General features: G+C 36.5%; 1 long non-coding RNA gene and 2 pseudogenes across 4 annotated transcripts; 1 reads left to right on the forward strand and 2 right to left on the reverse strand.

Moving 5' to 3' along the window:
• Positions 1–7,809: 7,809 nt before the first annotated feature.
• On the reverse strand, positions 7,810–8,366 carry Igkvl-ps19 (immunoglobulin kappa variable like, pseudogene 19; annotated as a pseudogene).
• A 7,859-nt stretch (positions 8,367–16,225) lies between these two features.
• On the forward strand, positions 16,226–59,770 carry LOC120102301 (uncharacterized). Of its 4 annotated transcripts, XR_005503628.2 has the most exons (6): positions 16,226–16,348; positions 16,456–17,277; positions 46,941–47,467; positions 48,240–48,351; positions 49,917–50,000; positions 59,258–59,770. It is a non-coding gene; the product is annotated as an uncharacterized LOC120102301 (long non-coding RNA). The 4 variants fall into 4 exon arrangements; XR_005503632.1 differs by lacking the exon at positions 16,456–17,277 and having other exon boundaries at positions 16,244–16,348; XR_005503631.2 differs by lacking the exons at positions 16,226–16,348; positions 16,456–17,277 and adding an exon at positions 40,670–46,355.
• On the reverse strand, positions 46,867–47,365 carry Igkvl-ps2 (immunoglobulin kappa variable like, pseudogene 2; annotated as a pseudogene).
• Positions 59,771–72,089: the final 12,319 nt, after the last annotated feature.

Genomic DNA, 72,089 nt, shown 5'->3' on the forward strand with positions numbered 1-72,089 from the left:
AAAGGATAATATTAAAAACATAACTGCAATAATAAAATTTTTCAAGAATAACAACAGGAACAAAAAAGGAATTTAAAAAAAAGAAAAACCAAATGCCCTTTGAAACATGCCAACAAAAAAACAAACCAATAAACATTCCAAATCTTTATTCAAGGAAAAGACCTGTAATATAACAATTTTTTTAAGCAAAACAAGGCCCAAAGCATAAAAAAATACCACTGAGTTCATTTCGGCTTGGCATCAATGGGAATGATGCTATTCATTTTTTCCCCTTTTTTCTTTATTAACTTGAGTATTTCTTATTTACATTTCAAATGTTATTCCCTTTCTCGGTTTCTGGGCCAACATCCCCCTAACCCCTACTCCTCCCCTTCTATATGGCTGTTCCCCTACCCATCCTTAACTTTGCTTTATATACCCAGTGAGATTCCATTAGAGAAAAATAATTTTCCTTTGCAAGCTGATGTTCTTTGAAGATATTTTCTTGCTTAGGGACAGAAATTTCTGTCCACTTGCACTTTTTTTTGTTGCCTTCCCCTTATACAAGTCAGGATGTCAGAGTAACCAAGAACAGCAAAGGAAATGATAGCTCATGGTGATGAGGATGCTGGAAAAGGAAAATAGTTGGTGGAAGTACAAACTCTTACAGCACTATGGAAATCTGTGTGGAGGTTGGTCAGATAACTAGGCATATGATCTACCTTGAGACCCAACTATATTACTTTCGGGTTTATACCCAAAGACTCTGCAACCTATGAAGAGCCACTGGCTCATCCAGGTCACTGTTGCTCTATTCGTAATATCTAGAAATGAGAAAGGACTGTGTGTAGAAATTAAATGCATTGTAATTACATACTGGAATATTATTCATTTTTACTCTTGGATATTTGAGGTGAGAAGATTTAGCCAATAATTATCTGGTTAATTTGGTTGTTTTTAATTTCAATTTTGATATGATTCAAAATCATGAAGAGCATTTAGGTGTTAGATTAATTCTTTTTAAGTTTACATGGTAAAGGATTAGAAGAATAAATATAAAATATGTAAAATTAATGCGTTTAATAATCAGACTCAAACACAAAACCACAAAATATACGCTTGAATACCAGATAGAATGTATAATTATGGTATGCATTATCTCCAAATATAAACATGTAGCAAAATTTTTTGAAAGATAAGTTAGAGAGAATAAGTATTGTCATAAATAGAAGGTATTCACAATCCCTAGAATATAAGCAATCGGCGCCAGTCCTTCCGAGCTGACTGAGACGCCCGCAGGTACCTGTGTATCCAGACAATAAACCCTCTTGCTGATTTCATCTGGTGGTCTTGGCCTGGTCATTGGGCTTGGGGATCTCCTTCCTGAAGGAAGATTCTCTCTGAGGGTCTTTCATTTGGAGGCTCGTCTGGGATTCGGAGATCCTCCGCCCAGAGATCACTGACCATCCACCAGGAGGTAAGCTGGAAGGCGTTTGTCTTGTCTGTCGTGTCTTGTCCTGTGAACGATTGATCAATAGGCTCAGATCTGGGGACTATCTGGGCGGGCCAGAGAAGGAGCTGATGAGCTCGGACTTCTACCCCGCAGCCTTGGAAGACATTCCAAGGGTGGTTGGAGGAGAGGGAGATCCGGATCCATGGCGCCTCCGTCCGTTTTTGGAGGGATCCGGACCCTCGATGACTCCATCTGAATTTTATTGGAGTAGAGGATCCAAGACCCTCGGTGACTCCATCTGAATTTTTGGTTTCAGTTTGGTACCGAAGCCGCGCTGCGCGACTATCTGTTACTTGTTTGACTGTTGGAATCGTTTGTCTTCTTTGTGACCTGACTGTGGTTTTCTGGACGTGTTGGTGTCTGTTGTTTGTGTTCTGTTTCTGTGTTTGGTATCCCAGAAGCAGCTAAGGTTAAGCTGCAGTTTGGGCCAGGTACTGAAGGTACCAGGCATCTGTGGAAATTGGTTATAGGATGCTTTATCTTGGTCTTGTTTGTCTAGTTTGTTTTCTGTGATATTGTTGAGTGTCTTTTTGGCTTTTGTTTCATGTTTGAATTTGGACTGATGACTGTCTTTAAGATCTTGGACTGATGACTGTGTTTGAAATCATAAAACTGTTTGCTTTGTTTGTCAAAGTGTTTTACTTGGTCATCTTGGTGCTTAAGTTAAAAGTTGAAAATAATTTGCTTGAGAGAAATTGTTTTCTGCCAGGGAGTTTTGTCTCTCTCTCTTGAGCCTCCTCCCCAAGGAGAGATGCCCCAGGTTGGGGGGGGGGCAGAAAAGCCCCTAAAATAGTTTAAAAAATCTACAACAAATTGTGAAAGACTTTGTTTTGCCAGTCAAAATTTAGAATTCAGGCTTTGGCTGTGGCCAAGGTCAAGAATAATGTCTTCTTTTCCATGGGCCTTTAACCCAGTGAGACAGTTTAGTAAAGGGCTGCTACTGAGGTCCTGAAAGTCCCAGGTGAACCCATTAAAATTCTTTTGTCACCCACTTGGTATCTAGCACCCAGGTTCTAACCATCTCTCCATCCTTTTGTTATTAGTTGTTACTAAAAGCCTAGTGTCATTTGGAGGCTGGTTCTCTTGAGAGGCAAAGCCACCAAACCGACACTGAAGAGAGATACTCCTTGAGGGAAAATCTAAGTCTACGGAGATAATTGATAACAGATCGGCTGCCTCTCTGCTCGCCTTTCTGTTTCATAGACAAAGCTTGTGCTTATTTTTACAATGGCCTTTTTGTCTAAGAAAGGCCTCCTGGTTTAGCTGTGTGACTAAATGCTATTTGCCCTCTTCAGTGGACCTCTATTCTCAAGATTCTCTTGTTTTCCCACCATCCCATTTGAGATGCTTGTTAGTAACTGTTACAGATCTTCTTTACCACCGAGGGAAGACAAAATCCTATTAGAGGCCAGAAAGAATTTTCCAGACGTGGATGGAAGACCCTCACTCCTGATTGTTGACTTCGATACCCCTGAAGGTAGGGAGAGCTCCGGGTCTGCTGCCAGGCTCCAAGGGTGGGTCTCCAAGGGGCTAAAAATATGCCCCACCAATCTGGCTAAGATAAGGAAAAGATATAAAAAAAAGTTACAAAAATTTGAAGGGTTAAGCTAAGTTGCTGAGAGTTAGTATAAGTTACAGAGAAAATAAAGTTACAGGAAGCTAGAGAAGAAAAAAAAGTAAAAAGAACAAAAAGCTAGAGAGCTAAAGAGAGATAAAAGACAGGAGAGGAACACATACTGGCCACAGTAGTTAGAGAACCTAGGAAGACAGTACCTGGCAACAGAAGAAAATTCCTGGCTAAAGATCAGTGTGTCTAATGCAAAGAAAAAGGATACTGGGTCAGGGACTGCCTCAAAAAGAACAAGAGGGGCCACTGGAAAGCCTCTCGGTCCTAGAGTGCTGGCTATGCGCAGAGATAGAAGGGAAGGCCGCCCAGGTGTTTTGTGAATACGGGGGGCCTAATGCTCTGTGCTCCTGCGCCCAAATGGACTAGTGTCCAGCAAAAGACCTTGAGTACAGGGGGCTACTGACAACAAACAATACTTATGGACTACCCAAAGAACAGTGCACCTTGGCGTGGGCCGGGTAACCCACTAGTTCATGATCATCCCTGACTGCCCCTATCCCTTACTCATGAGAAATTTGCTCTCCAAAATGGCTTGTGTAGGCTGAAATGGCTGTGTGTGGCCATGTGTATGTATATCTGCAGACTGTGTATGTGAAGCTTAAGACCTGTCTCAGTGCACCAATACCTGATGCTGGGAGATGTATGGCTTAGTGACGTTCTGCCTGGAACACACCGTTCCTTCCAGCCGGGCACTGACAATTATCACCCAATCCAGGACTTAAACTGTGGTAGAGTGACTGATGTTTTGCCTTTAAATAAAATGTCCCAGAGGATGGGACCACTGGTCAGCTGACATGGACTAGATTCTCCACTGGTTGGGGGCAATCTGGTCACCTTGCTGCCCAATCCTGACCTGGAGCCACCGCAGCATGAGTGTCAAGCACTGGCAGAAGCCCATGGGTGGAGGAAAGACCTCTGTGACTGGGTGATTGACCCCTGCTGAAAGCCAAGGCTACCTTGTCCACAGACAGGAACAGTTCTCTTCAGGAAGGTCAGAGATAAATGGGTGCTGCCATGATGGACAACACAAATGTCATCTGGGATGGACAAACCTCTACCCCCCAGCACATCAGCGCCACAGATGCCTTTACCATCTCTTGGATGCCCTGGTGAAGCCAACAACTGTGACTACTATTCATTGCTCAGGATATCAGGAGGGAAGAGATTCAGTGGCATGGGACAGTAAAAAAACATGTCAAATGGCTAGAGAAATGGCTATACAGGAGCCTATCCTGGTTACAGGCCTGCAAGAGACAGCCACTGGGAACTGGGATTGGACTAAGGGATGGCTCCACTTAGAATATACAACAGAAGAAAAGGCCCAAGTTACTTAAAAGATAAAAAGACAATGGCACACTTGAGGGGAAAGCTATACTCCCCAGAGAACAAGCAAAAGATTCACTTTGCCAAATACAGAAATGGACTCATTTAGGAGATAAGAAGTTTGTCCAAGTAGTTAAGGTGTATATAATAGACTTTAAGATTTTAGCCAAAGAGACAATAAAAAGTATAAGGTATGTCAGTAAGTGAATGCTTAGTAAGCAAACAGGGCAAAGAGACCTAGAGAGTTTAGTAAAAAGTCCAAGTGAACTTCACTGAGATAAAACCAGAAAAATATGATCACAAGTAGCTCCTAGTGCTTGTAGATACCTTTCCAGGAATAGATAGAAGCTTTCCTAACCAAGCAAGAGACGGCCTCGGTAGTCATCAAGAAGATACTGGAAGAAATCTTCCCCAGGTCTGGAGTGCCCAAGGTAATCTGGTCAGACAATGGCCCTACTTTCCTTGCCAAGGTAAGCCAGGGTGTATTACGTTGTATTTACAGACCTCAAAGTTCAGGACAGGTAGAGTAAATAAATAAAACTCTAAAAGAAACCCTGACCAAATTGACCATGGAGACTGGCGCAGACTGGGTGGCACTCCTTCCCTCTTGCTCTCTTCAGAGCAAGAAATACCCCTTCCAGATTCAGCCTTACCCCCTTTGAGATCTTATATGGGGCCTCAGCTCCTCTGACTGTATTAGATGATGTTATTAAACCAACATGTCATAGTAATAATGATTTGTATGCCAGGCTAAAAGACCTACAGGTGATACAGAAAGAAATCTGCTCACAGCTGGCAGCAGCCTATGCCCCGGGGACCCCTGAGACATCTCATCAGTTCCAGGTCGGAGACTTCAGCTACATACAATGACATGGAGCCCAGACACTCGAGCCTCACTGGAAAGAACTGTACCTGGTGCTGCTGACCACCCTGACAGCTGCCAAGTCTCAGCCCTCACCAGCTGTGTACTTGCTGTTGGGGCTGAGAGCTGGGACCTAGAGGGACACTCAGATCTTCAAAAAGCTCCCTAGACTTGCACATCAGATAAGTGGATATGTCAGAGACATGACTGAGAGGTTGCTATAATGCTCACTTGAAGTGTGTGCTTTAGAAACAAGAATTTCATGTTTGCCCTGGGTTCCATTGGGATAGGTGTGGGGATAGGCTTGATTTCTATTGCAAATGATGTAACATTGCATATGTTAGTACTCCTAACACTTCTTGGGACTGTGCCTCAGGGATCACAACTTGTATAAGTTTAAAAGTTCTAAAAGACAGTCACGACCTTGGTGTATAGGTTCAGATAGTGTCCAGATTGGAATCCTGATGCTAAAGACTTAGTAAGACACAAAAGAGAGTTGAGAATTATTTAAGGCTATCTAGGTGCTGCAAGGGCAGCACAAGGAAATCTGCTGTTGCCCTGCAATGCAAGGTTCATAGATAATTCAGAAATGCCATTGACTCAGATATAAAAAGAGTAAAAAAAAAAAAAAAACTTTTTAGCTGACCTCCAAGAATATCTAACCTCCCTCTCAGAGGTAGTCCTTCAGAATAGGAGAAGATTAGACCTGATATTGCTTAAAGAAGGAGTCTGTGTGCTACACTAAAAGAGATCAGACAGGAATAGTAAGACAATACCAAAGGTTGAGACAACAGGAAACAGAGATTCCTTAACCAAGTTGAGTAAAAGATTTCACTCAATGCTAAAAGAAAATGGGGGAATGAAAGACCCCCCCTTAAAAGGAAAATTATACGAGCTTAAGGTCCACAACTATAAAAGTAAAAATAAGTCTTAACATTCACAGACTCAGAGCTGAAACAGGCCAGGGCAGGTCCAGGCACGCCCAGGCCCTGTGGGGCCTGCCCCACCGTTAAAACTGACAGACCACAAAGATAAGGAAGAAGGAATGCAGAACCAGCCCGAGGTATCAGAACTGATTCATAGGCCATCTGGCAGGAAGGGATAAGCCCCTAGCCCCTGACATTCCGGGACGCCCCAGCCTGCACGTACTCTTTTGCTGGCCAACCATGTATCCGCGCCTCATTTGAATCCACCAATCAAATCCCTGTAACCAATCATCTGCTTCTGTATGCCTGCTTCTGCTCCCCAGAACCTATAAAAACCCATCCCCGGTTTGCTGGGCGCGCCAGTCCTTCCGAGCTGACTGAGACGCCCGCAGGTACCTGTGTATCCAGACAATAAACCCTCTTGCTGATTGCAAATATATATATATATATATATATATATATATATATATATATATATATATATGCAATCATTATATGAAATTGCTAGAATAAATAAGATCACAGGACATTGTAGGTCATGTACATTTTAAATTCTTAATCACTTTTTCAGAATTATCTTTTCGCTGGTAAGACCTACCCTATAGTATGCAATCCTGGATGAAGGTCTTCTTACTTAAGGCTTGAAGATTCTTTTCTGCTAAGTTTTTTGTCTCTTTTAAATCATCAAGAGATGTGTCAGAACTGTTTGCATACTTAGCAAAAATTATCACCATTCTTATTTTCCTTTTCAAAGACTGACCTGTCACTTACAAATATTTCACTGATGTTTTTCAAATGGAATGGTAAAATTACAACTTCATCAATTTCCATAAAATTTTGTGGTGGCAAAAGTGAATCAAAATGATAGAATATGCTCCAAGATGCCATTGTTTATAAAAATAACTTCAATTCCCACCCAGTTAACTTACACCGACTCAAAGTATGTCCAGAGATTTATGAAGCCTTCAATTGACAAACATAGTTTTATTGTTTTAATCTCTTTCATTTTTTGTCTGTTAAGTAGTAACTCTAAACCTGTGTTCAAAAAAATTGCCATCTTTTCCAAGCTCAATTGAACAATTTATATAAATAAATACACATAAAAATACTTTGTATTGAAGAATAGTTCACTTACTATAAAGTATGCAGAGAGAACTTTGCAACAAAGACATGACTCTCTGAGTCTGAGCTCTCTAGTCTTTGTGGGGGCAGGAGTAATCTATATGACATGGTTTCAGACAATGCGTCATCTGAATTTCCCACAATTATAAGGGTATGGAATAATCAATAATTCCTTCTGTCCAGCACTGAGATTTTTCTCAGGTCGCAATACACTGTAAGAAGACTGTCTGACTAGACAAAGATAATTATAGTCTATGTATTCTAGTGGTAAAATAGAGTAAAGGTATTTCAGAGAAAAGTGGGACTTTAGGGATTTCTCATTCCACATGTTTCTGTAAATACTACACATGGCTGCATCTGTGAAGCATTCTGAAGAAGGCCGAAGCACCACCAAAAACAGTTAAAGTAAACCAGCCCATACTTCTGCTTTCCTGGTGATTTTTTTCTATGGTCTGCCTCACTGCGGTGGACAGCTGTTACTCTGTTGACAGTAATAAACTGAAAAATCTTCAGGCTCTACTCTGTTGATACTGAGAGTGAAATCTGTCCCTGATCCACTGCCACTGAACCTGGAGGGGATTCCAGAGATGGACTGGGAAGCATATTTGATGAGAAGCCTTGGAGACTCATTTGATTTTTCCTGATACCAGTGTATGTTAGTGCCAATATTCTGACTGGACCTGCAGGAGAGACTAATTCTCTCTCCTGGAGTCACAAACAGCGTGGCTGGAGACTGAGTCAACACAATGTCCCCTCTGGAGGCTGGAAATATAGGAGACATATAAGTAGATCACAACTTTGAATATGAATGTCACTTCTAAATTACATAGAAAAATAAAGGATTTTTATTGTATCATTTTTTAAACAAAAAGTAAAATTCTATGTGATGCTGGCTTCCAAATAAAGCAAGAAATTTTTGTATTTAAATGACATCTCTACATTTTTTCAATGTCTGAATAGTCATACCTGAAATCCAGAAAAGCAAAAGGACAAGAACTGAGGTGTGAATACCATCCTTGAGCTTTCCCTGAGTTTATGTGGATTATGACACAGCCGCGAGAAACCTTCTTATAATACTCTAAGAGGCAGGGACACTAGAAGGAAGAAATACTTCTGCAAATCATACTGACTTCATATTACATACAAAAAAGTCCTGGATGACCGACCAAGCTCCTAGTGACTTCTTACAGTATTTTCCCTTTTGCTGATTACCATAAGAGATGTTGAAATTTAAAGGAGACTTGGCTACTATTTACATGGTTACATAATTAGTACAGTTCGCATAAATCACTAAGATATATTCAGTAGTTTGAAATGAAGAGCACCTCAAAACCATGGTCTTAGTCCATGGCTTGGAATTTTTCTTACAATATGGACTGAAGCATCTTAAATTGTCTGAATATTCCATAAATCATAACAACACGTGAATATCACAGTATTGAGATTTCATTACAAATAAGTAAAAAAATCTGGATGCCCTACAAAGACATATTTCTACCAAGAATAGAAAAAAATGTTATAAATGTTTACAGTCTACCAACATATAGAAGAATTTTATAGGTAGAGATATCAAAATATTTTTAGCACTTTCCAAATAAAGACAAATATTGTGACTTGAATGTCTTTTTGGCAAGAGTGATGAAGAGTGCCACAGAGGTATTTCTAGAAGCTTCAAACAAATTACTTCCACAGTACATGTTTTCCATGCTACTTAAAAGACCAACTAGATCGGGAGAGAAAATTTCATCATTTCCATTTAAAGAAACAACTGATCCCTTCACTTGGGCCACATAACGAAATTAGAGCAAATATATTATATAAAACCTATGTTGGAGCTTTTGAAAAGCCTCAATAACTGCAACAGAGACTTCGAAAACTCGTGAGCAATGAGGACAGGAAGAAAGAGGAGCTCCAATTCGGTGCTGGTGAGAATGCAACAACTGTGAAATCAGTGTGCAACTTTCTCACACAGCTACAGATTTTATTAATACACTACCCAGCTATGCCATGCCTGAGGACTCTCTAGCCTACAACAGACATGAAAGCACATCCATATATTTTAAAACTCTATTCACAATGGCTAGAAAATGGAAATGACTTATATGTACACCAAAAGATAGATGGATAACTGAAATGTAGTACAATCCTTCAGTGGGATTTTTAGGTGGTAAAAGTCACAAATTATGTAAAATTTTGGAAAATGTGTGGTCCTGCAAAAATTATAGTGACTAAATTATTCTCTTCCCTTATATAAACTTGCCACATTCCACCCTCAAGTGGGAATTGTAACTTCAAATTTTCAATGTGTTTGTTTGACTTAGACTCTACTCTAAGAAGCTACAATGGGATTCTCACATTGAGACATCTTTGGACGAGTAAAAATCCATTGGAAGATAATTTGGAAATTTTTGTCATTTATCTACTTACAGATATTTGTTTATAAGTATGTTATTTTTTTAAAGAAACTTCATTCTAGAACCTACCACTGCATAAAATAGGCAGCACGGAAGCGAGAGCAAGCAGTCTGTGCAAGCCTGTATTTTGTGAGTATCTTGTTTTCACTGTATGATTTCCCAGTCTTCAGCACTCAGGTTGGTTTTCCTACCGCCTTTTTCTTTCAGCTGAACCCACTGAAGGACTTAGAAGAATGGCCTGTGACCCGGACCCTGCTGTTGGGTAGCAACCCTCTGCTCTTTAAAAATTAAGTAAATAAACCTAAAAGTCCAGAGCTGCTCTTGATAAGGTTCGCGTAGATAAACATGTCTTTCCTTCCCTTCCAAACTGTGTTTAATAAGCTCATATTAGTGATTGTGCATTTCATGTTCAGTTGACTAAACTGTAAAGGCCTTAGTCAGTGTAAATACTGTGTGCTGGTTAAGTGGGGAGCACCCAGTAAAGCTCAGCTTTTGGAATAGTAAAACATGCCACGCGATCTGTATGTAAAGAGTATATATTGTTGTCTGTGAAGTGTAATATATGCAGAAGTTTCTCCCTCCTACATTTTATTTTTCACATTCATAAATTTGTGTTGCAGAGTTATTGATATTCTAAAAATGATAGTAAATCTGAATTGATCTGATATCAGTATTAATACGAAGTGTAAAGATATAGTTTTTCCATTATCCTATTGAACTGTACTTATTTTGAGATGTTTGTAGCTATTTATTTTCTGCCAAAGGAACAGTCTATTTTCAGATTTCTACATTGGGTTCATATTTAGTGTTTTCTAACAATTTTTAAATTTCATTTTTCATATAAATCTTGATATATTAGAAAATTCCTCAAAATATATAGAAGAATTTTATAGTATAAAACATTTTCTTGGGTGTTAAGTGGAGTATATTTGAAAAGTCAACAGTTAGGCGAAGTTGTCTTTTTATTTGATAATTTGCTTATAAAATTACACATTATCTCTTTGCTTTGCACTTAAATATGTGATTCTATTATGCTATTTCAAGTACTTGATATTTGACTAATGATTTTACTGTATATTGAAGACAGTAATAAAATTTCATCCACATTTTGAAAAAAAAAAAGATAGAACACATGGGACAGGAAAATAAATAGCCAGTTAGTTTGGGAAGAAAGGTTTGAGCATGATTGGGATGAGAGGAAGAAAAAGAGAATGGTTAAATATATTAAGATTATCCTACTAATCCCAAAAGAAAAATCAATCAAACTAGAAAATCAGAGTTGAGAAGATTTAGTATGAGTCTTTGGAGGAAATGGAGTAACTGGATTCACGCAGGCATTCCATACAAGGAGAAGTTGTGTGCGATTACCACATATTAATTATTAATAATAGAAGACTCTAAAGTGAAACAGCACTCTCGGGAATATTAAGGTGTATGCTGTATCAGAAATTATTAAAACACATTTATAAATTAATGTATCATGGATAATGTTTCTTCATTTCTGTCTTCCTTTCTTCTTTCCTTCTTTCATTTCTTCCTTTTCTTCTCTCTTTTGTTCTTTTTTGCATTTTTTACCTTTCTTTCTCCTCTACTTCTTTCCTTCATTTTTTAATTGAAAAATGATTATGCTGTCTCATCTTTCCATTTCTTGCACCTCCTCCTCATGACCATTTCCATCAGCTTTCTCTCTATAATTAGAAAATAAACGTGCTGCTATACAATATTAATTGATAATAATATATAATCATATAATAATAATAAATAAAATAAAATGAATATAAAAAGATAAGACAAACACCAACACATTATAATTGGCCAAAACATAAAGACAGAAAAGAACAAAATAGAAAACACATGATACAGACACACTTCCTTATACACTAAACAATTAAATTATACACTAATACAATTACATTTGAACCTTGAAGTTTATGCATGTATGCAAATATATATCCAAAGATTCTGCCGAGTAAAAACAGGAAGGAATAAATATGAATAAATAAAATTTAAATTCAAATTTAGAAATATGTATAAATGATGAAAAAGGAATAACCTGATCATGACAATATGTGACAAAGATGCTTCAAAATGCTTTTGTGCTCATTTTCTATTTTCCATCTGATACTATGCATCCAAGGTATCGTTTAGAGTAGTTTCTTTCCTAGGAAACTAAATTTTTATTTGGAAGTGGTTATCTACTGAATACATAGGATTAGGAATGGGGCATGTGTTCATGTCTTTTAGCTCTAGGACATTAAATTGAAAGACCTTGGGTAGGCCCTGTGCATGGTGACTCATTCCATGTGAGTACATTTGCATGTCAATCATGATAATTTAACAATTTTTCTTGGTGTCCTTTATCATTTCTCATTCTTGGAGTCTCTCTACCTCCTTTTCCACCGGATACTCTAACCCTACTGGGGAAGATTTGATGGAGACATCCCAATTATAGTAGAGTGGTCCAATGTCCTTCACTGTCTGGAAAATATGTGGGTGTGGGTCTCTTTATTTCATCTCATCATTAGCAGAAAAAAACTTCCCTCATGATAGGTAAGGAAGAAATTGAAGTATGAGTATAGAAAATGTCCTTATCTTACATTATCTTTGCCTATTTTGAAGTTCGTTTTTTTCCTAATTTCTTTCGTAGCCCACCTATAATTTGTATAAAGAAAGTATACTAATTTATTTGAATTAATTTTATTATATCCAGCCACATTGCTGAAGTCGTTTAGCAGCTGGAGAAAGTTTTCTGGTAGAATTTTTGGGGTCACTTATGTATACTTTCATATCATCTGCAAATAGTGATACCTTTAATTCTTCTTTGTCCATTTGTATCCCCTTGGTCTCTTTTTGTTGTCCTATTGTTCTAGCCAGAACTTGGCGGACTATATTGAATAGATATAGGGAGACTGGGCATCCTCATCTTCTCCCCAATATTAATAGGATGCCTTGAAGTTTCTCTCTACTTAATTTGCTATTGGCTGTTGGTTTGCAGTAAATTACTTTTATTATGTTTAGGTATGTGAATTGAATTCCTGATATCTCCAATACTTTTAACCTGAAGGGATGTTGTTTTTGTCAACTGCTTTTTCTGCATCTGAAGAGATGATCCTGTGATTTTTTCCCCTTGAGTTTGTTAATATAGGAGATTATGTTAATAGATTTTCATATATTGAAACAAATTTGTATCCCTGGGATGAAGAATACTTGGTAGTGGATAATGATGATTTTGATGTGTTCTTAAATTTGGTTTGTAAGAACTTTACTGAGTATTTTGCATTGATATCCTAACCAAAATTGTTCTGAAGTTCTCTTTTTGATAGGTTCCTTGTGTGGATTACATATCAGAGTAATTGTGGCTTCATAGAATGAATTAGGTAATGTACTTTCTGTTCCTATTTTATGGACCTGTTTGAAGAATACTGGTATCAGGACTTCTTAGAAGGTACAGGAGAATTCTGAACTAAATCCATCTGGCCCTAGGTTGTTTTGTTGTTGTTGTAGTTGTTGTTGTTGTTGTAATTCTTGGGAGGTTTTCAATGACTTCTATTTCCTTATGGGACATGGGCCTGTTTAGAATGTTTACGGGCTCTTGATTTAACTTTGGTATGTGGTATCTGTCTAGCAAACCATTCATTTCATTTAGATTTTCCTGTTTTGTTGAGTATAGACTTTTGTTGTATGATCTGATGACTTTTAATTTCCTCCATTTCTATTGTCATGTCTCACTTTTCACTTCTGATTTTCTTAATTTGGATAATGCCTCTGGACCCTTTAATTAGTTTGGTTAGGAGTTTATCTATCGTGTTGAACCTGTCAAAGAACCAGTTTTTGGTTTTGCTGATTCTTTCTATTGTTCTCTTTGTTTCTATTTGGTTGATTTCAGACCCGAGTTTGAATATTTCCTGTGATCTACTCCTCTTGGGAGGGTTTGCTTCCCCTTTATTTCTAGATGTTTTTCCTCTCAGAAGTGTTGTTAAGTTGCTAGAGTAAGATCTCCCCAGTTTCTTTACCAGTGTACTTAGTGATTATGAATTTTACTCTTAACACTGCCTTCATTGTGTCCCATAATTTTGGGTATGATGTGTCAACATTTTATCTTGGGGTAGATAATTAAACAAGGGAAAGGTCTGTATGACAAGAACAGAATGTCAAGTCTCTCAATAAAAAAATCAAAGATTTCAGAAAATGGAGAGATTTCCCATATTCATGGATTGGCAGAATTAATATAGTAAAATTGGCCATCCTACCAAAGGCAATCGACAGATTCAATGCAATCCCCATCAAAATCCCAACACAATTCTACAAAAACGTGGAAAGAGTCTTTCAATTTCATATAGAAAATCATAAAATGCAGGACAGAGAAAACAATTTTTTTAACAATATAAGAACTTCTAGGGAAATCACCATTCCTAACCTTAAACTTCACTACAGTGAGATACTGATTAAAAAACAAAACAAAACAAAACAAAACAAAACAAAAACAAAAAAAAACAACAACAAAAAAAAACCCTCCATGATGTTAGTACACAGACAGATATATACTCAAAAATGTTCCAACATACAACTAGGACACATGCTCCACTATGTTTATTGCAGCCTTATTTATAAGAGCCAGAAGCTGGAAACAGATCAGATGTCCCGCACCAGAAGAAAAGTTTCAGGAAAGGTGGTATATTTATACAATAGAGTACTTCTCAATGGTTAAAAACAATAATTTCACAGAATTTGTAGAAAAATAGACAGAACAATAATCTTGAGTGGGGTTATCCAGAAACAAAAGAGCACACATGGTATGTACTCACTGATAAGTGGATATTAGCCCAAAAGCTTACAATGCCCATGATTCAACCCACAGACCGTAAAAGGTTAGAAGGGAAGAAGACCAGGGTATGGATTCTTCAGTCCTCCCTTGAAGGAGGAAAAGGGTTATTGTGGGAGGTAGAAGCAGAGGGAGACCAGGGAAGGAGAGATGGGGAGAAAGAAGTAATGGGCAGTATAATTTTTCATTTTTGTATAAGGAAACTACTGGTTTTGTGACTTAATTTTTTGACCAGATACATTGCTGAAGGTCTTTACCAACTCTAACCCTTTGGAATTTTTAAAGTCACTTATGTATACTATCATATAATCTTCAAATAAAGATACTTTGATTTCTTTCTTTCCAACTTATATCCTCATGATCTTCAATTTTTTATTGCTCTTTCTAAGACTTCAAGTAATATTCTCATTTACCAGAACTTCAAGTAAAATATTGAATAGATAGCAAAACAGTGAATAACCTTGATTTTTCCTGATTTTAGGGGAATTACTTTTATTTTCTCTCCATTTAAGTCAATTTTGTCTCTGAACAAAATGATGTTAACTGCCTGTTTTATGTTACTTTCCTAACTACTCCAGATCTTTTATCAAGAAGAGGTGTTAGAGTTTTTCTTTTTTTTTTTTTGTTTTCCAAGAGTCTTTCCTGTAGCTCATAGATGATTACATTTCTTTTGTGTTTTAGATTACTTAAAAATCGATTAAACTTATTGATTTAGATATGTTGAACCTCCTTTGAGTCTCTCAATTGAAGCCTACATGATCATGGTGGATGACACTTTTGTTAAATCCTTGGATTCAGTTTGCAAAACTTGTATTGAGAATTTTGCAATCTCTCTTCATAAAGGAAATTGTTCTATAATTTTCTTTGTTTGGTCTTTTCATTGCTTAGATATAAGGCCTTCCAAAACTAATTGGGATATGGTCCTTCTGTTTCTATTTTGTGCAATAATTTCATAAGTATCAACTTTACTTACAGTTGAAGTCTATTTTCTCAGATATTGAATTGGCTTTACCAGATTCCTTCTTAGGTGCATTTTTCTAGAACAGCTTTTTTTTTCGTAACTTTATCCTGAGATTTTTATCCCTGATGATAAGGTAAATTTCTAAGATGAAGCAGAAATACAGATTCTGTTTTCTAATCTAATATGTTAGTCTATGTTTTTTAATTGGGAAGTCAAGGCTGCTGACATAGAGAGCTATCAGTGTAGAATGTTTCTTTATTAATAATACTGGGTTTTTGTGGTTGTAGTTGTGAGGGTGATGGTGGTCATGGTGTATATATGTGTATCTTCCCCCTCTTTTTTTTTACTGGTCAAGAACTATTTATTCCCGTTTTTCTAGATATAGTTAACCTCTTTAAGTTAACATTCCCCTGTTAGTTCTCTTTTTTCCTCTGGATGTACAGATAATTATAGTATATATTGAGTTTTATGATGCATTAGTCTGCTTTTTCGATCTACTTTATTTGAATTTTTTGAAGAGTATAGGATTCTGTGTTGATATCAGTGGCATTGTAAAGTCTGTAGAATAAGATGCATCAGACCTCCTGGTTTTTGGAGTCTCCATTGTGATGTCAGGTCCCATTCTACTAGGTCTGCATTTATGTTGGTTTGTTTTCCTCTAGAATCTTTTAACATTCTATGTTCTACATGTTTAGTGGCTTGAGTATTATGTACCAAGTGGGATTTCTTTCCTCATCCAATCTATTTTGTTTTATCTATGCTTCCTGTACCTTGGTAGGAACCTCCTTGTATAGTGTTGGTAAGATTTTTTCTTATTATTTTGTTGATTCTTTTATTCATTTCCTACCACAGTTCATTTTTCTATTCATAGACTTATTTAAGGTATTTATTCATTTTCTTTTTCAGGACCTCTTTCATATTTGTAAAGGCTATTTTAGGGTTTTTATCTTGTGATTCTGCTATGTTGCAATACTAGTGACCACCTGTGGTTGGGCTGCAGAGTTCTATTGAAGACATGTTGTACTGGCTGTTAATGGTTGTATTTTTACACTAATATCTAGGTATCTGAGATTGGCGAAATTGTAATTCTAGGTGAGTATATCTGGTCTTCTCTTTATTGGCTGTATGCTTTTGCTCACAGTTTAGTTGTTCTTTCTGCTTCTAAATAGAGTGTGGTAGTTGTGTGTTTCCTTGAGGGAAATTCTTTTGAGTCCTGGTTGGTGTTAACACAGGCCTTCCATCAAAACTGTCTTTTTATGTATTTGCTTCTGAAATTTAGGAATGAGGATTGGCTAGGGGAGTAACAGATAAAGTTGTCCATGGCAGGAGGAATAAGTTGTGGTCCCTCAGAATCTCTTTAGAGGCCTGGAATAGGGGCAAAGAGTGAAGAAGGGCCAAAACAGCTAATCACATACCTAACTGGAAAAAAGACTGAGGGATTTCATCTGTTGGAAAGGAGGAAGAGTGAAGAACTGCAATTAGCCTACGTGATTCATCTCCCTTGCAGGCTTTGCTGGAAGGTTCCCATAAAAAGCATGCTGGCGTTGGGGCTGGGTAATCAGGTTGAATGGGATAGGGTTATTATAGGAAAACATGTGTGTGAATTTCTGGAGAAGGAGGGAGAAAAGAAGGGAATGCCTCTGCTGGTGGTCTGCAACAGCACTGAGGATAAGTTCTTTCGGATTTGATTTGGAGAAGAGGAGAGAAAGTTGAAGATCTGCAGTTAAGGTACCTATATCTGTCCTTTTTTAATGTTCACATTCCTTAGTTCATGATGAATACACTAAGTATTACTCATATAGTCCTTTGTGCCTAAAAGGTTCTATAGAATACTGTTAAAATTATAAGTTGGGTTCATGAAATTATAAAACCAATCATAGAAATATCACATCTTATAACATACATCTGGAACTTCATACACTTTTTTTGTGAGCAAAGGCTAGAGAAGAGTTTTAGTAGTCAAACGCACTTGATACTCTTCCAGAAACTCTGAGTTCTTAGCACACATGTAAGTGATTCATAATCAACTGAAACTCTGGCTTCAGGAAATGTGAAGCAAAATGGTGTTTAGGCCTTTGTGGACACCTTTGCACACATGGCATGAATGTACACAAACACACATGTATTTATTTTTTATGTGTATTTATTTTATGTTTTTAATAGCAAAAAGTGTTTTTATTTGTTCATCATTCGTTGTTATAAGGAAAATACAAATTAAAATGAGTACCATCAAAAATTATCACACACGTTGACATAAATTTAGGGAAGAAGATCTTTAATTCACAGAACATTGGTGATCAACCCAATGCAGTACAGTCAATTTGGGAATAAAGTGAACATTTCTCAATTCACTAAAAGTGTAAGTCCTGTGTGACTCAGTCACAGTATTCTTCTGCATGTACTAAAAGATCTCTATACCGTACCATGAGAAATTTGGATGTATGTGTTTATTGCTCACCTCTTCATGGCAGCTAATAAGTGGAACTCACATAGATGTCCATAAACATGATTAAATGAAGAAAATATAGCACATATACACCACAGGGATTTATTACACTGTAAAGTAAAAAATAATATCATGGAGTTTCCAGGAAAATGAATAGATGTAGAAACTATAATATAAAACTAAGTTACATCAAAACCACACAAAAATCATATTAGCTCTCATAGACATACCCTATCTTATATGTATATATCCAGGCATACATACATATAATCATACATACCTACAAAACAAAGGTTTTTGATTTTAAAACAATGATCATAAGGCCCTGGACCTTTTATTTAATATTTCTCACATTTATTTATAATATTTTATTAGTTCTTTTATCATTTCATTCATTTTATCTTTCCCCTATTCAACCTTTTGTATAAACACCTTACAGATAAACACTTATCTGCAAAGTTCCCTTAATACAAACATGCATGTGCTCAAGTGCGCGCACGCACGTGTGCACACACACACACACACACACACGCGCGCGCGTACGCGCGCACACACAAATAATCCATTCAATTACTAACTAATCTTAACTGTCTTTTATGTATATTATTTGATTCATATTCTCTTATTTGGAGACATTTGTTCTTCGATTGAAACCCTAGACCGGATGAATTCGTTTAAAAATTGTTTTTCGTATTCCTGGTTTACACTATCCCTGTGATTTGCAGCATTCTTACCTTTTGCATTCACTATTTAGACATCAGTGTCAAATTTCCTTATAGCCTATCTTTTCAAATGATGTTGTGTAATAAAGAACCTTTCAAGTGGATTACCAGGATTTACCTAACTTGATCTGGCTTCCTCTCATTCTGTGTTGTTTTACACAGGAGTGACTGTTCACCAAACAGGAGAGCTGTAATTCTGTCAAGTCTGTAATTCTGGTGATAAGGTAGATTGAAGAGAATTAAGCTACAAGAAGAGCTTTCCACATTCTCTTGCTCCAGATATTTTTATAAACTAAAGGCTTATAATATGATTTAAGTCTGACAAAAACTCCAAATTTGACAGACACCAAAAAGAGTACATGAGGAAACTCAACCTCACATTTCTACTTCATTAGGTGGTTTATGCTCTGATCTGTAACCATGTAAGATGTAAACTGTTCACTTGTTGACAGAAGCAAATTGAAGCCTCTTCAAACCTGGAGGATGCTGATGGCAAAGGTGAAATTTGTCTGTTTCTGATTCTCTGCCACTAATACTAGAGAGGACCCAGAGTTGGTCAGGGAAGTATACCTGATGTGGAACCTTGGATACTCTTTCTGTTTGTGTTTGTTTTGTTGTATTGTTACAAAATCACATCATGCCAATGCTCTGACAGACTCTGCATAGACATTGTTACCCCTAGAGTTACTGCTGGGGACGGGGTCATCACAATGTTTTCCACTGAGAGAAAATCACTCATGAAATATTAATAGAGAGGACGGAAAATACGTTGTCTTTCTCAATTTTCAGATCTAAATACCAAAAGCTCCCTATTATTCAGGATTGCAATATATTAAATGAAAAGTTAGTATTTATATACCACCATCTGCTTCTTTACTTTGTCCAATAATATCCTTACCAAAATTCAGAGGATTACCCCAGTGATTTTTGGTAAGGAGAGCATCTTCCTATTTTATTTCCTATAGTGTATGTTAAGCACACCACAGGACAGGGAAGAACATTTCAAGAGGCAAGGACCCCAGACAAAATAAATCTCTTTGCAAATGATTCTGACTTCCTATTGGTAAATACTGAGACTGTCAGAACAGGACACTTCGCCTTTCTCTGCCTATATTATTGCTCCCTCTCCTGGCCACTTGATTCAGTGTTTGTAGTTCACATACATCTGTTCAGGCTTCTTCACAGATAGGATGTAGCAGTGAGTACAATATAATCCAGGTTTTTGCATAACTAGAGATATCTGGAAAGAACAGCAACTCAGACCCTAAATCTTCATTCATTGTTGCCTTGGCATTGTTTCCATCAGCATTTCTCACTCTGCAAAATGAGTTGATTGACATTTTATCATCTGGATATTTTATACACCCTAGCATTATATAGCACTATAGTACTAATTAGATTTAATGAAAAATAAATGGTAAGATTAGAGATCTTACTAAGATATTTTTCCATAGATTTTGAATATAAACTTTTAAGTGTTCATTAGTCTGAACATTGACCACATAGAAGTCTGAATATCAAAATGTTAGTTTAGCTCATTACAAATGAAAAAGAGGCATTACATCTACCATTTCATAAAACCCAGAAGAGTTCAGACTGTTGTGCTGGCACTCAATATGATGTGCAGAACAGAAATTATTGTGTTAAACTATCGAAAAGAATAGTATTCTGAGAGATTTGAATCAGGAGAGTTCATTTCACCAAGTTTACCTTCTAAAGCCAGAGGCATTTCAATATGGTTGTAGAACCAAAATAAAGTGTGTGTCTAATAGTGACTGTGTATGGGTCTGGGAAAATCTTTATTAAAGATTTATAGCATCAGTCATTAAGATTATAGATCAATTAAACAGAGACAGAAGGAACACCCATTCAGAGCCTGCCCCACATGTGGCCCATACATATACAGCCATCCAATTAGACAAGATGAAAGAAGCAAAGAAGTGCAGGCCGACAGGAGCTGGATGTAGATCGCTCCTGAGAGACAAAGCCAGAATACAGCAAATACAGAGGCGAATGCCAGCAGCAAATCACTGAACTGAGAATAGGACCCCCGTTGAAGGAATTAGAGAAAGAACTGGAAGAGTTTGAAGGGGCAAGAGACCTCTTATGAACAACAATGCCAAGCAACCAGAGCTTCCAGGGACTAAGCCACTACCTAAAGACTATACATGGACTGACCCTGGACTCTCACCTCATAGGTAGCAATGAATATCCTAGTAAGAGCACCAGTGGAAGGGGAAGTCCTGGGTCCTGCTAAGACTGAACCCCCAGTGAACGTGATTGTTGGGGGGAGGGCGGCAATGGGGGGAGGGTGGGAAGGGGAACACCCATAAAGAAGGGGAGGGGGAGGGACTAGGGGGATGTTTGCCCGGAAACCGGGAAAGGGAATAACATTCTAAATGTAAATAAGAAATACTCAAGTTAATAAAAAAAATAAAAAATAAAAAGAAATAAAATAAATAAATAAATAAAATATACTTAGTTGGGTGTTAAAATTTTTAGATAAAAGAAATAAAACTGCATTATAAGTGCTAAAAAAAATTATAGATCAACACTATATAATCATCACAAAATACAGATTGCCCTTTCTTACTAGACCCAGAGGTCTTGATTGACATGTAAAATTTTATTTAGAAAGTGTTTGAATTACTAAAATTTGGGGTACCAAACTCGTCAGATTTTTGTAGTTTGGTTGTTCTCAGCAGTATTCATTCTTTAGGTGGAAATGTTAGATTTAGTATTAGACCTTAGAGTGTTTCTTATTTTGCATGGGCAGATGTGTTTTTGTGGTTGTGGAGATAATGGTGGTCATGGTATGTATACGTGTATCTTCCCCCTCTTTTTATTTTACTGGTCAGGGACTATTTATTCTTCCTGTTTTTCTGGATATAATTACTTACATGTTGAGAATTCCAGTATCCTCTTGGTAGTTTTTTTTTTTTCCTTTGATGAGTCAGTGGGTAGTACTCTTCTCCATTTTATCTAATAAGCTTTGGTTTTAAGTCTATTATGTCATGTATTAAAATTCCTACACCTGATTACATATTGGGTTCATTTGCTTGAAATATTGTTTCCATCCTTTTACCCTCAAGTGATGCTTTTCCTTGATGAAAATGTGTGTTTCTAGGATGTAGCAGAAGGATGAATCCTGTTATTTAATCCAGTGTGTTGGCCTTTGCCCTTTTTATTGAGAATTAAAGTATCAATGTTCCTTCTACTTTCTGCCTGTGCCCAGAGCTGACCGGGTTCCAGAGCTGACAGGTCCTCAATCCTGTGAGGAAGGGAGCTGGATTCTCCGAAGTGCAGACAATCCTAAGACCTCAGGGGAGACCACCACTTCTGCTCACATTCCTGACCCAAGAACCCTCTGGACATAGGAACCCAGGAGCAGTCAGGTAGAGGATCCTTCCAGTTTCTGCCTGTGACCTAAGCAGATAGCCAGTGACAAGGAGAGCTGACACACCTGAGAGCAGAAGTGAGACCTCCTGTTCTGCTCCAAGTGACCCACTTGGAGCCCAAAGGAAACAAAAACCCAGGAGCAGTCTGGGACAGGACCATTCAGGTTTCTGCCTGCTCCTAGAGCTGAACTGACCCCACAGCTCTCTGAACCTAGATCCCATTTTGAGGAAAGAGGTCTACAGGAGTGCGGACACACAGGGATACAGGAGCATCAAGCCACTGTCAGAGGCTACAAAGCCAGGTAACACCAGAGACAAATGAGAGGTAATTGCAGGAACTCAAGCGAAAGAAACCAAGACTACTTGGCTTCGTCAGAGCCTAGTTCTCCCACCAAAGCAAATACTGGATATACAAACAAAATGGAAAATAAAGATTTGGATTTAAAATCACTTCTCCTGATGATGATAGAGAACTTTAAGAAAAACACAGATAGCTATAACTCCCTTAAAGAAATACAGGACAACACAGGTTAATAAGTAGAAGCCCATAAAAAGGAAAAACAAAAATCCCTTAAACAATTACAGGGATACACAACCAAACAGGTGAAGGAATTGAACAAAACCATCAAGGATATAAAAATGGAAATAGAAACAATCAAGTAATCACAAAGGGAGACAACCCTGAAGATTGAAAACATAAGAAAGAGACCAGAAGTCTTAGACACAAGCATCACCAACAGAATCCAAGAGATAGAACAGAGAATCTCAGGGGCAGAAGATACCATAGACACAACGGTCAAAGAAAATATAAAAGGTAAAGAGTTCCTAACCCAAAACACTCACAAAATCCAGAACACAATGAGAAGTTCAAACGTTAGGATAATAGGTATATAGGACAGCAAAGATTTCCAAATTAAAAGGCCAGTAAATGTCTTCAACAAAATTATAGAAGAAAATATGTGTAACCTAAAGAAAGATGTCCATGAATATAAAGGAAACCTACAGAACTCTAAGTAGACTGGACCAGAAGAAAAATCCCTCTCATCACATAATAGTCAAAACACCAAATGCACAGAATAAAGAAAGATTATTAAAATCATTAAGGGAAAAATGTCAAGTAACATATAAAGGAGGACCTGTCAGAATTACACCAAACTTCTCAACAGAGAATATGAAAGCCAGAAGATCCTGGGCAAATGTCATGCAGAACCTAAGAGAGCATAAATCTAGCCCAGGCTCCCATATTTAACAAAACTATCAATTACCTATATACAGAAACCATGATATTCCATGACACATACTAATTTAAACAATATCTTTCCACAAATTTAGCCCTATAAGGAGAGAAACTACACCCTAGAAAGAGCAAGAAAGTAATCTTGCAACAAACCCAAAAGAAGAGAGATACACAAACATAATTCCACCTCTGACAACAGAAATAACAGGAAACAGCAATCACTTTTCCTTAATATTTCTTAACATCAGTGGACTCAATATTCCAATCAAAAGACATAGACTACCAGGCGGGATATGTAAAGAAGACCCAGCATTTTGCTGCATACACGAAATACCTCAGTGACAAAGACAGACACTACCTCAGAGTAAATGATTAGAAAACTTATTTCCAAGCAAATGGTCCCCAAAACAAGCTGTAGTAGCCATTCTAATGTGGAATAAAATTGATTTTCCACCAAAAGTTATCAAAAAACATAAGGAAGGAAATTTCATATTCATCAAAGAAAAAATTCACCAAGACGAACTCTCAGTCCTGAATAAGTATGCTCCAAATGAAAGGGCACCTACATTGATAAAAGAAACCTTACTATAGCACAAAGCCCACATTGTAACTCACAGAATAATAGTGGAATGTTTCAACAGCCCACTCACATCAGTGGACCGATAATGGGAAAAGAAACTAAATGGAGACACAATGAAACTAACAGAAGTTATGAACCAAATGGATGTAACAAACATCTATAGGACATTTATTCCTAAAACAAAATATATGACTTCTTCTAAGAACCTCATGGAACCTTTACAAAGTTTACCATATATTCGGTGACAAAAGAGACCTCAATAGATACAAGAAGATTGGAATAATCCCATGCATTCTATCACATCACCATCTACTAAAGATGGTCTTCAATAACACAAAAACGACAAAAATCCCACATGTACATGGAAGTAGAACAACGCCCTACTCAATGATAACTTGGTCAAGAGAGAAAGAGAGAGAGAAAGAAAGAAAGAAATTAAAGACATTTTAGAATTTAATGAAAATGAAGGCACAACATATGCAAACTTATGGGACACACGGAATGCAGTGCTAAGAGGAAAAATCATAGCTCTGAGTGCCTGCAAAAAGAAATAGGAGAGAACATACATTAGCAGTCTGATAGCAAATCTAAAAGTTCTAGAACAAAAAGAAGGAAATACATCCAAGAGGAGTAGAAGGTAGGAAATAATCAAACTCAGGGCTGAAATCAACCAAGTTAATAGAAAATGGACTTTACAAAGAATCAACAAAAGCAAGAGCTTGTTAGCCAGACAAACCAGAGGGAAGAGACAGTATCCAAATTAACAAAATCAGAAATGAAAAGGCAAACATAACAAAAGTATATGTGGAAATTAAAACAAAACAAAACAAAATCATGGGGTTGGGGATTTAGCTCAGTGGTAGAGCGCTTGCCTAGCCAGCGCAAGGCCCTGGGTTCGGTCCCCAGCTCCGAAAAAAAAAAATCAGATCCTACTACAAAAGCCCATAATCAACAAAACTGGAAAATCTGTAGGAAATGGACACTTTTCTTGACAAATACGAAGGACCAATGTTAAATCAGGAAGAGATAAACAATCTAAACAACCCCATCACTCCTAAAGAAATAGAAGCATTTATTAAAAGTCTCCCAAACCTGCCCCCCCCCCAAAAAAAATCCCAGGAACATATGGGTTTAGTGGAGAATTTCTATCAGACCTTGATAGTAGACCTAATACAAATACTGCCTAATACAAATACTGTCCAAACTATTCCAACAAAATAGAAACAGAAGGAACACTGTCCAATTCCTTCCATGGAGTCATGAATACACTTAGCCACAAAATCACACAAAGACCAAAAAAGAAAGAGAACTTGAGACCAATTTGCTTTATGAATATCAACAGAAAATATTCAATAAAATTCTTGCAAACTGAATCCAAGTAAACATTAAAATTGTCACTCATCAGGATAAAGCAGGATTTATCCCAGTGATGCAGGGATGGTTCAATATAAGGAAACCCATCAACATAACTCATATATAAACAAACTCAAAGGGATAAAAACACGTGATCATCTCATTAGATGCTGAGGAAGCATTTGACAAAATTCAAAACCCCTTCATGACAAAAGTCTTGGCAAGATCAGGAAATAAAGACCCATTCTTAAACATAGTAAAAGAAATATACAGCCAACTAGTATGAAACATCAAACTAAGTGTAGAGAAACTTGAAGCAATCCCACTAAAATCAGAAACTAGAAAAGGCTGCCTACTCTCTCCCAACTTACTCAATATAGTACTGGAAGTCCTAGTGAGAGCAATCAGACAACAAAAGCAGATTAAAGGGATAAAACCATAAAGGAATAAGTCAAAGAATCACTATTTGCAGATGATGTAATAGTATACTTAAATGAGCACAAAAGTTCCATTAGAGAACTACTAAACTGGGAAAACAAAACCAGCAAATTGGCTGGGTATAGAGTTAATTCAAACAAATTACTAGCCTTCCTCTACTCAAAGAATAAACAGGCTGAGAAGGAAATTAGGGAAATGACACCCTTCACAATAGTCCCAAATAATATAAAATACCTTGGTGTGACTCTAACCAAGCAAGTGAAAAATCTGTATGTCAAAAACTTCACGTCTCCGAAGAAAGAAATTTAAGAAGATCTCAGAAGATGGAAAGATCTCCCATGCTCATGAATTGGCAGGATTAATATTTTAAAAATGGCCACTTTTGCCAAAAGCAATCTACAGATTCAATGCAATTCCCATCAATATTCCAGGTTTATTATTAATATAATTTAAAAGTGCAGCTTGCAAATTCATTTGCAATAACAAAAATCCCAAGATAGCAAAAACTACCCTCAACAATAAAGGAACTTGTAGGGGAATCACCATCCCTGGTCTCAAACTGTATTACACAGCAATAGTGATAAAAACTCTGTGATAGTGGTATAGAGACAGCAGGCAGATCACTGGAATAGAATTAAAGAACCATAAGTGTACCCACATATCTATGGTTACTTGATCTTCGACAAAGGAGCTAAATCATTCCAGTGGAACAAAAGATAGCATTGTCAACAAATGGTGTTGGTTCAAAGGTAGGTCAGAATTTAAAAGAATGCAAATTGATCCATTCTTATTGCTCTGTACAAAGCTCAAGTCCAAGTGGATAAAGGACATTCACATAAGACCAGAAACACTCAAACTAATAAAAGAAAAAGTGGGGAAGTATCTCGAATACATGGGCACTTAGGAAATGTTCCTGAACAATGGCTTATGCTCTAAGATAAAGAATCAACAAATGGGACCTCATAAAATTGCAAAGCCTCTGTAAGGCAAAGGACACTGTCATTAGGACAAAATGACAACCAATACATTGGGAAAATATCTTTACCAATCCTACATCCAATAGAGACCTAATATCCAATATGTACAAAGAACTCAAGATGTTAGACACCAGAGAGTCAAATAACCCTATTAAAAATGGAATACAGGGCTAAACAAAGAATTATCAGCTGAGGAATATGGAATGGCTGGGCATTATCTAAAGAAATGTTCAAAATCTTTAGTCATCAAGGAAATGCAAGCTAAGACAACACTGAGATTTTACCTCACACCAGTCAGAATGCCTAAGATCAAAAACTCAGGTGAAAACAGATGCTTGCAAGGATGTGGAGAAAGAGGAACACGCCTCCATTGTTGATGGGAATGCAAGCTGGTACAATCACTCTGGAAATCAGTCTGGAGGTTCCTCAGAAAATTGTAAGTAGTAGTACCCGAGAACCTAGCTCTACCACTTCTAGGTATGTGCCCAAATGATGATCCAACATATAGCAAAAACACATGCTCCCTTACGTTCACAGCAGCCTTATTCATAATAGCCAGAAGCTGGAAAGAACCCAGATGCCCTTCAACAGAGGAATGATACAGAAAATGTCATGCATCTACACAATTGAGTACTTATTCAGTTATCAAAAACAATGACTTCATGAAATTCGTAGGCAAATTGATAGAAATCTCATCCTGAATGAGATAACATAATCAGAAAAATATATAAACTTTATGCACTCACTGATAAGTGGATATTAGCCCAAAAGCTGGAATTACCCAAGATTCAATCCACAGATCACATGAAGTTCAAGAAGGATGACCAAAATGCAGGTACTTCGGTCCTTTTTAAAAAGGGGAACAAAAGTATTCATCGGAGGGTATAAAGAGACGTTTGGAGCAGAGACCGAAGGAATGGACATTCAGAGGCTGCATATATATAACAAAACTAGATAATATTGGTCATAGATAATAGCTATTTCCTAAGAGGCTTAGCCAGAGTATGTCAAATACAGAGGTGAATGCTAGCAGCAAACCATTGAACTGAGACAAGGTTCCCATTGGAGGAGTTAGAGAAAGGATTGAAGGAGCTTAAGGGGCTATATGAACAACAATATCAACCAAACGGAGTTCTCAGGGACTAAACCCCCATCCATAGAGTACAGATGGACAGACCTGTGTATCCAGCTGCATATTTAGCACAGGATGGCCTTGTTGGGCACCAATGGGAGAAGAATCCCTTGGTCATGCCAAGAGTCCAGCCCCCAGGATAAGGGAATTGCAAATCTGGGAGGTAGGGATGGACGGGTGGTTGGGTGGGTGTATGCCCTCCTAGACAAAGGGAGATGGGGGATGGGATAGGGGATTTATGCCTGGGAACCCATTAAAGGGAATAACATTAGAAATGTAAATAAAAAAATCCAATAAAAAAGAAGTATGAGAAATGAGATAATAGTATAACAAATTGACAAGTCTCACAACAATACATTTTCATGAAGTGAAACAGACAATCATGGTAGACAATAGGAGTGTTCGGTGTGAGGTATGTTATTCTGAAATGAAAATTCAAAGGAATTCAGACACTAGAAATCAGAAAACTGATGCCTCTGAGAAAGTGAAAAGTAGCTTCAGACTAAAATGAAGTCGTGATGTAAGGGGCCACCCATCCTAAGCTTGCATTATAGGACCGAACTGGTTCAAAAGAATTGTGTGACCAATCTTGCAAACGCAAAGAAGGCTCCAAAGTTTGAAGCAAGATTCCTACTCATACACTCATTATCAGTCATTTCTATGCTACTGTTATGAAAACAAAGACCACTAAGCCAGAAATGATACATTTCATTTTTCTGCAATGAATTGTGATTAAATCTGGTGATAAAACTTTGAAAAGATTGGTTTTTATTGTTGTAAAAATATAAAAAATAAAAACGTCTTTTATCCTGTTCTATATCCAGGACCATAGATATCTATCTGCTAGATATCTTAATCTCAATGAGCAAAACCTTTCACCTGCTTTGCTCCATTCCATATCACACTGCTTAAGGCCTCTCTCTGAGCCTGGCAGCAATCTCTCTACCTATCTAGTTCCCAAGGCAGTTTTCCATGCTAGAAACACACATCCCAATTCAGTGGCAGCCTCTGTCCCAAACTCAATTCTCCATAGGAAAAACCAGACAACACAATCATCTTTGACCCAATTAATGAGATATAATTGCCCACCTAATCATGCAAAGCCAGGTACACATCGATCCACGAAGAACACTAAGACCAACCTGTTAATACACAGAGTGGAATCTTTATGTCAGCTTCCATTTCCTCTCCTCCGTGGCTACCCTCTCTGTCCCTCCTGTCTCTTCCTCTTTCTGTTTCCGTATCCTCTTCCTTCACACTTTTCTCCTGCCCATCCTTCCTTTTTGTCCAATGACAGACCTCCTTCTATTCTGTACCTGTCCTCACCTGTATTTTACAAATTAAATGAGGAGAACGTTCTGGTGAAGTCACCTGAGTTCTGAAAACATGACTAGGCAGCTGTCCTTTGGGCAGTGTAATTAGCATCAAAATACAGATAACTCCAGGGCAAACCACAACAGGCTTTATCTAATTTTCCTCCGTAGAAACAAAGGATTTTTCTTTATGAAACCCCCAGAGTATTTCATTTTTGTTAAACCTGATATGAAAACAAAGGGATGTGCCTTAAGGAACATACACATGGTCTTTTGTTGATCAGTAAGCTAAATGTAGATCTTCAAAAAGTAAGTGTTGATCTGCAAAGGTATATCAACTAATTTTTATTGTAATAGCAGAGAGATAACATATGACTGAATTCCACAAATGTGCACAGCTTAATCTACACTTTGTATCTGAATACTAACTTAAGTAATCATTTTCTTATAATTGAAGGCTTGTCAGAGTATGTACTGAAAACTAAGGGTGTGGCTCAGTGATACAATGTCTAGCTAGAATACGGGATGATGTAGGTTGAATCCCCAGCACTGTATTTGAAACCTTATTTGATCAGAGAATTTTCATTGGGAATCAATGCAGAGACTCATAGTTGGTCAATATGCTGAGCATGAATTACTGTTGAGTTCCCAGCTCTTGATATGACATCTGTATCATGAATTTACAGCACCAATGGTGACCTGCACAGGATCAATCTAGTTAACATCACAGTACAGATGAGAGATATGCTATTGTTATGAAAACAAAGACCACTAATAAACAATACCCCATCCCTAGCCAAGGCAGTATTGGTAAGTGATGGCTCCTGGTGGAGGATCATATCGTTATGGGGAATGTTGCTGCTGGCAGCTCATAAATCTCCAGCAGATGGCCCTAAACACACGTGAGCATACTGGCAACACTAACTGAACTAGGTGTGTTATACAAAGGAGGAGGGGGGAGTAAAGGTGAGAACTGGTGGGGCTTCTGGAGAAGTGAAGGAGCAGAGTAGAAATGATAAAGATATATTATATAGATGTATGAAACTGTCAGAGAATAAATTTAAAACATTCTTTAAATTTCCTTGAAAATTAAATTCAAATAATTTCTATGGGTGAAAGATTACTATTAATATTGAGAATTATAAATGAACAATTTTTCCTTCATTGCTGCATTTTGCTGTTGTAATGTCACACACACACACACACACACACACACACACACACACACACACACACACCTACTTTTCATTTGCTGGCCTGAATTTATTTACTCCTTGTGTTTTCTTGGTGTGGTTATCCTCTTAAGATGGAAGTTTCATTCTAGCACCTTCTATAGAGGTGAATTGGTAGATACTCTAAGTTTGGTTTTAAATGGAAAGTTTTTCTTTCTCCAATTACTATGCTTGATAGTCTTGCCGTATATAATAATCTGAACCAGCATATGTGGTTTCTTATGATTTGTAGAACATCTGTTCCAAGCCTTCTATTTTTAGTGTTTCAATTGAGAAGTTGGTTCTAAGGAAGACCAAAGTGCTGCTCCTTCATGCTGCTCCTTCAGTACTTCTTAGAAAGAGGAACAAAAATATTAATAGGAGAAAATTGGGAGACAACGTATGGAACAGAGACTGAAGGAAAAGCCCTAACTTGAGATCCAGCCCAGAGACATACAGCTCCAAACTGCATGTGTCTGGGCTGGAATGTCAGGGCAGGGAGCTGGGCAGGGGTGGGCAGATCTGTGGGCGAACACCCTCACAGAGAAAGGGGGAGGGGAACGGGTAGGGGTTTCTGTTCAGGAAACTGGGAAAGGGGATAACATTTTAAATGTAAATAAAATTCCAATTTAAACCAAAAAAGAAAGAATATGTTGTATATTGTATGAATGCATGACTAGAATCTTCATTCTTGTTGCCAACACCATAAAAACTCTCTGCCATGTATTGCACTCTGCTGATGAGGCTTAATTCTGAGGGTTTGTATGACTTCCTAAATTTTTCTTTCCAGTCTTATATTAGTTTGGATTTTCTTTAGTGATACTATTTCTACTTTCATGTCTTTTCTTCCCTATTTGATTCCACTGTTTGTGATAAGACAAATTTCATTAAGGAATTGGTTCATAGCCTCTTTTTGGACCTTAAACTTATACATAATTACTATTTTTATCCTTGTGTTTGATCTGTATTAAATTTCTTAAGGCCTACTGTAGTTGGGCTACTGGGAGGATGGTAATGCAGTAAAAAGAGCCTGTGAAAATATCTTATTTTGGTCCCAGCCTGGTATATTTCCTGGGAATCCCCCTTAGAAAGTTTGTCTAGGTATGTACTGCAGACTCAAGAAATAAAATGGTCTAGGAGGGAGTGTGGATAAACACTAGAGTGGTGGAGGAAATCTGGGTCCAAAGCAAGGTTCAGCTGTGTCCCTATTGAATGTAAGTAGGGTGAAAGTAGAGACATCTGAAAATAAATGAGCCAATTTGTAAGAGACTATTTTACAGCTGACTTCTAAGTATTCTATTCCTTACAATTTTCCTGCCCTCCTCTTCCATTATGTTCCCTGATCTATATATTCACTTCAGCTGTGACTAGATTTGTACATTGTGGTTGTGTCTGAGCAGGTTGTGTTTCTATTATTGTGTATAGACATACATAAAATTACAAATGTACATACAGAAACTTATGCACATATTATACTTTAAATACTTGTATATTTAGGTGCACTAATATGCACACACATACATGAAGATGTACATGTGTCACAATAGTAACTTCAAAAAATTCTGTCATCTTGAGATTGGGAGATAGGCACTATCTCAGTGTAAAGGCCTGGAAAAAAGTTTTCAAGCAAATGATCCCAAGAAACAAGCAAGTGGCCATAATAAAATCAAATAAAATATACTTTCAACCAAGTATAACCAAAAGAGATGGGGAATGACACTGCATGTTCATCATAGAAAAAATCAGAGAGATGAAGACTCAATTCTTACATCAATGACGAAAAAGCAAGGGCACCCACATTCATAAATGAAACTTTACCTAAGCTCTAAACACACAGTGAACATTACACTTAATAGAGGAGACCTCAATACGAAACTCACCAATGGACATGTTATTTATCAGGAACTAAAGAGAGATACCATAAAACTCAAAGAAATTATGAACCAAATGGATTTAACAGTTATTTGCAAAACATTTCACTCACCAAACAAAAGAATATTGTTTCTTCATAGAAATGACCATAAAATCTGACCCAAAACAAGCCTCAATGGATACCATAAGATTCAAATGAATCTTTGCATTCTACCAGATCACATGGACTATGGATAGACTTCAAGAAAATCAAAAACAACAGAATGCACAAATGATCATGGAAACTTAAATCTCTGCTCAATTGTAAATTGGTCAGGGAAAAAATAAAAAAAATAAAGACTCTAGAATTCCATAAAAAAGAATACATAGCATACCCAAATTTAAGGGACAGAATTAAATCAATGTAAGAGGAAATATTAATCATTAAGTGCCTTCCCCAAGAAGAGGAAATGACACGAAATAGTCAAAAACAGGGCTAAAATCAACTAATAAGAAACAAGGAAAATAATCCAAAGAATCAAGAAAACCAAGACCTCCTTATTTTAGAATATCAACAAAATAAATAAACTGTTAGCCAATATAGTTGAAGGAATATAGGCAGTTTCCAAATTAACAAAATCAGAAAAGAAAAGGGAGACATGACTACAGAAGCAGGAAATTAAAAAAAAATCAGCAAATCTTACTACAAAGTCGATAGTCAATAAAACTGGAAAATCTAGATGAAAAGAATGATTTTCTAGATACCACATACCCAATGTTTAATAAAGATCTTGGAAATTATGTAGACTACCATAAACCCTAAGGAGCAGTCATTTGAAATTTCCCTCCAAAACCAGCGCAGAGCCAGATGATTTTAGTACAGAATTCTACCCGACCTTCAAAGAAGAGCTAATACTAGTATTTTTTCACACTATCTCACAAAATAAAAACAGAAGGAATACTACATAATTCATGGTATGAGCCACAGTTACTCCAATATATAAATCACACAAAGATCTAACAAAGAAATAGAACTTCAGACAAATTTCTCTTATAATAATCAGTGAAAAAATGTTCAATAAAATTCTTGCAAACTGAGTTCAAAAAAGCATCAAAAACATCATTCATCATTATCAAGTAGGCTCATCCTCGGCATGCTAGGATGGTGCAATATACAAAAATCCATCAGTGTAATCCATTATATAAACAAAATCAAAGAAAAAATTGCATGATCACCTTATTAGATGCTAGAAAACCCTTTGAAAAATATACAAAAACAAAACCAGGGCAGCAAAAACCATTCTGAACAATAAATGAACTTCTTGGGAGAACAACATCCCTCACTCCAAGCTGTATTACAGAGCAATAGTCTTAAAAGCTGGATGGTATTGGTACAGTGACAGAAAAATTGGTCAATGAAATAGAGCTCAAGATCCAGAACTACACCCACACACCTGTGGACGCTCTGTGGCAATGAAGCCAAAACCATACTGTGGAAAAAGGAAAACATCTTCAATAGATAGTGGTGATCTGACTGATTGACTGTATGTAAAAGAATGCAAATTTATCCGTATGTATCACCCTGAACAAACCTCAAATTCAAGTGGATCAAGGAACTCAGTATATAACACGATACACTGATTCTAATAAGAGAAAGTAAAGAAGAACATCACACCTCTTGTCAAATGGGAACTTTACCTAATAAAACACCTGCGTCTCAGGATCTATGATCAACAGTAGAAGAATGGGACCTCTTGAAACTGAAAAGTTTTGTAAGGCAAAGGAAAATTTCAGTAGCATGAAATATCAACCTACAAATAGGATAAAGATTTTCAGTAACCCTGAATTGGAAAGAGGGCTAATGTTCAAAATATATAAGGAAGTAAAGAAGTTAGATTCCAAAAAAGCCAAATACACCAATTTAAAAATAGGCTACCGATTTCACATGTTCTATATCCCCTTTGCTACATATTTCACTAAAGTCATCACTGTTGGTTCCTGGGAGCTTCCTTGAATTCCTGACATCTCACTTAGGGTACCATCCCATCTGCTGACACCAAACCCCTATGTTACTGCTGATTATAAGAAGCACTTTCTGACAGGAGCCTGGTATGGCTTTTTCCTGAGAGGTTCTTCCAGAACCTGACCAAGATAGATGCAGATACACACAGCCAATTTTTGGAATTACCCTACGGACCACCAAGGGAAGAGCTATGAGAAGGACTAGAAGAGCTGAAAGGGGTTGCAAGACCATAGAAAGAATAATATCAACTAAGAGGTCCACCCAAGCTCCCTGTGATTAAACCACCAACCAAACAGTGATGATAGAATATGAATGTGGAAGTTGGTGAGTGGGTGAAAGACTACTCTCATAGAGGCAAAGGGAAGGGGAAGAGGAGGGATGCGATGGGGAGTTAGTGACTGGGTAACCTGGAAGAGGAATATTATTTGAAGTGAAAATGAATGAAATGATTAGAAAAAAAAACGGTGCACAGAGCTAAACAGATAATTTTCAACAGTGAAATGTCAAATGATCAAGAAGCAGTTAAAGATATGCTCAATTTATCTGGTTTTATGTTGAGGTCTTTGACCCACTTGAACTTGAGCTTTTTGTATTGTGAAAAATGTGAGTATGCTTTCATTTTTGTACATACAGACAGCCAGTTAGACCAGCATCATTTATTGAAAATGCTTTCTTTTTTCCATTGTACAGCTTTGGCTTCCTTGTCAAAGATCAAGTGTGCATAAGTGTGTGTTTTTATTTCTGGGTCTTCGCTTCTATTCCATTAATCAACCTGTCTGTCTCTGTACCCAATACTATACAATTTTTATAACTATTGCCGTGTATCTGAGCTTGAGGTTAGGGATGATGATTATCCCAGCCATTCTTTTAATGTTAAGAATTGTTTTCACTACTTGGGGTTTTTTGCCTTCATAAATAAATTTGAGAATTGTTTTTTCCATGTCTTTGAAGAATTGTATTGGAATTTTGATGGGGATTGCATTGAATCTGTAGACTGCCTTGTTCAGATGGCCATTTGTACCGTATTAATTCTGTCAATCCATGAGCATGGTGGATCTCTCCATTTTCAGAGATCATCATTGGTTTCTTTCTTAAGGGACTTGAAATTCTTATCATAAAGATCTATCACTTCCTTGATTATAGTTTCCCCAAGATACTTTATATACTCTGTGGTCATTGTGAAGAGAGTAGTTTCTCTAATTTCATTCTCAGCCTATTTATCATTTGTATAAATGATGATTACTAATTTATTTGATTTAATTTTATATCTGGCCACTTTGCCAAAGTTGTTTATTTACTGGAGAAGTTCTCTGATAGAATGTTTGGGATTGCTTATGTATACTATCAAATCCTCTGCCAATAGTGATACCTTTAATATTTCTTTGCCAATTTGTGTCCCCTTGATCACTTTTCCTTGTAGAAGTGAAAAAGAGCCTTGAACTAATTGGCACAGGGAAAATTGTCGTAAAAAGAACTCTAATGGCTAATGCTCAAAAATTGTTAAATGGGATCTCATGAAACTGGAAAACTTCTATAAGGCAAAGGACTAGTCAATAAGACAAATTGGCCTCATGCATATTGGGAAAAATCCTTACTAACCTAACATCAGATAGAGAACTAATATCTAAAATAAATAAAGAACTCAAGGAGCTAACCACCAAAAACAAACAAACAAATAAACAAACAAAAAAACCAAAACCAAACAAAACCAAACACAAAACAAATAACCCAATCAAAAAATGTGGTATAGAACTAAACCGAGGATTCACAACAGAGGATGCTTGAAGGGGTGACAAGCACTCAAAGAAATGTTCAATGTTGATATTGAGCGGAGTCATCAAAATCAAAATTAACCTTGTAATATTCAGAGTGGCTAAGATCAAAACCTCAGGTGACAACCCATGTTTGAGAGGATATGAAAAAAGAGGAACACTCTTCCATTCGTTGTGGGATTGCAAACTGATATAACCAGTCTGGAAAACAATTTGAGGGTTCCTCAGAAAATTAGAAATAGACTTACCTAAAGACCCAGAAATACTACTCAGGAATATACCCAAAAGATGCCCCACCATGCAATCCACTACATGTTTCAATATGTTCATATTTGTGATAACTAGAAGCTTGAAACAACCCAGATATCCTACAAAAGAAGAATGATTACAGAGAATGTGGTTCATTTACACAATGAAATACTACTCAGCTATTAAGAATGAGGGCATCTTGAGTTTTGCAGTCAAATGGATGGAACTAGAAAATATTCTGAGTGAGGTAACTCAGACACCAAAAGGACATGCACTTTATGTTTTCACTAATAAGTGGATATTAACAAAAATATTGCAGAATACACAAAATACAGTCCATAGAACTCAAAAAGGTCAACATGTTGAAGGACTCAAGTGAGTATGCCTCATTTCCACTTGAGAGGGAGAAGAAAACAACCACAAGTGGAGAGGAAGACAGGGACTTGGGAGGAAAAGCAGATGGTTGTGGGAGGAGAGGGGAACATGATCTTGTATTGGGTGGGGGAGAGGACAAAATAAAAAAGGATTAAAAAAAAAGTTGTGTTCAACGACCTTAGTTATCAGAGAAATGCAATTAAAAGGACCATGTGATGCTACCTTATACAAATTAGAGTGGCTAAGATCAACATCATAAGTATCAGCACATGCTGGCAAGGATGTGGAAACATAGAAATTGCTGTATGTGTTGCTGACTGGTACCACCATGCTGGATATCAATTTGGAGGTTCCGCAGAACACTGGAAATAGTTCATCCTAAATATTCAGCTATACTGCTCCTGTATATACCCAAAATAGGTTGCACCATGAAACAAGGACACCTACTCCACTATATTCAAAGCAGCCTTATTTGTAAGAGTCAGAAACTGGAAGAAATGCATATGACGCTCAAACAAATAATGCATGCAGAATCTGTGGTTCATTTACAAGATGGAATACTATTTAGCTATTAAAAATGTGGATATCCTGAATATAGAAGGCAAATGTGTGACACTAGAAAATTCCATCCCGAATGCGATAACCCAAACTTAAAAGGATATACAGTGTATGTAATCACTGATAAGTGGTTATTAGAAAAATACTATAAAATTTACATGATACAACCCACAGACTATACAAAGTTTAAAGAAAAAAGAAGGCCAAATTGAGAATGCCTGAATCCCAAATAGAAGGGGGATCAAAATATTCATATGAGGCAAATGCAGGAAGGGACAGGGTAGGAAAATTGGGCAGGATCAAGTTTGGGGTAATGGAGATGGGAGAGAAGTCCAGCGGGGCAGGATAATCAAAGGAAATATGCAGCTGCAGGAAGAAAGTGGTGTGAAACCTCTAGAAAATCCGAGAAACCTGAGATGTGAGAGGTGTCGATAACTCAATATGGGTTACCTTAGACAAAATTCCCAACATTTGGGAGATGGAACGTGAAGAGTATACCTCCAGTAGATAAACAGGTCCCCCAGTGGACAGGTGTGTACACCAACCAAACTTGAAAAATTTTGACCCAGAATTATTCCTGTCTAAAAGAATGCAGGGATAAAAGGAATGGCCAACAAGTGTAGGTCCAAATGAGCATACATATTATGAATTTGGTACTGAATCCTGACACTAATACTGCGGCTATGTATGCAGATAAGAGCCTAGCTTGTCTGTCCTATAGAAGATCACCAATCACTGAATAACACTGATTCACAGCCAAGCATTGGAATGAGGTTGGGCCCACATGGAAGAATTAGAAGGATTGAAGGAAAGGAAGAGGATGGTAAAACCTTAGGAAGAACAGCAGTGTAACCTAATCTGGACTCCTGGGAAGTCCCTGATACTAAGCCAATGAACAAAGAGCATGCATGGGTTAGTCCTAGAACCCATATAGATAGGTAGCAAAGGACTGCCTCAGTGAAAGAGGATGTATGTAACCTTGTAGATACTCTATGCTCTTCCACACAGTAGGGTGCAATGCCCAGAGGACACCCTTTCAGAGGGGAAGGGGAAGAGGGATGTGGTAAAAACAGTAGTGAAGGGGATACATTTTGGATGTAAATAAATAAAATAAGCATATAAAAATTGTAATGGTGTTTACTGTGAAAATTTAGTCTGCATAAGCATTTGTTGATTCTGAGTACTTGGTTTCATTCCCTGAACCTGACATGGTAGAAAGAACCAATTCCTTGCATGTTGAGTTTGGTTCTTATCTTGGGTACCAGGGCACTTCCGCTACTGAAATTAATATAACAATGAGATTAAAATTTAATTAAATGAAATAATAATGGCCTGGCTTCAGGGGATTTGCAAATTGATTTTGATGATATTGGAGGCAGTCCTTATAATTGACCATTTTTTAATGAACTAAAACAATGTCAAAAGTGACAGAATGTTTTGGTGCCAAAGCAAAGAATTAACAAGGTCAAGCAGATGCAATGGTTGCTTCTCAAAAGAGCTTTCAAAGTTGGAAGAATCTGAAAATACTGTCAACACATGAAAATACACAAAAATGGCCGCACATCTTAACCAAAATGTTGAGTTCCTTGGAGAGTTTCTGTTATGACCTATAACACTGTGGGAGGGAACTTATCAGACTGGTGACACTAATAGTTTGCAAATCTTCAGACTGAACACTATTAATATTGAATGCACAATATTTTCTCTATATACTGCTAATGAACCTTGATAGGACTCCATTCTTGTTCAATACATCATAGGACAGGAGTTTAGGAGCTTTCTCTGGTTTCTGATGCCAACATATATCACTAATATGCTGACTGGTCAAACAGTGAATGAGAACACTTTCTTTCAATGATGCAGAGATGATGGGGATTGAGTCAGTGCAATTATTTCTTGGGTCCCTGAGGTTGGAAACACAACAATTTTGTTCTGGAAATCATGCTACTGGAAAAATTATCTGTAGACTTAGACATACTGGTAACTGTGGACTCTGTAATTTCATGTTGCTGTCCTTTGTTGATGGGAGTGAAAACAACAGGCTCCCCAGAATGAACCTGGGGGGATGAGAAGGAACCATTACTCCTTAGTATATCCCCAGTGACACTGTTATTAGCACTGATTTTGAACAGCCTATTAAGGAGTATTCAGATAAATAGTGATGCTCTGACATGCAAGTCATCAAGGATTTGGTTTGGTTAAAGAGATGGCTCAGTGGTTAAGAGCACTGACTGTTCTTTCAGAGGTCCTGAGTTCAATTCCCAGCAATCACATGGTGGCTTGCAGTTAGGTGTGATAGGATCTGATACACTTTTCTGGTATGTGTGTAGAAAGCAACAGTTATGGTGTTCTCACATAGAATAAATTATATAACTCTTTTTACAAAAGGGAGGGGGGGTGGTAACTAACCAAAATTACGAGTCCAGTTCATCTCAGTAAATTAGCAATGGCTAGAACTCAAAGTGTCTTATATAATATGAGGAATCTGCAAATTATTCTACAACTGATGTCTTGGGCCAAATGGACTATATCAATAATATCCTGTGAAAAAAATAGAATTGTAATATGATTAATTCCAGAGGTAATGCATGCTTTCTTTGTTACTCTTTCTTGTATGACAGAGAATGTTCACCATATATAATACTAGAAGCTCAAAAAATTTTAGAGATTATTATTGCTGATGTCTTTGTTTACTTTATTTCTATGACATTCTTAGTGAGAAACAGAGCACAATATGAACCAAACCACTAAAAAGACGAGGTATGGTTTATAATACTGAGCAGCCTCTTCATTCCCTAACTTGTGCTTCACAGCTAAAAAATCTGCCTTACTAAATTTAGGACTTCTTTTATCATATGTAGGCAACATAGGAAATAGGATAGTCCCATTGCTGCTTAAAGTTACTTGCAATTCTGCCTAGTATTCCTAGATGATACAAATTATCACTGTTCTTCATTGATGGGTAAAACAATTCTCTTGGTAACGTGTTCATTCATGCCGTTGAATCTGCTATCTCCTCTTACTCTGCATAGGTTTATCACAATTGCATTGTTTATTTATCCTAGAAAACATACTTCTCAATGTATATGTTTAGGACAGTGGTACACAATGAGTGTGGTTAAAGAAACATTCAAGGATAAGTGTAGACATTCTTCACAGAGAGTTATAGCCACAGTAAACTTCAGAGTGTGTTCGTCTAAATTAAGAGTGTTGTCTCCGTGGGTGGAGACTGTCAGATCAAGAAAAATAGAAAGAGGATACATTTAAAATATGTAGTTTGTTGTAGGATTGGTAAAGATCTTTTCCCAATCTGTTGGTTGCCGTTTTGTCCTGCTAAGACTGAACCCCCAGTGAACTAGACTATGGGGGGAGGGCGGCAATGGGGGGAGGGTTGGGAGGGGAACACCCATAAGGAAGGGGAGGGGGGAGGGAGATTTTGCCCGGAAACCGGGAAAGGGAATAACACTTGAAATGTATATAAGAAATACTCAAGTTAATAAAAAAAAATATGTAGTTTGCCTCTATGTATATGTTACTGTAAAACTGTGTGTGGCATTCCCTAAAAGAAGAATCAGAGAGAGCCTCTGTATGTGTAGATATGGAGAAGTATAGGATATAATGATAAATTTTGATAGAGATGAATATGGGATTCATCTAATAAATGAATGAATGAAAATAAGAGCATTGATATAAATTTTAGGAAAGGCAGTTGAAAGAAAACATAAGAATAAGAGTTTTTGAAATAACATTAGAAATATTTAACCTTTAAATTCAAATTTTTTTACTAGAAATATGAACGTATGCCTCTGTGTATATTTGTATGACTAGAGTCGCAGAGCTGAACAATTTCCATTATCATAGATAGAATCACATGTTTAATCATCCAAAAATTCTAAATTCTGCAAATTGAAAAGAAATCACTCATCTTGGGTGGGATATCAATTTAGGAATCTAGAAATTTCCACTAAGAAAATCTTGGTCAAACCTGAAGAGTTTGAATAACACAATAATTAGCATAGCATACTAATTTTCTGAATATAGGCATGTTTGAATTAGACTAATATTTTATACAGTAATGGAAATGTAATAAAGTATCAAGGACTTTTACTTTAAACCTTTGTTTAAATCCAAAGACTTTAAATCCTTGTTCATTTAAGGAGATAAAATAACTTCGCAGCAGAAAATATTGGCTGACCCTATCTTAACCAGTGACCAAAGTGAAATTTTCAAAGGAATTGGATGACCTGAAATCATGTGCCTTATATGCCATACCTCTCACTTTGACTTTGACTCAAAATTATTTCAATTAATGTCTAATAGACAATATGAATTCATGCTATGGCTGTGTGGTAGAACTTCATCTTCCACCCAGTATATTCTTTACAGTGTCTCTCATTTTGCAAAGCTTTGTGTCCAACGTGAGAGACATATCATGAGGAAATGGTATGTAATCTTCAAAAACAAAAAAATCTTGTATCAAGGAAAGCATGCAGAGTATTAAAGATAAATAAAGACTGAGTTATTTTTGTCTCATATGCTTTTGTTTAGGCATGTTTAGGAATGTTTAGGCATGTTTCTCTTTTGCCTGTACATTATTTTGTTTATTCTACTGTTTTTTTTTTGCTTTGAGTGTGTATGTTCCAGGGTGTTTGTTTGTATGTACGTATGTATGTATATATGTATGTATGTATGTATGTATGTATGTGTATGATTATTGTTACATTGTTCATTCTTATGTTTGTATGTTTGTTTACTTTTCAAAGAGAAAGTGTGAGAAAAGTAGTTTGATGAGTGAGGAGGTAAGAGGAACCTGGAAAGATACTTTTGAGGTAAATCCATTATCAGAATATATTGTACTACAGAGCAATAGTGAAAAAACTGCATGGAGTTGGTACACAGTCAAACAAATTGATCAATGAAATAGAATTGAAGACCCAGAAATAAAACCACCAATGTATGCACACTTGATCTTCAACAAAGAATCCAAAAATATACAATGACAAAAAGAAAGCATTTTCAATAAATTGTAATGTTCTCATTGTCTTTTACATATTGAAAAATGAAAATAGACCAATATTTGTCACCATACACAAAGCTTAAAGTCCAGGAGGATCAAGCAAGAACCTCAACATAAATCCAGGTAGACTGAATGTAATAGAAGAGAAAGTCGGAAAGAGCCTTGAACTTATTGGCACAGGGGGAAATTTCCTAAACAAACTCCAATGACTTACACTCTAAGATCAATAATTGATAAATGGTACCTCATGAAACTTGAAATCTTCTCTAAGGCAAAAGAGAATGTCAATAAGACAAGATGGAAACCTACAGATTGGGGAAAAATTCTTCATTAACCCCACATTCAATAAAGGGCTAATATTCAAAATATGTAAAGAACTCAAGAAGCTAAGCACAAGAAATATCCCAAAACAAACAAACAAACAAACAAACAAAAAAACAAAAAAAAGCAAAGAACTCAATCAAAATGTGGTATAGAACTAAACAGAAAATTCACAACAGAAGAATCTGGAATGGCTGAGAAGCACCCAAAGAAATGTTCAAAGTCCTTAGTGAACACAGAAATGCAAAGTAAAATGATCCTGAGATTCCAGCTTGCACCAATCACAATGGTTAAGATCACAGCCTCAAGTGACAGCACGTGTTGGCAAGGATGTAGGGAAAGAGGAACATTCCTCCATTGCTGGATTGCTGGTGGGATTACAAACTGGTACAGACTCTCTTGAAATCAATTTGGAGGTTTCTCAGAAAATTGGAAATCGATCTACCTGAAGATCCAGCAATACTATTCTTGAGAATATACCCAAAGGATGGCCCACCAGGCCACAAAGGCATGTATTCCAATATTTTCCTAGTAACCTTGTGTGTGAAAGCCAGAAATTGGAAACAACCCAGATGTCCCAAAAAACAGAAGAATGGATACAGAAAATGTGGTTCATTTACAAAATGGAATACTACTCAGTTTTAAGAGCAAGGATATCCTGAGCATTGAAGGCAAATGGATGAAACTAGAAAATATCATCTTGACTGGGGTAACTCAGACCCCAAAGGACATGCATGGTATGTACTCACTAATAATTATATATTAGCCAAAAACAGAACAAAACAAAACAAAACAGAATACTCAAGATGCAGCCCACATAACTCAAAGTTGAAGAAGCTGAAGGGTCCAAGTGAGAATGCCTGAATCCCACTTGGGAGGGACCCGAAAGCAATCTCAAAGGGGAAGGAAGGGTGGGCGCTGCGTGGGTAAAGTGACAGCGTTTCAGAAGAGAAGAACGTAATCTGGTACTGGGTGGGTTAAAAGAACTGAAGCTCTGTGGGCAAGCAGAAAAAATGGAAACAGGAAACCTCTGGAGTTAGGTGGTTGGTCGGACCCTTCAGAAAGAACGAAACACCTGGAAGATGAGAGAATCTCAGGACTCAAACGTGAGGAAGGGGCTAGATGAAATTTCTACAGTGGGGAAAGGGAACTTTTAGAGCACATCTCCAGCGGAAAGACAGGGCATCAAGTGAGGGATGTGGTTGCTATACTACAGTCAAAGTTCTGACCCCTAATTGTTTTCTCTGAAAGAACTGCAGAGATGGAAATCGAGAAGAACCCAAGGAAAAGAAGGTCCAGCAACAGGCCCAACACAGTATCCAGCTCATAAGGAGGCCTAAAAGTCTGTCTCGACCACTGAGGAAATGGAGTGCTCACAAAAATGACCTAACATGACCACTCTCCAAAAGATCCCTGAACGAGCAGCTGAAAGAGTCTGATACAGATATTAGCACCCAACAAATGGATAGAAGGTGCTGACCACTGTGGTTGAATTAGGAAAAAGCTGAAAGGTGATGGCCAACCTGTAAGAGGTCTAGCAGCCTCAATAAACTTGGGCCCCTAAGATCTCTGACACTGATCCACCAACCAGGTAGCATACACCCACTGATATGGGGCCCCCAACACATATACAGCAGAGTACTCCTTGGTCTGTGGTCAATCAGAGAATCCTAATCCTCAAGGTCCCAATGAGTTTAGAGGTCTGGTAGGCGGGGGACTTTGGAGTGATGAGTAACAGCCAGAGGGTAGACTGGGATGGGAATAAAATTTGGGATTTAGGAAAATAAATAAATAAAATTTAAAAATATGTAATAAATATTAAGTAAATAATGAATAAGTAAATAAATAAAAATAATAAATATAAATAAAGAAAAGAGAAGAAGGGTAAACTGTGGATTATGTAAACAGTGGAGGAGTAGGTTCACCTCAAAAACTCAACTTGTCCCAGCATCTGCAACTCTCCCATAACATAATAGAGATACAATTCTTTATCTACTTAATTAAATATCCAGTCTGGAGACTTAGAGTAAGTAGTATTGTGTTTTGTATAACTTCAGGTTCAGGCTCAGTGTGTGCTCTCCTTGAGACTCTCCCATTTAGGACAGAGTCATCTACCATAGCACAGACTCAAAAGTGCAATGAAGATCACAAGCTATTTTCCGTGTTGACTATTATATTATTTGCTCTACCCTTGCAATTTTTGTATGAAATTGAACTTCAGAAAAAAAAAAACTAAGGAGAAATTTTTCATTATTTCATTGGAAAATGATCAGAGGTTCCCTAAATTGTATCTCTCCTGTTTTTCCATATTCTTGTGTTTTAGACCACTGCCTTGCCATCACCATTCTAGAATGATAACCTTCCCTCAGCAGTTGTTCTGGCTCCCTATCCAGTCAGAAGGAATCAAATATACTATACTGCCCAGTCCTGGATTTATGTTTAATTCACCCGCAGATTTTTGACAAAATTTTGCTACTCTCTATAGTCATTGCCTCATACCAATTCTCACTTAGTTTTTAGCTTACCTATTTACCCATACAACATCAACTGTTCTGCAGTAATACTGGCCCTGACAGTCCTGGTCATTACCTAAACATCTATCACAAAACGATTCAATAACTTACCCAATTCTGTGAGCTTTACTGACATAACATGTAATATATATTTGATTTCTGCTTTTACTCCTAAAGGCAGAAAATATATCTCAATGATAGATTGAACATGTAATAATGCATTTTATGAACAATGAAAACAATTTAATCAATATTGTATGAACCAATCTCCATTGGGTATATTATGACATTTAAGAAAATCCCTGAAACCAAGGTTTAAAATTACATTCTGCCTGTGAGGAATAGAAAATCCAATCTTTAATGCAGTCACTTGCAATCACTTGGGAGTACTCGAAGACACAAAGAATGTTTGTTCTTCATTGTATTTTGCTTATCAAAACTCATAAGTAAATATATCCATCTCATATCTGTCACTCCCAGTTATCTCTCTGGCTCTCTGTTTCTCCTATTTGTAGGAGAAGATTTAAGCTATTAACTACTACATAAGGTCCATTCCTGACTGTCTGCTAACATAATTCCCACCATGCTAGTCCTGGACTAATCATCTGGAAGTAAGAACTACCCAGTTAAATTCTTTTTAGACACATTGCCTTGGCTATGGTGTCTTATCACAGAAATATAAATGAAATTCATTAAATATCTAATAACTAATATATGATCTCTAGGCACAGACAAGCAAGTCATAGAGGAAGAAACTAGATTGGGTAACATAAATCTCCCAGGGAGGGGAACATCTGATAGAAATTATATATGATCTTTAAATTATCTCCCCCAAGCTCAAACACCCAGGTGGCTAACAGCACAAAAGAAAACTATACTATCTGACCATAAACATGATAGTCACTTCCTACACATCTTAAGATAGTTCAAGTAACCTCTCTCTCAAACTGAGCTTCATATAAGAAATAGCGTGGACCCTGGTTTGAGTTTCTATGTAATAACACTTCTTTGTAGTGTTACATCAGGGAGTAGAATTACATCAGGAAACATTTTCCAAAACTATACTGTGTTTAAATTTGTTGGGAATATAGTTAATGAGATCAAACTACCTAAATCTGTTCCAATTTTGAAAAATCAATTTAAATGTGTTTTCTTCCTTGCCTCTATGCAGTTTTCTTACCTGCCTCAACACTGGCACAAATCCCTTCACTCAAAGGAAAGCAGAGTAGCTTAAAAGGAATCCTTGAATTGGAGTTATCAAAGCTAGAAATCAAGTGAATGTTGGAACTTGAATCCAGTTCCCATGGAAGAACAGTCAATGTTCGTAATCATTAATCTATTTTCCCAGACTTATTCCCCAGTATATTAATCCTATAAATAGATAAATTTTTTCTTCCAAAATAACTCAAGGTCTCTCCATCCCTACCCTCCTTCCCTCCTTTCCTCCATCCTCTCCCTCCTTCCCTTCCCTCCTCTCTCTCCCTCTCTCTCTCTCTCTCTCTCTCTCTCTCTCTCTCTCTCTCTCTCTCTCTCTCTGTTGTGTGTGTACAAAATTGTTAAAGAAGCCACTACTGTGAACTTTCTGCTACAGATAAACAGTTATTTTACTGTTTTTATTTTCCTTATTTTTAATAAGTAGTGTAAACCATTCCTTTCTTTTCATAATAGACATGGGGAAGAAACAAGGGTTTATGACACAGAATAATTTCTCTGACTCCTATGTATAAAACATCCCTAGCAAAGAGAAAAACTCATAGCAGTTGAGCAGCTGGAGACATCAAGAGAATCATTAGGGGCACCCTGTACTCTCACTTCTGCTTCCCTGCATGGTTTATGTCATGGCTTGAATCACTGTGGGAGGAAACTTGTAACTCTGTTGACAGAAATAATCTGCTTCATCTTCAGGTTGCATGCTACTGATCTTGAGAGAAAACTGTGTGCCGGATCCACTGCCACTGAACCGTGATGGGACCCCGTCTTGCAAGCTACTTGCACCATAGATCAGGAGCTGAGGAGATTTCCCTGGCTTCTGCTGATACCACGCTAAGTTACTGTAAATGCCCTCACTTGCTAGACATTCGATGGAGATAGTTTCTCCCAGAGATGCAGATAGGGAAGGTGGAGACTGTGTCATCTGGATGTCACATATGGCATCTAAGATTGGAAAATTAAAAAAAAAAAAAAACGACGCATGACGAACTCTGTTGCAAGAAGATTTTCATAGTGAAAAAGAAACATTTATTACAGGAAGCTGAATAAATTTTCAGTGCTGTTTTCCTTACCTGTAATCCACAGCAACAACACCCCAAGAGATGAGTGGGCACACCCATGTCTGTGTGTGATCTGTGTGAGGCTGACTCCAACAGAGGGTGTGACCTGATTATGAAGAAGTCCTCATGTCAGTGCTTTGGATATATGCAAATCAGCAAAAGGTAGGCAGAGCTGCAGGTTTCATCAGGTCAGAAATCATTACAGACATGTTGTTCTCTTGATTCTCCAATTAAGACACAGTACAGGTTTATATGTAGAGAATGTGCAACTGTTTGAACAACAAACAAGGGCCATAGTCTATGAGTGAAACATTATTTTGATGTCTATCATGTTCTATTCAGAGTTACCATGTGTTTTCCTCCATATCCAGGTTTTTCAGACATTGTATTGTTCTAGGCAGTACATAACTGGTTCCATTTTCCTTTAAAAGTGCGTTGTAGATGCAATTGTGGCCATACAGGTTCTTCTATTTTTTTTCCTTTACCTATGTTTGTGAGCCTGAATTTTAGTTAGAATATTGTTCTCTTCTCTTTCCTTACTACTAGTCTCCCCAATTCTTGTCACTGTTCTTTTTCAAATTCATGGCCTTTTTATTCTTTTTTTCTGTGAACTTATACTGCTAAACACACACACACACACACACACACACACACACAGAGGCACATTCCTAAATATATCTTGTACACTCCACAGTGTACAATACTTGTACATACTACTTCTGTGTATGTTTTTAGGACTGATATTTTTATCCTGGACAATCCATTGGTATGCTCTTCCATAGTTAAAGCACCACGTCTGCTGACAGCTTTATCCTCTTCTCCATAGGGATTTTTTGTAGACATGGAGCCTAATGGGCTGTGGCCCATTCTGTTTGTCACAGTCAATAGTGTCCTCCTTGCTTAACTCACATTCGTGTTCTCATATTTTCAACAGTTTATGGGAAGCTTCTGTTGTTACTAGGAGATGCAACCTCACAGAAAATTCCCTGATCCTCTGGCTCTATCAGTCTTTCCATTTCCTTTTCCTCAATGCTTCCGGGATTTGGGTAAGTAAACCTTTTGCAGATGTATCCTTATGGACTGAGGACATATATGTCAGGCTAAGTTTCTGACAGAAAGACTCAAGCTGTGTAATGAAAGAATCATATAAAGAAGAAAAAGTAGAAGGTATACAAGGGAAGTTATAGTTGTGTCCTGACTTAGAGTGAGTTTCCATCAAAGGTTGAATGGAAAAAGTTTTACGTGTGCAGAGAAGCATTCTATTGGAGATAGAGATTTTACTGGATGAAATCACCCACTCATGGGCTGAAGATGATGGACAGAAGAGAGCTGTCACAAAGAAGTGGATAATGGATAGGTTAATAAATGATTGATTTGAAAAATTTATGAGGAGGGTGACTCTGAAATAGGTAGCCATAGATTTCCACTCAGGGATACATCAGAGATTAATTTATGTGAAATAGACATACCAAGCTTACATATAGCAGTAATAATATCTTTTAATATGAACATAATTTGTGTAGTGACACCATATATACATGCCTTGATAAAATAATTAAAAACATGCCAATAAACATAGTTCATCAAAATCCTAATATATTATACAGTTTCATCAAAGTGTGGCACAGACACTTAAACAGAGGGTAATCAAATGGCCTGATTTGTTCTCTGCAGAAAGGCAGGATTAAATTCACTGTTGCCTAGGTCCAAGGTCAGGAAAGCTGCTGGTTGACTACAATGTCTCTTTGTGCTATATTGGTTCACACGTGAGTAACTCAACAGAGAAGATTGTCTCCTTTCTTACTACCTGAAATGTTTGACTTCACTTGCAACACTTCTGCTTTGTGGATAGGTTGATATAGTGCCTAAGTTTTTCAGATGACTACCTCTTCCTTCACTTCCTTCATTAGGTTACAGTCCCAGAACATTCTAATATTATTATAAAATAAGTTACATGACAAATGGATAGAACTTGGTGAGTCTCTCACTTCTCTAAATCAGCCTTTTTTCATAATCCTCTGGAATCATATTTTACAACACATTTCATTGTCTTAGATCAAATAACACTACAGTACATTGATGATCAAACTCTTGGAGTTCTGGTTAACCAACAATGGCATTCAAAATTTCTTATTCATAGAAATATGTAAAACAATGGGATTACTCAGGGAAAAACATGCATCGCCTATAAGAAGGCTGGATTAATTTTACTCTCATTGGTCCAGTGCCTGGATTTTGATCAATGTCTTGATGACTGGAACATCAAAGTATAGGGTGATACTTATTTAGCATCAAGAAAGTGTAAGCCCTCAAATTTTTCTCACAAGACTGAGAAGAGACTTGCTAGATCTAAAGTTCACATTCCCATTGGTTAACAGCCAATTTCTTCATGGCTATAAATGTAGGAGCGCTGTAATAAGATTCTCATTTATAAGACTCTGCACAGAGTCTTTGAAAACAGAAAAAAACAAAAAGTAAAATGTATTGAATCAATTCATACCATATCAAATATGTCACATGTCGATGAATTTTAACTGCCTATCATGATCCTTTGAGATGAAGCTGAAGAAATAGAATGGAAGGTGCATTTTGTCTCATCTTTTTTTCATAGAGTTACTGATTATGTCTTCCTATGGCCTTCAAGTTTCTCAACGTTGAAAACTCTTGATGATACTAACACGAACATTTTATTCAGGTAATAAGGTTATGTAAGTTTGTCTTATAATGGACTTAAGTTTTACACTATTTAAAGGAGTTTTTTTCTTCAACCTCATCATTTAGAAATCTCTTCTATTTTAGAGCATCGATATTCTCAGATATGTAAAGTTTCTAAAAACTTCAGAAATTAAAAAAAATCATTCACTATACTCTGTGAACAATATATCCAGGCATCGATAATTATATGATTCTCAATAAATAGTAATGATTCAAATCAGAAGGAAAACATGGTTAAAATGGAAGCAGTAGACAACTTTACAGGGAGCTTTGATCAGAGAGGGTGTCCATTTGGATAGTATGGTAGGTGGGGTACATCTCAGTGGATTTGGAAGAAGGAAAAATCTAACTACTTGTATTCTAATGTTAATTGTGTCCCCAAATTGCTTTAAAAGAGTGGGTTGATGAATATAGGATGCAAAAAATGTCCAGAGACAAGGCTATGACTCCAGTACAGACCTCATTTCTCTACAGACATTTAGCTCTGTTCTTCTTCCTCAGACTGTGTACCTTCCTCTGCTATAAAATGCTGAAAGAACATGTCCTTAAATAAAACTTCACAAGTCTGAGAGATCATTCTCAGCCTTATATTATTGGCTATATGGACACATAGCAGGCAATTTATTATTTTGGGACAAGAAAGGAAAATTGGGAAAGGGAATGATGGTTTTAACAATCAATTACCATGAGTATGAAGCTTTTTCAACAAAGTAACACTCCCTGGATGATGTGAATGCAATTTAGATAAAAATAGTGTCTTTGAAGGTGCAGACATGAAGCCTTATAGCATTTTTTCCTCTCCTTTCCATGCACCTGACTCTGTTGTATGTTTATGGATCCTATTCCCCTAACTGAGCTCACTTGTCTGACCTCAGTCAGAGAGGATATGTCTACTCATGGAGTGACTAGGCATCTGATTTTAAAAAAGAAATCTCATTTCTTATGGGACTAGTTCTGCCGTTGATGATTCAGTCCTCAATATAGAGACAACTGTCATGACTTGAAATTTAATTAGAATACTGTATTAATTTAGAATTGAAAGGTGTGGAAAATCCAATAGAAATAGAGAATGTGTTCACCTTATATGAGTATAGCACCCTAAAATTTTCAAAGGAAATGGTTGTATTTTTAAGATCTGTTTTTTTAACAAAGACAAGTCTGTCAGGTTCATGAGTGGTAGTAATAACAGCCGTGAAATCATTCTGGAACTTCCTTAAGAAGGAAAATCTGGGAATCATTTTGTCCATTCCTAATTTTCCCAGAGTTGAAGAACAACAGAGAGCACAGAGATGAGACTGAGACCCTCTGTTGTTGTGAGAGCCCTAAGCCCCACCAATTAATGCATATCTTCTCTGGGAAAGCTAATATTAGTGACTGACTAAAAATTCTTGATATATCTTTTAAAACATTCAAATAAAATTTCTATAGATCACAAAACTTGTGGAGTGTAAGAAACAAAGTGAGGAAGAAACATAGCAAAACAGTGTTCCAGACCTCACAAGACTCCTGCTTTCATGACCTAACATCTGCTGTGGCTGTCTGGATGAGACATGCAAGAGATTAAGTACATCAGCCCCAAAGCATGTAGTATGATGAGCTCATGTCCTTGTACCACTAACTGATAACTTTTTGATAGTTAATGGCTTCTAAGAGAGGGAGAGACAATGTTCTCTAAGAGTGTTGTCTCTGATAAATTTACCATGCTTGATCCAGTGGGTGTTCCTACATCTATTAGTTTATGACAAACCCACACTGGACGCATTGTTTTGGGTATATTGTACTCAGGGTTTATGTATATTTATATGGAGACCTGAAGTTAGGGGATGAAGAATGGGTTGTAGATTCAGGGAAGAGAGGGGTATGTGAAGATCAAATACATTGTGTCAATATATTAAATTCCCTTTTATAAAATATTACATTTTGAAACATTATTCAAGTTAATCATAGTAAACAGAATCAATTTTCCCCAAAGAAGATTTCAATTCTTCCATAGAGCGGCAAGTCAGAATGATAAAGTTTTGTTATTCTTACTGCAGGGCATGGGAAAATGTCTCATCAGTTAAGATAAGATACTGTCCTCCCAAAGAAAACAAATTCCTTTATAGGCATGCTTTCTTATGTTTCACAAATGCATACAGCTCCAGCTCTCTTCTGGCCTGCTTCGGTACTTCACTTACACGCACTCATTCTCATTTTCCCACATGAACTTCCACTTGCAAGTGAAATATATAAAAAGAGCATAGACTGCTGTTATAGAAAAACAGAATTATGTTTCAAGCAGATATGTATAATTAAATATATTCTACACAAATAAAAATGTAATAATCATTTTTAAAAACAAAGAATATTATATTGATATATAAAGGTGGAACCATTTTATTCATAATGGTCCAAATATTGAAATTAAGTGCACACATAATCAATAAGTGCCACATCAATGAAAGATCTGATTGGGTTTATGAAAGAGGAGACCATGAAAAAGGGATGAGAAGTGTCTTTGATTTGAGAAGATAGAAGACAAATAGTTTCTCCTGGGTCTCAGAAGAGCATAGCACTTTAGACTCTTGATTTTTTTCAAAGATTCATTAATTTTTATATTATGAATATACATAATTTTCAATATGCATATATGTGTACAGTAGGCATTCTTGGAATGGCTAAAAATGTGGTAACATTCTCTGAGGCTAGAGTTATGGATGGTTGTGAACTTACAATATGGAATCAAACCCAGGACCTCTGGAAGAATAACCAGTGATCTTAACCACTAAGCCATCCTTCTAGTCCATTGCACACCTTAACTCTTCCTCAGTGTGTATTCAGACCTATATAATACTGAGACGATCAAGTTGTATTCTTGGAAGATACTGTGACTGTAATAATATGTTAGAACAGGAAAAAAAGTTCAAAGGGAGAATCTGAATCTCTTCTTTTCCCTCAAATGACTCAAACTCTTTAGTATTGTGTGTTTGACAAACAACACATTATACTGTACTGTAAAATAAATAAATGAATGAATGAATAAATGAATAAATAAATAAATAAATAAATAAATAAGTAGAGGTAGGGAATTTTTGGAGGGTGTGTGGCCATGTAAGCATTTCACTGTGGAGGCAGGGCTTTGAGATCTTAAATACTTAAGCTACACCGACGTGAAGCACATTTCTCCACTCCTAGGCTGTCTTTGGATCAAGATGTAGAACTCCCACCTCCTCTAGCACCATGTATTCCTTCCTGTTGTCAAGCTTGTCATAAAGATGATAATGGACTGAACTTCTAAAACTATAAGCCACGGCTAATGAATTGTTAACCTCTATAAGAGTTTCTTTGATTATACTTTCTCTTCACAGCAATGGAAATCCTAACTAAGTCAGAAGTGTATTCATGGAGATAACTAATGGGGATAATGAAAGCAGTTAAGACATTTATTTAAAAACTTCCCAATATCCTTAGTACTGAAGAGATATGTTGGCATTTCTTTCATTAATAATGCAATTTATCTTTTTGCTAAAATCATAAATGATTTCCTGAATTGTATGGAACTAATGGCATTGGTGAATAGAAAACAGAAACTGAATGAGTAGCATTATTTGTTAAATATTAGATTACTGGAGAAGAGCCTCAACAAAGGTAGGTGATGAAATTGGATCCAGCATTGAGGAAAGAACAAATGGTGATGACCTCTATCCTTTAATTTTCTTTTACTGTTTTTGGGACCTGAAGCAAGTATCTGTCTTTTGCTGCCCTGAAGCCAAAAGCTGAGGGCTTCTGGCAATTTATCTCCTGAGGATAGTTGTTGCAAGGAATTTTTTTAAAATAACTAGTTACTTAGGCTCCTTAATTCGTGAATCAAAGGAAAAAAGGGCCTCTTGCTACTTTTCTTTGTTAATTCTTCATGATCTAGAGAAAAAGAAAAAAAGAATAAAAGAGTCTGGCACACAGACCCAGGACACTAGATGAAGAAGAAAAGGGGTATATCAAATTTTATGAAAATTATCAATTTTATGAAAGCTTTCAGCTTTTTATAACTTTTTAGACAAAAAGTATTCTGCGTAAAAAAATACTTCATAGATAAAATGTTACATAAAAGGGGAATTACTTAAGGATGCTGATGGCAAGTTCTAAGCAGTGTATTATTCTATAACCTCATTATAAGTTCAAGTTATAGTTTCTTTTTTTTTCCTGAGAGCTGAGGATCAAACCCAGGGCCTTGCACTTACTAAGGAAGTGCACTTCCACTGAGCTAAATCCCCAACCCTCAGGCTAGTTTCTTCCAGCTTTGTTTTGTCATAGTTCCCTTCTGTAGCTTCATTCTGGGGCCCAACCTAGAATGAACGCTTTTTTTTTTCATCAAAAATCTGTCTGAAACATATTTCTCATCTTAATGCAATTTAGGAAGGTTTATGATACACTTAATTATGCAACCTATACTAATATTCAATGAGGAGGATTCATATTTTCGTCTTGATTCTAAGTTTAGTTACAATTTTCTAGTAAAACGACTAAAACCATATCCTTAAACTTTCTTTCTAAAATTATTTAAATCAAATCAAAATTCTATAGAATCATTAATTCACCTAAACAGCATTACTTCATGAAGCTTATCTTCATGATGATCTGCAATAAATTTTCTCATTAGCGAGGGTTATAACCCAGGAAGTAATCACCTCAGGCTACAGGCAGTGAGAGTCTCACAATATCCCCTCACACCAAGCCACATGAATGAGGAGTATGCAGTCACAAACATGAGAAAGCACATCAGTCTCAAGAAGGAAATCTGATACAAATTATGTGGGGCTTTAAGAAGCTATCTTGGAGGAAGTATTTGTGGCCATGCCTCACCAGAGTGCACCCTTCACAGCTGAGCAAGAAGATAGGAAGTCTTCTATGATCTCACTTGCTCTCTGAAGCTCTTTCTGAAGGATGACTACCATTAGACATTTTGCAATAAAATTACATTGAGTGTGTCACACTTCAGTTATTGGTCACAAGCATAACTGGCTTCAGGTCCATAATAATACAAATAATACAGCCATTATTTTCTTGTAGACATATTTCTCTTCTATGCAATTTATGTTTATTCTTCTTAGTGCATTCTCTTAGTGCATTCTGCTCTTTCACTCTCTTTCTCCTCACATTCTTCCTTTCTTTCTGCCTGCCTGCCTTCCTCTTGTACTTCTTGAAAATTCTAAGCAATTGCCAAATAATTGATTCCCATCAACATGCAGAATATGCACCGCGATTGTAAATACATTGAATGTATATACACTAGTGTTGCTTGTGACCATGACCAAAACCCTAGGGGATGATGAAAGAGTAAAAAGCTCAAGGGTCAACCACACAGACTTCAGGAGTAAGGTAATGGGCAAAAAGAGACTCTTTTTTCAGGAAGTGGGCAAGCCTTTATATTCTCCACCAAGGCCACACTGGTACATAGCATGAAGTTCAAACCATCTGTTTGATTGTTCTGATCATGCACTCTGTCATATTTTGTGTCCAGGTGTCAGGCTGGTTATAGGGTGTAGCAGGCACACAAGTTACTGTTGCATACAAGTGGACCACTGCAAGCAGCAAATGACAGCTTGCTGACCCATTCCTCCTACATACTGCTGTACATATAAGCATGAATACTCGATTTTGAGGTGGTTTCAAATCACATGAAATATTTTTAGTTTTTCAAATATTATTCTTACTGTATTCTAAATATTTAAGGATCTTTTCTAGTGCCATAGAAATGTATGATACATCAGTGCTATAGGTTCCCTTCATAGTGTAAATGGAACTCAGGGTTTCTTGCTTAAACTAGCTGAGACACATGTCAAACTCATACTAGGCTGTGTAAACCGTGAAACTGTGAAAATTAAATGATACAATAAATAATTCATGAAAAAAACAGAAATATTATTCAGCGTTTTTTCATGCTCAGGAAATTGGAAACATTCGCTCAGTATATTTATCCCTGAAAATTAAAAATAATATTTTATTGTATTCTGCATACTTATTTATGCTTATGAAAGTAGTCCCAAAATTTTAAAGTCACTAGATTGTAGGTGGAGAGAAAACTCAATGCTTATAAATGACTTGCCACACCATTTTGAAGACCAGAGTTTGGATTCCTAACAGTCATACCTATGTTTTGTGGCTGGCATACATGTAGTTCCAGCATCAAAAAAGCTAAGAAATAACATTCAGTCCAAACTGTCCACAAAACAATCAACCTCATTGTGTCTTTGATTGAGACACTTGGTGTAAAGAAGAATGAGTAAGAATGATGAAGGACAATTCCTAATATCAACTTTGGGCCTTCGAATACACAGGCATATAATGCAAAACAATCATGCAGATAGACACAAATTATACCAAACATACAAACAATACTGAAAACAATAAACTTTTCCTGTTTAATGTGTGATTTCTTTGGCATATATAAGAGTCAAATTCACTAGCTATACTTTCTTAGGGACTCCTTTCCTTGCCCCACTCAACTAACTGCATTTTAATGGGAATTTCCTTTTTAATGCACACCCCACCTTTAGTTGCCTTTACCTTTAAAATGTATACAATGTCTTTGACGATTTCATACATTTATATAATAAATTCTGATTATTCTCTTCCTGAATCTTCTCCTATGTCTATTCTCTTGCACTCTTCCATTCAAGTCCCTTCCCCAGAATTGGGACTTTTTTGTTTGTTTGTTTGTTTGTTTTATAACCTATAGAGTTTATCTAAAGCCAGGTGTTGGAACAGTGATTCTCTAAGTTCCTAATGGTGCAACATTTTAATATAGGTTCTCATGTTCTGGTGACACTCAAGTACCAAATTACTTAAAGCCACTATTTCATAACTGTAATTTTGCTATTCTTATGAATTATAATTCACATATCTGATATTTCTAATGATTGTTAATGATGTCTGTGAAAGGGTCATTTGACACTCAAAGTGGTCTCAACCCACTGGTTGAAAGTCTGTTTGATGGGCCATTGGATTTGAACTACCATTTAGAGATGTTAGGGTTATCAGTACATAGTTGAAAAGATTAGCTTCCCCTCTCCAATTCTATCAGTAGCAAGTTGCTCAGCAGGTTGTAGGTAGATATATTTTGGAGAACTTCTTTTCAATGTCTAAAACTGAAAGTTTTCACATGCTCAAAAATGTAAAACAATTTAAAGGATTATACAGTTATTCAGACGCTTGGTACCATCTATGGAAATATAGTATAATGAAAAATTTCTAACTTCAGAAAGATGATGACAAACTTTGATTTTGTACATCAGAATAAAAAACTCTGGTTAAGACCTTTTCTTTATTAACTATATACACTCTGTTACTTTGTTATAGGAACAGGAAACATGAGTGACAAATGAGTACATGTACAGAAAATGACTTGATGTTTTCTCAAAATATGGATTAATCAGATATATATCTCTATATTTCAAAATTAATTATACTCATATCAAAAATTTTGTACTGCCCTCATTCCCAGCTTGAGATGCATTGATTCTTATCATATATCATGTCTTTGGGCATCATACTTTAGAGGATATTAGGATAAAAGCTGTGACTTAGTCTTATGAGGCTCAGTTTCATATATATAAATATATGTATATATATACTTTCTGAAGCCAAGGAGACTTCCTTTGAATAGAATTCAAGGGCATGGAGTACATGGGAATCCATGACTAATTTTTGTTTAGGCCAATTGCAGTTAATTGTCTACACATGGCCTGAACCATAGCATCTGTCTAAATTGCAAAATGTCATTTGTTTTGTGAGACCAAAAGGTAGTCAAAGAAGACCATCTATCCTAGTAGTATAACAAAAACATGGTATCTGCAAGCTACTGTAAATTCTTCAAATGGATGTCATAGATCAACATAGTAAGAACATGGACCTCTGAACAATGTCCTAAACCAACTGTTTCAATTATGACTCACAGGCATTTTATAGTTCAGGAAACTTACCTGCCCCTTCTCTCACCTTCTGATAGGTGCCTGATGCCCATTACTTCTGTAGTATAGTATCTAAAATAGTGTGTTAACATGGAGAGGTGGCAATGTAATTCACACAGATAGTACAGGAGTTGATATCAATAAAAGTGACTGGATAATTTTCTTTCAACTTGATATAAACTAAAGTCATCAGAGAGGAGGGAATGTCAATTAAGAAAGTGCATCCATGAAACTTGACCTCTAGGGAAACCTAGAGGCAGCTTTAAATTAGTTATGGATGGGAGAGAGATTACCCCATTATGGACTTTTGTCATTGGAATTCTATAAGAAAGGAGGTTGAGCAAGAGTCCTTAGCTTTTCTTATGCTTCCAGGGCTATTCCCTGTTTGGTTGCTGCCCTTATTTCCTTCAACAATGCACTATAATTCAGAAGTATAAGATAAATTAATTATTTCCACAAAAACATCCTTTTAGTACTTGTGTTTTATTACACCAATAGTAAAAAAAGGCAATAATAAAAGAAATAATTATTATTATTCTCTAATGAAAGATAATACTGTTTGATCTATTTATGAAACATATAGAGATATTAGAAAACAAATTAAGGCACCCTTCACACAGTTGAGAAAATTCACAATTACAGATTCTTCTCAGGACAATGGTTGAGGGACCATGAAAGATACCCTGGGTCCTGGTTGAGCAAAGGCTAGAAACCCCAATGACCCAAAGGAATTTTAGACATTTTGCCTGACACCTGGGATACCAGGCCTTGTCACTAGCAAAAGTCCTCCATAGATTTTGGCCATCAATCAGGTAAGGGCAAAGCCCCAAACCCCTCCACCTGTAGAGGTTGTGACTAGAAGTCACAAAGGCTCAAGACAAATCTGCATTATAATGAGGTACCTAAAGGTCTGGAGGCTTAGCCAAATGAACTTTCCTTCCCAGAAACTCCTCCCTGCAAAAGGTATTAAATCTCAGGTCCACCCTGAGAAGTGGTGTACAATTTTACTCATCTACTTCCCACCATGACAATAGATGTCTAAAACCACAAACTTTCTCTTTTCAATGGGATACGCCATGGGGAGCTGCCATCTAATCTCCCCTAGAAGATCACTCTACCCTTCCAGCCATGGCTGCCACCACCACCAGCAAGCCTTCAGCCTGCAGCTGTCATGCCAAGGACTCTCCCACAGGACCAGCCAGAGCCCCCACCCCACCCCACCCCCATTCGCCCTCAATCACAGGCTAGATCCAGTTTGAAAGTCCCCACTCTGTTCTCTGTTCTTATACAGCATCTGCCTGGATGCCCAAGAGTCTGAGAACCAGCCTTGATGCCCCGAGACATTTCCTGTTTTCCCCTTCCTGGAGTGGTCTTCCAGGGCTGCCCTATGGCTCAACACCTGCCCAGCATCAGCATGAGGTAAACACAGAAGAACTTCCCACAACCTGCCTCCCTGAGCCCTGTGGTAGAACATCAGATGTGGAACCCACCACAACACAACAAATGGTAGAAGTCTTGAAGACCTGCAGTTGAGTGTCAGTTTTCTTCAAAGTTTGTGACTATGCTCCAGTTGTAATGTGGTTGTGTTTTGTAATCTCATTCTTATTCTCACCTGAAGGGTACACCAGAAAGCACAAAAGTTCAAGAAAATTTCCAAGCTCAGTTGAACAATTTATATAAATAAATACACATAAAAATACTTTGTATTGAAGAGTAGTTCACTTACTATAAAGTATGCAGAGAGAACTTTGCAACAAAGACATGACTCTCTGAGTCTGAGCTCTCTAGTCTTTGTGGGGCAAGAGTAAACTACATGACATGGTTTCAGACAAAGCGTCATCTGAATTTCCCACAATTATAAGGGTATGGAATAATCAATCATTCCTTCTGTTCGTCCCTGAGATTTTTCTCAGGTCACAATACACTGTAAGAAGACTGTCTGACTAGACAAAGACAATTATAGTCTATGCATTCTAGTGGTAAAATAGAGTAAAGATATTTCAGAGAAAAGTGGAACTTTAGAGTTTCCTCATTCCACATGTTTCTGTAAATACTACGCATGGCTGCATCTGTGAAGCATTCTGAAGAAGGCTGAGGCACCACCAAAAAAAGTTAAAGTAAACCAGCCTCATACTTCTGCTTTCCTGGTGATTTTTGCTATGGTCTGCATCACTGTGGTGGCCAGCTATTACTCTGTTGACAGTAATAAACTGAAAAATCTTCAGGCTCCACTCTGTTAATACTGAGAGTGAAATCTGTCCCTGATCCACTGCCACTGAACCTGGAGGGGATTCCAGAGATGGACTGGGAAGCATATTTGATGAGAACCCTTGGAGACTCATTTGGTTTTTGCTGATACCAATGTAAGTTAGTGCTAATACTCTGACTGGCCCTGCAGGAGAGACTGATGCTCTCTCCTGGAGTTACAGACAGGGTAGCTGGAGACTGAGTTAGCATGATGTCCCCTCTGGAGCCTGGAAGTATAAGAGACATATTAGTAGATCACAACCTTGAATATGAAAGTCACTTCTAAATTACATAGAAAAATAAAGGATTTTTATTGTATCATTTTTCAACAAAAAGTAAAATCCTATGTGATGCTGGCTTCCAAATAAAGCAAGAAATTTTTGTATTTAAATGTCATCTCTACATTTTTGCAAAGTCTGAACAGTCATACCTGAAATCCAGAAAAGCAAAAGTACAAAGAAAGAACTGAGGTATGAGCACCATCTTTGAGCTTTCCCTGAGTTTATGTGGATTATGACACACCCGTGAGAAGCCTTCTTATAATACTCTAAGAGGCAGGGACACTAGAAGGAAGAAATACTTATGCAAATCATACTGACTTCATATTACATACAAAAAAGACCTGGATGACCGACCAAGCTCCTAGTGACTTCTTAGAGTATTTACCCTTTTGCTGATTACCATAAGAGATGTTGAAATTTAAAGGAGACTTGGCTACTATTTACATGGTTACATAATTAGTACAGTCTACATAAACCACTACGATATATTCAGTAGTTTGAAGTGAAGAGCACATCCAAACCATGGTGTTATTCCATGGCTTGGAGTTTTTCTTACAATATGGACGGAACCATCTTAAATTGTCTGAATATTCCATGAATCATAACAACACGTGAACATCACAGTATTGAGATTTCATTACAAATAAGTAAAAAAATCTGGATGTCCTACAAAGACATATTTCTCCCAAGAATAGAAAAAAATTTATAAAAGTTTACAGTCTGCCAACATATAGAAGAATTTTATAGGTAGAGATATCAAAATATTTTAGCACATTCCAAATAAAGACAAATAGTGTGACTTGAATGTCTTTTTGGCAAGAGTGATGAAGAGTGCCACAGAGGTATTTCTAGAAGCTTCAAAATTTACTTCTACAGTACATGTTTTCCATGCTACTTAAAAGACCCACTAGATTGGGAGAGAAAATTTCATCATTTCCATTTAAAGAAACAACTGTTCCTGTCACTTAGGCCACATAATGAAGCTAGAGCATATATATTATATAAAACCTATGTTGGAGCTTTTGAAAGGCCTCAATAACTGCAACAGAGACTTCCAAAACTCTTGAGCAATGAGGACAGGAAGAAAGAGGAGCTCCAATTCGGTGCTGGTGAGAATGCAACAACTGTGAAATCAGTGTGCAACTTTCTCACACAGCTACAGATTTTATTAATACACTACCCAGCTATGCCATGCCTGAGGACTCTCTAGCCTACAACAGACATGAAAGCACATCCATATATTTTAAAACTCTATTCACAATGGCTAGAAAATGGAAATGGCTTAAATGTACACCAAAAGATAGATGGATAATTGAAATGTAGTACAATCCTTCAGTGGGATTTTTAGGTGGTAAAAGTCACAAATTATGTAAAATTTTGGAAAATGTGTGGTCCTGCAAAAATTATAGTGACTAAATTATTCTCTTCCCTTTTATAAACTTGTCACATTCCACCCTCAATTGGGAATTGTAACTTCAAATTTTCAATGTGTTCGTTTGACTTAGACTCTACTCTAAGAAGCCACAATGGGATTCTCACATTGAGACATCTTCGGACAAGTAAAAGCCATTGGGAGATAATTTGGAAATTTTTGTCATATATCTACTTACAGATATTTGATTATAAGTATGTTATTTTTTCAAAGAAACTTCATTCTAGAACCTACCACTGCATAAAAAAAAACAGCATGGAAGCGAGAGCAAGCTGTCTGTGCAAGCCTGTATTTTGTGAGTATCTGGTTTTCACTGGAAGATTTCCCAGCACATGGGTTGTTTTTCCTACTGTCTTTTTCTTTCAGCTGAACCCACTGAAGGACTTAGAAGAATGGACTGAGACCCGGACCCTGCTGTTGGGGAGCAACCCTCTGTTCTTTAAAAACTAAGTAAATAAACATAAAAGTCCAGAGCTGCTCTTGATAACGTTCCCGTAGATAGACATGTCTTTCCTTACCTTCCAAACTGTGTTTAATAAGCTTGTACTAGTTATTGTGGTTTTCGTGTTCAGTTGCCTAAACTGTAAAGGCCTTAGTCAGTGTAAATACTGTGTGCTCATTAAGTGGGGAGCAGCCAGTAAAGCTCAGATTTTGGAACAGTAAAACATGCCATGCGATCTGTATATAAAGAGTATATATTGGTGTCTGTGAAGTGTAATATATGCAGAAGTTTCTCCCTCATACATTTTATTTTTCACAGTCATAAATTAGTGTGCAGAGTTATTGATATCCTAAAAATGATAGTAAATCTGAATTGATCTGATATCAGTATTAATAGGAAGTGTAAAGATATATTTTTTTTCATGATCCTATTGAACTGTACTTATTTTAAGATGTTTGTAGCTATTTATTTTCTGCCAAAGGAACAGTCTATCTTCAGATTTCTACATTGGGTTCATATTTAGTGTTTTCTAAAAATTTTTAAATTTCATTTTTCATATAAATCTTGATATATTAGAAAATTCCTCAAAATATATAGAAGAATTTTATAGTATAAAACATTTTCTTGGGTGTTAAGTGGAGTATATTTGAAAAGTCAACAGTTAGCCAATGTTGTCTTTTCATTTGATAATTTGCTTATAAAATTACACATTATCTCTTTGCTTTGCACTTAAATATGTGATTCTATTATGCTATTTCAGGTACTTGATATTTGAATAATGATTTTACTGTATATTGAAGACAATAATAAAGTTTCATCCACATTTTGAAAAAAAAAGAGAGAACACATGGGACAGGGAAATAAATAGCCAGTTAGTTTGGGAAGAAAGGTTTGAGTATGATTGGGATGAGAGGAAGAGAAAGAGAATGGTTAAATATATTAAGATTATTCTACTAATCCCAAAAGAAAAATCAATCAAACTAGAAAATCATAGTTGAGCAGATTTAGTATGAGTCTCTGGAGGAAATGGAGTACCTGGATTCATGCAGACATTCAATACAAGGAGAAGTTGTGTGCATTTACCACATATTAATTATTAATAATAAAAAGACTAAAGTGAAACAGCACTCGAAGTATATTAAGGTGTATGCTGCATCAGAAATTATTAAAACACATTTATAAATGAATGTATCATGGATAATATTTCTTCATTTCTGTCTTCCTTTCTTCTTTCCTTCTTTCATTTCTTCCTTTTCTTCTCTATTTTGTTCTTTATTGCATTTTTTACCTTTCTTTCTCCTCTACTTCTTTCCTTCATTTTTTAATTGAAAAATGATTATGCTGTCTCATCTTTCCATTTGTTGCAGCTCCTCCTCATGACCGTTTCCATCAGCTTTCTCTCTATAATTAGAAAATAGACATGCTGCTATACAATATTAATTGAAAATGATATATAATCATATAATAATAATAAATAAAATAAAATGAATATAAAAACTAAGACAAACATCAACACATTATAATTGGCCAAAACATAAGGACAGAAAAGAACAAAATAGAAAACACATGATACAGACACACTACCTTATACACTAAACAATTAAATTATACACTAATACAATTACATTTAATCTTGAAGTTTATGTATTTATACAAATATATATCCAAAGATTCTGCCGAGTAAAAACAGCAAGGAATATATATGAATAAATAAAATTTATATTCAAATTTAAAAATAATGTATAAATGATGAAAAAGGAATAACCTGATCATGACAATATGAGACAAAGATGCTTCAAAATGCTTTTGTGCTCATTTTCTATTTCCCATCTGATACTATGCATCCAAGGTGTCCTTTAGAGTAGTTTCTTTCCTAGGAAACTAAATTTTTATTTGGAAGTGGTTGTCTATTGAATACATAGGATTAGGAATGGGGCATGTGTTCATGTCTTTTAGCTCTAGGACATTAAATTGAAAGACCTTGGGTAGGCCCTGTGCATGGTGACTCATTCCATGTGAGTACATTTGCATGTCAATCATGATAATTTAACAATTTTTCTTGGTGTCCTTTATCATTTCTCATTCTTGGACTCTATCTACCTCCTTTTCCACCGGGTACTCTAACCCTACTGGGGAAGATTTGATGGAGACATCCCAATTATAGTAGAGTGGTCCAATGTCCTTCACTGTCTGTAAAATATGTGGGTGTGGGTCTCTTTATTTCATCTCATCATTAGCAGAAAAAAACTTCCCTCATGATAGGTAAGCAAGACATTAAAGTATGAGTATAGAAAATGTCCTTATCTTACATTATCTTTGCCTATTTTGAAGCTCGTTTTTTCCTAATTTCTTTTGTAGCCTGCTTATAATTTGTATAAAGAAGATATACTAATTTATTTGAATTAATTTTATTATATCCAGCCACTTTGCTGAAGTCGTTTAGCAGCTGGAGAAATTTTCTGGTAGAATTTTTGGGGTCGCTTATGTATACTTTCATATCATCTGCAAATAGTGATACCTTTAATTCTTCTTGGCCCATTTGTATCCCCTTGGTCTCTTTTTGTTGTCCTATTGTTCTAGCCAGCACTTCGAGTACTATATTGAATAGATATAGGGAGACTGGGCATCCTCATCTTCTCCCCAATATTAATGGGATGCCTTGAAGTTTCTCTCTACTTAATTTGCTATTGGCTGTTGGTTTGCAGTAAATTACTTTTATTATGTTTAGGTATGTGAATTGAATTCCTGATATCTCCAATACTTTTAACATGAAGGGATGTTGTTTTTGTCAACTGCTTTTTCTGCATCTGAGGAGATGATCATGTGATTTTTCCCTTGAGTTTGTTAATATAGGAGATTATGTTAATGGATTTTCATATATTGAACCAAATTTGTATCACTGGGATGAAGGCTACTTGGCAGTGGTGAATGATGATTTTGATGTGTTCTTAAATTTGTTTTGTAAGAACTTTACTGAGTATTTTGCATTGATATCCTATCTTAACACTGCTTTCATTGTGTCCCATAATTTTGGGTATGATGTGTCATTCCTCTTAACACTGCTTTCATTGTGTCCCATAATTTTGGGTATGATGTGTCAACATTTAATCTTGGGGTAGCTAAATAAACAAGGGAAAGGTCTGTATGACAAGAACAGAATGTCAAGTGTCTCAATAAAAAAATCAAAGAAGATTTCAGAAAACAGAGAGATTTTCCATACTCATGGATTGGCAGAATTAACATAGTAAAAATGGCCATCCTACCAAAGGCAATCGACAGATTCATGCAATCTCCATCAAAATCCCAACACAACTCTACAAAAACGTGGAAAGAGCCTTTCAATTTAATATAGAAAAACACAAAATGCAAGACAGAGAAAACATTTTTTTTAACAATAAAAGAACTTCTAGGGAAATCACCATTCCTACCCTTAAACTTCACTAAAGTGCGATACTGATTAAAAACTCCATGATGTTAGTACACAGACAGATATATACTCAAAAATGTTCCAACATACAACTAGGACACATGCTCCACTATGTTCACTGCAGCCTTATTTACAAGAGCCAGAAGCTGGAAACAGACCAGATGTCCCGCACTAGAAGAAAGGTTTCAGGAAAGGTGGTACATTTATACAATAGAGTACTTCTCAATGGTTAAAAACAATAAATTCACAAAATTTGCAGAAAAATAGACAGAATTATGAACTTGAGTGGGTTAACCCAGAAACGAAAGAACACACATGATATGTACTCACTGATAAGTGGATATTATCCCAAAAGATCACAATGCCCATGATTCAACCCACAGGCCATAAAATGTTAGAAGGAAAGAAGACCAGGGTATGGATTCTTCAGTCCTTCCTTGAGGGAGAAAAAGGGTTATTGTGGGAGGTAGAAGCAGAGGGATACCTGGGAAGGAGAGAGGGGGAGAAAGAAATAAAGGGCAGTATAATTTTTCATTTTTATATAAGGAAACTACTGGTTTTGCGATTTAATTTTTTAACCAGCTACATTGCTGAAGGTCTTCCTCAACTCTAAGCCTTTGGAATTTTTAAAGTCACTTATGTATACTATCAAATAATCTGCAAATAAAGATACTTTGACTTCTTTCTTTCCAACTTATATCCTCATGATCTTCAATTTTTTATTGCTCTTTCTAAGACTTCAAGTAATATCCTCATTAACCAGAACTTCAAGTGTAATATTGAATAGATAGCAAAACAGAGAATAACCTTGATTTTTCCTGATTTTAGGGGAATTACTTTTATTTTCTCAACATTTAAGTCAATTTTGTCTCTGGACTTGATGTTAACTGCCTGTTTTATGTTATATTCCTAACTACTCCATATCTTTTATCAAGAAGATGGGTTAGAGTTTTTCAAGAGCCTTTCCTGTAGCTCATAGATGATCATATTTTTTGTGTGTTTTAGATTACTTATAAAATCGATTATACTTATTGCTTTACATATTTTGAACCTCCTTTGAGTCTCTCAATTGAAGGCTAATGATCATGGTGGATGACACTTTTGATAAATTCTTGGATTCAGTTTGCAAAACTTGTACTGATAATTTTGCAATCTCTCTTCATAAAGGAAATTGTTCTGTAATTTTCTTTGTTTGATCTTTTCATTGCTTAGATATAAGGATAACTACGGCCTCCCAAAACTAATTGGGATATGGTCCTTCTGTTTCTATTTTGTGCAATAATTTCAAAAGTATCAACTTTACTTACAGTTGAAGTCTATTTTCTCAGATATTGAATTGGCTTTACCGGATTCCTTCTCAGGTGCATTTTCCTAGAACAGCTTTTTTTCCGTAATTTTATCCTGAGATGTTTATCTTTGATGTTAAGGTAAATTTATAGGATAACGCAGAAATACAGATTCTGTTTTCTAATCTAATATGTTAGTCTATGTTTTTTAATTGGGAAGTTGAGGCTGCTGATGTAGAGAGCTATCAGTGAGGAATGTTTCTTTATTACTCATACTGGGTTTTTGTGGTTGTAGTTTTGGGGGTGCTGGTGGTCATGGTATGTATATGTGTATCTTCCCCCTCTTTTTATTTTACTGGTCAAGGACTATTTATTCCCCTGATTTCTAGATATAGTTAACCTCTTTAGGTTAACATTTCCCTGATAGTTCTCTTTTTTCCTCTGGATGTACAGATAATTATAGTATATATTGAGTTTTATGATGCATTAGTCTGCTTTTTCGATCTACTTTATTTGAATTTTTTGAAGAGTATAGGATTCTGTGTTGATATCAGTGGCATTGTAAAGTCTGTAGAATAAGATGCATCAGACCTCGTGGTTTTTGGAGTCTCCATTGTGATGTCAGGTCCCATTCTACTAGGTCTGCATTTATGTTGGTTTGTTTTCCTCTAGGATCTTTTAACCTTCTATGTTCTACATGTTTAGTGGCTTGAGTATTATGTACCAAGTGGGATTTCTTTCCTCATCCACTCTATTTTGTTTTATATATGCTTCCTGTACCTTGGTAGGAACCTCCTTGTATAGTTTTGGTAAGATTTTTTTCTTATTATTTTGTTGATTCTTTTATTCATTTCCTACCACAGTTCATTTTTCTATTCATAGATTTATTTAAGGCATTTATTCATTTTCTTTCTCAGGACCTCTTTCATATTTGTAAAGGCTATTTTAGGCTTTTTGTCTTGTGATTCTGCTATGTTGCAATACTAGTGACCACCTCTGGTTGGGCTGCAGAGTTCTATTGGAGACATGTTGTACTGGCTGTTAATGGTTTTATTTTTACACTAATGTCTAGGTATCTGAGATTGGTGAAATTGTAATTCTAGGTGAGTATATCTGGTCTTGTCTTTATTGGGTGTATGCTTTTGCTCACAGTTTAGTTGTTCTTTCTGGTTCTAAATAGAGTGTGGAAGTTGTGTGTTTCTTTGAGGGAAATTCTTTTGAGTCCTGGTTGGTGTTAACACAGGCCTTCCATCGAAACTGTCTTTCTATGTATTTCCTTCTGAAAATTAGGAATGAGGATTGGCTAGGAGAGTAACAGATAAAGTTGTCCATGGCAGGAGGAATAAGGTGTGGTCCCTCAGAATCTCTTTAGAAGCCTGGAATAGGGCAAAGAGTGAAGAAGGGCCAAAACAGCTAATCACATACCTAACTGGAAAGAAGACTGAGGGATTTCATCTGTTGGAAAGGAGGAAGAGTGAAGAACTGCAATTAGCCTATGTGATTCATCTCCCTTGCAGACTTTGCTGAAAGGTTCTAAAAAGCCTGCTGGCATGGGGCCTGGGTAATCAGGTTGAATGGGATAGGGATATTATAGGAAAACATGTGTATGAATTTCTGGAGAAGGAGGGAGAGAAGAAGGGAATGCCTCTGCTGGTGGTCCTCAGCACTGAGGATAAGTTCTGGGGGATTTGATTTGGAGAAGAGGAGAGAAAGTTGAAGATCTGCAGTTAAGGTACCTATTTCTGTCCTTTTTAATGTTCACATTCCTTAGTTCATGATAAATACTCAAAATATTTTTCATATAATCCTTTGTGCCTAAAAGGTTCTATAGAATACTGTTAAAATTATAAGTTGGGTTCATGAAATTATAAAACCAATCATAGATATATCACATCTTATAACATACATCTGGAACTTCATACAATTTTTTGGGAGCAAAGGCTAGAGAAGAGGTTTAGTAGTCAAACGCACTTGATATTCTTCCAGAAACTCTGAGTTCTTAGCACACATGTAAGTGATTCATAATCAACTGAAACTCTGGCTTCAGGAAATGGGAAGCAAAATGGTGTTCAGGCCTTTGTGGACACCTTTGCACACATGGCATGAATGTACACAAACACACATGTATTTATTATTTATGTGTATAAATAAGATGGAATTTTAAAATATATATGTTATGTTTTTAATAGCAAATAAGTATTTTTATATGTTCATCATTCGTTGTTATAAGGAAAATACAAATTAAAATGACTACCATCAAAAATTATCACACACGTTCATATGAATTTAGGGAAGATCTTTAATTCACAGAATATTGGTGAACAACCCAATCCAGTACAGTCAATTTGGAAATAAAGTGAACATTTCTCAATGCACTAAAAGTGTAAGTCCTATGTGACTCAGTTACAATATTCTTCTGCATGTACTAAAAGATCTCTATACCGTACCATGAGAAATTTGGATGTATGTGTTTATTGTTCACCTCTTCATGGCAGTTAATAAGTGGAACTCACATAGATGTCCATAAACATGATTAAATGAAGAAAATATAGCACATATACATCACAGGGATTTATTAGAGTGTAAAGTAAAAAGAAAATCATGGAGTTTCCAGGAAAATGAATAGATGTGGAAACTATAATATGAAACGAAGTTACATCAAAATCACACAAAAATCATATTAGCTCTCATAGACATACCCTATCTTATATGTATATATCCAGGCATGCATACATATAATGACACACACCTACAAAACAAAGGTATTTGATTTTAAAACAATGATCATAAGGCCCTGGACCTTTTATTTAAGATTTCTCAGCTTTAATTATAATATTTTATTAGTTCTTTTATCATTTCATTCATTTTATCTTTCCCCTATTCAACCTTTTCTATAAACACCTTACAGATAAACATTTATCTCCATAGTTCCCTTAATACAAACATGCATGTGCTCAAGTGTGCACATGCACGTGCACACACACACACACACACACGCACACACACGCACGAGCGCGCGCACACACACACAAATAATCCATTCAATTACTAACTAACCTCAACTGTCTTTTATGTATATTATTTGATTCAGATTTTCTTATTTGGAGACATTTGTTTTTCGATTGAAACCCTAGACCAGATGAATTCATTTAAAAATTGTTTTTCGTATTCCTGGTATACACTATCCCTGTGAATTGCAGCATTCTTGCTTTTTGCATTCACTATTTAGACATCAGTGTCAAATTTCCTCATACCTATCTTTTCAAATGATGTTGTGTAATAAGGAACCTTTCAAGTGGATTACTAGGATTTTCCTAACATGATCCTGCTTCCTCTCATTCTGTGTTGTTTTACACAGAAGGAGTGACTGTTCACCACACAGGAGAGCTGTAATTCTGTCAAGTCTGTAATTCTGGTGATAAGGTAGATTTAAGAGAATTAAGCTACAAGAAGAGCTTACCACATTCTCTTGCTCCAAATATTTTTATAAACTAAAGGCTTATAATATGCCTTCAGTCTGAGAAAAACTCCAAATTCGACAGACACCAAAAGGAGTACATGAGGAAACTCAACCTCACATTTCTACTTCATTAGGTGATTTATGCTCTGATCTGTAACCATGTAGGATGTAAACTGTTTACTTCTTGACAGAAGCAACTTGAAGCCTCTTCAAACTTGAAGGCTGCTGACGTCAAAGGTGAAATTTGTCTGTTTCTGATCCTCTGCCACTAATACTATAGAAGACCCAGAGTTGGTCAGGGAAGTATAATGAAGTGGAAACTTGGAGACTCTTTCTGTTTGTGTTTGTTTTGTTGTATTGTCACAAAATCACATTATGCCAATGCTCTGACAGACTCTGCATAGTCACTGTTACCCCTAGAGTTACTGCTGGGGACAGGGTCATCACAATGTTTTCCACTGACAGCAAACACACTCATAAAATATGAATAGAGAGGACAGAAAATACGTTGTCTTTCTCAATTTTCAGATCTAAATACCAAAAGCTCCCTATTAATCAGGATTGCAATATATTAAATAAAAAGTTGGTATTTATACCACCATCTGCTTCTTTACTTTGTCCAATATCCTTACCAAAATTCAGAGGATAACTCCAGTGATTTTTGGTAAGGAGAGCATCTTCCTATTTTATTTCCCATAGTGTATGTTAAGCACACCACAGGACAGGGAAGAACATTTCAAAAGGCAAAGACCCCAGATAAAATAAATCTCTGTGCAAATGATGCTGGCTTCATATTGCTAAATACTGAGACTGTCAGAACAGGGCACTTTGCCTTTCTCTGCCTATATTATTGCTCCCTCTCCTGGCTACTTTATGCAGTGTTTGTAGTTCACATACATCTGGGCAAACTTCTTCACAGATAGGATGTAGCAGTGAGTACAATATAATCCAGGTTTTTGCATAATTAGAGATATCTGGAAAGAACAGCAACTCAGACCCTAAATCTCCATTCATTGTTGCCTTGGCATTGTTTCCATCAGCATTTCTCACTCTGCCACATGAGTTGATTGACATTTTATCTCTGGATATTTTATAAACCCTAGCATTATATAGCACTATAATACTAATTAGAATTAATGAAAAATAAATGCTAAGATTAGAGATCTTACTAAGATATTTTTCCATAGATTTTGAATATAAACTTTTAAGTGTTCATTAGTCTGAACATTGACCACATAGAAGTCTGAATATCAAAATGTTAGTTTAGCTCATTACAAATGAAAAAGAGGCATTACATCTACCATTTCATAAAACCCAAAAGAGTTCAGACTGTTGGGCTGTCACTCAATATGACGTGCAGAACAGAAATTATTGTGTTAAACTATCGAAAAGAATAGTATTCTGAGAGATTTGAATCAGGAGAGTTCATTTCACCAACTTTACCTTAAAAAGCCAGAGTCATTTCAATATGGTCGTAGAACCAAAATACAGTGTGTGTCTAATAGTGACTGTGTATGGGTCTGGGAAAATCTTTATTAAAGACTTATA

The sequence above is a fragment of the Rattus norvegicus genome, chromosome 4 (genome assembly GCF_036323735.1).
Source record: "Rattus norvegicus strain BN/NHsdMcwi chromosome 4, GRCr8, whole genome shotgun sequence".
Classification (NCBI taxonomy): Eukaryota; Metazoa; Chordata; class Mammalia; order Rodentia; family Muridae; genus Rattus; species Rattus norvegicus.